This window comes from Nerophis lumbriciformis, linkage group LG19 (assembly GCF_033978685.3).
Source record: "Nerophis lumbriciformis linkage group LG19, RoL_Nlum_v2.1, whole genome shotgun sequence".
NCBI lineage: Eukaryota > Metazoa > Chordata > Actinopteri > Syngnathiformes > Syngnathidae > Nerophis > Nerophis lumbriciformis.
This window is the reverse complement of record NC_084566.2, coordinates 19,237,771-19,309,859: the sequence shown is the minus strand read 5'-3', so window position 1 is coordinate 19,309,859 and position 72,089 is coordinate 19,237,771. Positions and strand designations below refer to the sequence as shown.

The following is a 72,089-nucleotide window of genomic DNA, read 5'->3' as shown; positions in this document are numbered from 1 at the left end:
TGAAGTAAAACATGTTCTTTACTGCTCACTAGTGTTACCATATCTGAGTTATTGTGTAGAAATATGGGGAAACAACTACAAATGTGCGCTTCATTCACTAACTGTGTTACAAAAAAGATTAATTAGAATAATACATAATGTTGGATATGTAGAACATACAAACACTTTATTTATTGAATCAAAAATATTGAAATTCAACAATTTGGTACATTTGCAAACAGCTGAACTTATGTACAAATCAAACCATAACCTGCTACCCAAGAATGTACAACAATTCTTCTCAACAAAATAGGAGAAATTTAACCTTAGAGGAAAATCCAATTTAAAACATTTGTATGCTCGTACAACACTTAAAACCTTTAGCATTTCCGTATGTGGGATTAAATTATGGAACGCATTAATCAAAGAAATCAAACAAAGCACCAATAGGATTCAGTTTTTGAACCCTTTTTTTTTTTAGATAAAGATTATTTATGTATTTAATATGTGTTTACTTACTATTGTATATTACGGTATTCATTTATTCACTGTTATGTTTCAGAGAACAAGGAAATGGGATAAAATTGCTATGGTATGAAAAGGGGTAGGATTAAATAAACTCAGCTTCTTCATCCTCCTTTTCGGACGTGCTGTAATGAAACAACTGGAAATATGTGATGCATTACATTGTATCGTATGCATGTTCCAAATAAACTGAAACTGAACTGAACTGAAGACCATTTGCCGACTTTGGTTCCCCTATAAATGGAGCTAAGTAATTGGTGTAGACTAATTCTACACTGCTACCTGGGCCTGACCAGGTGAGGCATCTATTTGCCTCAAAAGAGGTAAATAAACCTGTTACACTGGGAAACACTAGAATTTATGTAGTAAGTATTACAAGTGGAAAGTCAGTAACACCACACACCTAGCAATAATTAAGAGCGTAGAAGGACAGCTAATTTAGCTTTGAACATCAGAAAATCGAAATAATATGAAATAATATACAATAATCCGAGATAATAATAAAATGGTCCGAGAGCCAGCTCCAGCTCGTGGTGCCCAAGACGAGACTTAAAACCAGGGGAGACAGGGCCTTCTCTGTGGTCGGCCCTAAGCTCTGGAACACTCCGCCCTTCAGTGTTCAAAGTGCTCCCGCAGTGGAGTGTTTTAAGTCTCATCTTAAGACACTTTTATTTTCTGGCTTTTAACACTACGTGAGTTGTGTGGTCCTCTGTGTTTTTAAATGTTTATTTCTATTTATTGTTTTAATTGGTTTTACCCTTTGAAATCGTTTTGAATCATATTTATTTTTATATTGTTTTTATATTTATTTTGTTTTTATTCAGTCATTGGTGGAGCTAAGGATAGTATTAGAATCTTGTTTTTAATATTTTTGTGCAGCACTTTGGAAACATGTTTGTTGTTTAAATGCATACTTGCCAACCCTCCCGGATTTTCCGGGAGTCTCCCGAAATTCAGCGCCTCTCCCGAAAACCTCCCGGGGCAAATTTTCTCCCGAAAATCTCCCGAAATTCAGGCGGACCTGAGTGACGTGTCGACAGCCTGTTTTCACGTCCGCTTTCCCACAATACAAACAGTGTGCCTGCCCAATCACGTTATAACTGTAGAATGATCGAGGGCGAGTTCTTGGTTTCTTGTGTGGGTTTATTGTTAGGCAGTTTAATTAACGTCCTCCCAGCACGGTAACAACACATAACTACAGCAGTCATGTTTTCGTCTACCGTAAAGCAGTTCGTCTGCCGTAAACCGCAATGTTGTGACACTCTTAAACAGGACAATACTGCCATCTACTGTACATGCATATGTGACATTAACATCTACGGCTTTTAGAGAGTGCAGTGCACAACTGTGCACACAACAAGGAGACGAAGCAGAATGCATCATCACAGAGGGTGTTCAACATGGTTAGAAAAATAGTGACAGAGAATAGAACAAGGATGGACAATTCAACCCTTAACTCAACAATGAGTAGATAACTGTTATGTGTGTGTATATGTGTAAATAAATGAACACTGAAATTCAAGTATTTCTTATTTTTATATACCGGTATATATATATAGCTAGAATTCACTGAAAGTCAAGTATTTTATATATATATATATATATATATATATATATATATATATATATATATATGAAATACTTGACTTGGTGAATTCTAGCTGTAAATATACTCCTCCCCTCTTAACCACGCCCCCGCACCACCTCCGACACCCCCTCCCCCGCCTCCCGAAATCGGAGGTCTCAAGGTTGGCAAGTAATTTAAATGTGCTATATAAATACAGTGGATTGTATTGGATTGGATAATATAGTATAATTCAGCAGCAATATAGCCGGAAACAGCAGAAAGAAAACAGCCATGAACAGAAAATCAGCAAACATATGGAGAACTAGAAAATTCCCACGGAAATTTTGATGGGCCTGTTATCTGTGCCCTGGACCTCTGGCCGGGGGTCGTCAGACCCGCCGTACTTATTAGATGGTGCAAAGTGTCTGAATCCGTGAGTTTTAGGTGTCACTGTACAAAATGAGCCACAGAGCTAGGGTAAAACAGTAGCATGTTTACGCAAAAATGATAACACGTAGCATGTGTGCTAACGATAGCATAATAACAGTCAGTATGTTTCATATACCAAGTTATACAACTCAAAGGTATATGGATGCGGAAAAAGAAAAAAAAAGAAAAATTAGAAGAAAAAGTTAGCATGCTTAAGTTAGCTTGCTAGCATGCTGTCGTTTGCATGCTAACAGGTAACAAGTGTCACATACCAAGTTTTATAACCCTGGGTGAACAGTTGCAAAACTAGCTAAAAAAAAGTTAGCATGCTAATGTTAGCATGCTAGCAAGCTAATGTGAGCCTTATAATAGTTAGCTTGTGTCACATATCAAGTTATATGACTCATGAATTGATTAACGTGGACCCCATTTAGTGGTCAATTGTACTAGATTGACCATACGTCCTCTTTTCCCCGGACATGTCCTCTTTTTCGGGGCTGTCCGGGCGGGGTTTCTTAAATGCCTCAAATGTCCGGTATTTTGAGTTAGGGTTGCGTGTATTTTCAATGTACGTCCAGGGTTAAGAAGGGGTTAAAAACAAAACAAATTGTGAAGGTGTCCACAAGCAGCAACAACATTCGTGAGGGAGGGGCAGAGACAGAGAGCGAGACAGTCGAGAGACAGACAGAACACAAGAGAACAGAGGTGTGGACTCGAGTCACATGACTTGGACTCGAGTCAGACTCGAGTCATGAATTTGATGACTTTAGACTCGACTTGACAAAATGTAAAAAGACTTGCAACTCGACTTAGACTTTAACATCAATGACTTGTGACTTCACTTGGACTTGAGCCTTTTGAATTGACATGACTTGACATGACTTGCTACTTTCCCCAAAACCCAAAGATGAAAAAGTTATTCGGGAGCGCTCCGTATTTTTCATTGTGTACTTGTCTATCAGCGTTGCGTGTGTCAGCTGGTGTGGTCTCGGCAGGCCCGGCCCTAACCAATCTGGCGCCCTAGGCAAGATTTTAGGTGGCGCCCCCCCACATCGGCAGTGAAGTGTATATACTCACAAGAAACCGAATAGCTTTGTCTTTGACCTTTTTTTTTTTTACTTACAACTATACCTAATATATAAAGGGGTGGAAAAGTGACTATTACCTGCAGGGCAAACATAGCTAACCAGAAGGCAATAACAATGTAAACAAAAAACAGCTGCTTAAAAGATCTAATACAAATGTCCCTGAAAAATGTAAGGTGGGAGTACTGTAATTACCTAACGTTACATTATTATTTTCCATAACAATTTAGCCCCCTCCACAATATTAACCCGACGTTAAAACAGAACTAGCTATTTATTGATTAGCAATTGCCGAATCATGTGACATTAGCTTAATGCTAAAAAGCCGGGTTACTATCACATTCTGTAACAGACAAATAATTTCATGTTCGGCTCACCTACCTGCTACCTCTGTCTTTTCTCGTTTCTCCTCCTCTTCTTTTCTCTTTTTTCTTCCCTGGGCACCTGACAGTTTTGGCCGTTTTGACATCTTGTGTTGATTTTTTGATGTGGTGACGTCCAAAAAGAGTCATGATACGGGAAGGGAGGGGGCGCACCGTGCGGGGGGAGAGGTGTGGGGGGGCGTAATGTTGTAACAAATAATATTTCTATTAAATAGGCTTTACTTTGCATTTTAATTAACGTGGGATTATTTTTTGTATTAGAAATAATAGTACCAACTTTTTTTCTTTTCTTTTTTTTTCTCCAACATTTGTGGCACTGGCGTGGCGCCCCCTGATGGACGGTGCCCTTAGCATTTGCCTATACAGCCTATGCCACGGGCCGGCCCTGGGTCTCAGTACAACAGCCAATCAAATTAGATCTACTTTGTTTTCATCACACAGCATTCATCCAATCAAATTGCAGGACAACCAACGAAGAAGACATGTCCAAACCACACGCCAGTGAACAAAAAATGATACCTAAAATAATTTCGTTTGGGTATAAAAATTACGAGGTGGTCAACACAAAACGGTTTGCAGTATGCAACACATGCGGTTCGAAAATGACTGATGGAGAGGCAACAACTTCCAACTTCGTCCGGCATTTGAAGTTGCACAAAGAACGGTAAGTTTTGAATGTAAGATAACGTTTATTGGCTAAGTAACGTGACTTTTATTTGCTGTGTAGTTAAATCAGTGAGGCTGTAAACTCACTGCTAACGTTATAACATTATTGCAAACACGGGAATCTGTTGCAGTTCACTACCTTATTCATACTTTTTGTTCAGTGATTTTTTTTTAAGCAGGGTTACGTTAGTCAATATATCACACGTAACGTTAGACGGCGGTCAGCAGCACCGCGTATTTTAGCCACCTAAAAAAAGACAAAAATAGTAAAATAAAGGTCAGTTAAAATGTATACTATATTATGAATAAGTGTACCGTTTTAGCTAGCTTTCTGACATACTGTTGGTTGTTTACCTCAGTGGTCCCCAACCACCGGGCCGCGGCCCGCTACTGGTCCGTGGATCGATTGGTATCGGGCCGCACAAGAAATATATATATTTTTTTTTCTTTTTTTAATTAAATCAACATAAAAAACACAAGATACACTTACAAGTAGTGCACCAACCCAAAAAAACTCTCTCCCCCCTTTTGTTCTGGGCATTGAACATGAAGACTCTTCCTTCACTGTTCCGAGTGGCCATGAGAGTCTTGGCAGTGCCTGCCTCCAGTGCTCCAGTGGAGCGAGTTTTCAGCCATGGTGGCATCATACTACGCCCCCATCGTGCACAAATGACTGACAGACTCTTGGCTAATTTGGTCTTTTGCAAATGCAATGCAGCATAGGGCCCTGACATATAAAAAGTACAACTTTTTTGTTATGTTCACGTATATGTCATGTTTTTTCATTGTTAACACTTTTGTACAAATAAGTACATTTGCACTTTATTTTTCAATGTGTTTGTTCTGTAAAGGAATGAGTTAATGTTTAAAATGACTGGTTAATAGTTCTATTATGAAGTGCAATGTCAGCACAATTTTCTTTCCTGCAATTTAAAATGCACTTGTTTTAATAAATAAATACAGCGTTTGAAAAGCATACACAATCTGTGTTAATATATTAGTCTGTGGTTAAAAGGACTTGAAAGGACTCGAAACTCAAAATGCAGGACTTAGGACTTGACTTGAGACTTTCCAGTCTTGACTTTGGACTTGACTCGGGGCTTGCCTGTCTTGACTCGGGACATGACTCGGACTTGAGGGCAAAGACTTGAGACTTACTTGTGACTTGCAAAACAATGACTTGGTCCCACCTCTGCAAGAGAGAAGCCGAAAGGTAAATGCAACTTCACGGATGATTTGCGGGAAAAGTATCTTGTGTTTTCGTCCTGGCCGTGACACATGAGAAGCAGAATGCACTGTGTGCAAAGCAGGACCATATATATATATATATGTGGCAAATAAAGGGGCCAACGATCTCCAAGCCCATATCGACACTACAAAGCACAAAACAGCTGTGCAGGGCGAGAGCTCGTCTGCTGTTTTTTGTTTAAATTTAATTAACTTGTTTTGAGGCATTATTTATGTTTAGATTATATACAAGAGGTTATTATGAATATTTCTACCTCTGCATTTTTTTTCTCCAAAACTGTGAATGTTACAGAATATAAGTGTGACTTATTTTGTTATACTAGTGTCAACCAGTGTTGGCGTTAACACACTTTTTGTGTCTTTTTAACGCATTGAAATCAGAAAGGACGCAGATTATTATTTTTTATTTTTTTACTATTTGCGGCCGACAGCTAATGTGTTATAGGCCCACGGCACATTCTAAAAATACTATTAAAATAAACAAAAACATAACAAAAGTGAAATAAAAAAGCTTACAGGTGAACTGTAATTTAGAAACAGTTGCAATGTTGACTAATAAAACAAAGCTGTTTTTTTTCTTCTTTCAAACAGTCAATGCTCAAAACATAATATTGAATCAAAATCAATGTTAGTATGAATTATTGACCTATCAAAGGTTCCGATTACTTCACATCAAATATTGAACTTTGAAAAATATTTTTGGTGGAAGATTTTGCATATTTTGTGTGTTTGCCATAAAAAACACAGTATTTGTTTGACAAAAAAGGGAGGAAAACAAACAAACAAAAAAACAAACAAACAAAAAAACAACATAAAAAAACTAACATTTTGAAATGAGGAATAGATCTGAAGTTGATGGAGACTCCAGAGATTTAAGCGTTAAATATAAAATGTTTGTATGCCCTGGCACACCATTGTCATCATTTCATGACCGAAGCAAAACACTTTTTACAATTTTATACTGAAATAAATACACCTCCAACTTATTAAATAAAAACATAGAAAAAACTACCAGCAGTGGTAAAGTTTAGATCCATGAAGTAAAGAAGAAAGTGAATGAATGTTTATAACTGAATACATTTATATATATATACACATTTGTTTTCTTTTGTATTATTTTTTTTCATGAATTAAGTAACGTTTAAAACAACCTTTTTCCAAAACTAGGGATGTCCGATAACGGCTGTTTGCCGATATCCGATATTCCGATATTGTCCAACTCTTTAATTACTGATACCGATATCAACTGATACTGATATCAACCAATATATGCAGTCGTGGAATTAACACATTATTATGCCTAATTTAGACAACCAGGTATGGTGAAGATAAGGTACTTTTTAAAAAAATTAATAAAATAAAATAAATAAATTAAAAACATTTTCTTGAATAAAAAAGAAAGTAAAACAATATAAAAACAGTTACATAGAAACTAGTAATTAATGAAAATGAGTCAAATTAACTGTTAAAGGTTAGTACTATTAGTGGACCAGCAGCACGCACAATCATGTGTGCTTACGGACTGTATCCCTTGCAGACTGTATTGATATATATTGATATATAATGTAGGAACCAGAATATTAATTTTTTTTTTTTTTTTTTTTTTTTTTTTTTTTTTTTATGTCCTGTCCAGCTTCTCAGGCAAATCATATAGTTGATGTAGATGCCCATGTCGGCTGTTCAGATTTACTTTACAAAAGAGAAGTGTAGGATACTTCTCTTGTTGCCTTATTTGTATTTGACTTTATTAAATGTATTTATATTATCATTTAGTGCAGCCGGGCCGGAGCAGGAGGGGATAGAAAGAGAAAAAAAAAGAAGACAGAGGGGGAAATTGTGGGGACAAGAGGGGGATTAGACAGAGAGACAAAAACAACAACAGCAAACAACAACAACAACAACAATAGAGCAACATCAGCAAATATGACATGTACAAATATGATGGTAAAAGTAATAGCAAATAAGCAGTTAGCGAAAAATAAAAAATAATACAGAAATGACAATGAGCATTATTACACTACAAATGGATCAATACAAATACCAATAGAAATAGCGCTATTGATAATGAACAATACCAATAATTTACCTTTATTATCAACAATACAGTTGTTTAAATGCAACAATACATATACGTAATGATAACTTGAGATACGAAAGAATGCAGAAAAATGGAGGGGGAGAAAGAGAAGCAACCTACATTAACCTTGTAGATTGTTATAGTCACAATAGGTTAAGCTTTGTCAGTGTGCCATGTGTTACACCCAGTTTACCCTAGGGCAACAACGTTAATATATGTTTGATGAAACGTGATTATGTGCATGAGTGTAAGTATGCATATGTACTTGTATATGTACAGAATGTGTATATGTGTTTGTACAATGAATGTATATGTACAGAATGTGTATATGTGTTTGTACAGTGAATGTATATGTACAGTATGTGTATGTGTATGTTTGTATATTGAATGTGCGTGTGGATGTACGAACATTAGGTAGGTAAATATGTACTGTATTTGTGTATGTATGTGGGAGCGTAGGTACCTATGTACGTATGTGAGCATACGTGAATTTGCATGTACAATACATTCGACTCCCAGAGTGCGTGGGAGCCAGAGCACGGCCCCATCACCCCCGAGAGCCCAACCCACAAACAGGAGGCGTGGTGCCCAGGGAACCAGGGACCACCGCCCCCACGCAGCCAAGCCGGCCAGCGACAGGAACCCCAGAGCCCGACCCACCGTACCGCCCACAAGGGCCAGCAGCAGGCCGCAGACAGACGCACCCGGCGGAGGACAGGGCACGAGAAAAGCAGGGGACAGCCAGACCCCAAGCCAGCGAGAGACCACACCCCACACGGGCAGAAAGGCGAGACGCCCCGCCCGAAGGACCCAGAGACTCCCCGCAACCGGACGGGAAGACCGCCCCCGCCCCACCGGCAACCGGGCCCCCACGAGCCCACCCCCCACCCCCGGAGAGCGCGGCGAGGCCAGCCCCCGGCCACCCCACCCAAACCGGCCGCCGCAGGACCACCCAGGCACAGGGCCACGGGAACCACCCACCCCACCCGCAGGGACCCCAACGATGGAGATGGAACAACCAGCAACCGCCCCGCCGAGCCCCCCCCCTGAGGGAGGGGAAAAATTAAAAAATAATATTAATAAAATATATTTTAAAAATAAATAAATAAATAAATAAATTAATTAATTAATTAATTTAAAAAAAAAAAGAATTAAAAGAAGATCACAGACATGCTGACAAACAAGGTCACTACCCCAGCAACTGGCCGACTCGCAGCACCTCGGAATACCTTGCAGCACCAAGCTACCACAATAGACGCAGGGACTAGGCCCAACAGGCCCCAACCAAGACGGGCACCCGGAAGGGATGGACAGCGGGACCCAGGAGCTCCAGACACGCAGTTCGGATGCAGTAGCCTGAGGCGTCGACCCCCGTCTGACAGGCAGGCCCAGAGCGTACCCCCAGAAATATACATACATACATACATACACACATACACATACACATACACACATACACGTATACATACCCACACATACACATATATACATATACATACACATATGTACACATACACATATATAAACATACATACATACACACACATATACATAAATATACACAGTTCGTCAGCCCCGACAGCCATCACGCGCGCGCGCTGCCACCAGTCACAACATCAGCCACACCCCTGCACCAGACCCAGCAGCCACGGGCGCCCACACCACAAACAAACGGCAGCAGAAACAGCAGCCGCAATAACCCCAGACAGCCAGCACCAGCCAATCAAATTAAAGCGATCAAAGAAAAACTGCGACCAGCAACCACACGCCACCAGGGCCACGGAGACCAGCCGGCGCCAGCCCGCCGGTCAGCCCGAACGCCAACACGCAAACAAGAGACACCAACAACCCCCCCAACCAAAAGGCCCCCCACCCCAACCCAAACCCGCACAAACACACCACCGCCCAAACAACCGGGACACAGCATCCAGACCAGACACGGGGGCTGCGCCGCCACCACACCAAGTCACCAACAGAGACCCCACAGCGCAAGGTCGGGCCACACGGGCACGGACCCCATCCAACAGGAAGTGAGACCCGCGCGACGCCACACACAAATAAATAATAAGATTTAAAAAAAAATGAAATAAAATAAAAAAAAAAAAATAAAAAAAAAAATAAAATTTAAAAAATAAAATAAAATAAAAATGAGTAATAATAAAAATAAAAATAATAAATACATTAAAAATAAAAAATATATATATAACAATAATAAATGAATAAAAGCCTGGCAGGCCACCAGACCGCAGTCCCCGCCGGCCGACGAGGCAATGAGGGGTGCGCCGAACCCCAAACCCCCCATGCATGTGTACAAGGCCCCCAGAGTGTCTACTGTGTAGTTAAAATTAGGAGGTCAGCCGTTACAGCCGACCTCCAGTCCCTATTGATGTGTGTACTGTAGCGTGAGTGAACCAGAAACCAGAATATTAATAACAGATATAAACAACACTTTTGTGTGAATGAGTGTAAATGGGGGAGGGAGGTTTTTTGGGTTGGTGCACTAATTGTAAGTGTATCTTGTGTTTTTTATGTTGATTTAATAAAAAAAAAACCAACAACAAAAAAAAACCTGATACCAATAATAAAAAAAACGATACCGATAATTTCTGATATTACATTTTAACGCATTTATCGTCCGATAATATCGGCAGGCCGACATCCCTATCCAAAACACAATATAGAACGTGAGATTTAACAGGATAACGCATACATTTGTCATTTGTTTTCAAGACGCTTACAAAAAAGTCCGACCGGTTTCCAAACATTTACTGAGGGACCCCATTTTTATGACTTGATGGGTCCCTGGGACCCTATTTTGAAAATTCCTAGCACCAACACTGCTGTCAACAGAGGAGAAAAAATGCTTAATTTAAATAAATATATTATTTATAAAGTAAGTTCGAGTATCATTGGCAAATTTTCACCTAGTCCCGGCCTTGGCGTGCTGCCCGCCTTGGCACGCATATATGTGTCCTCTTTTTGGGATTTCAGAATATCCATCCATCCATGTTCTACCGCTTATTCCCTTCGGGGTCGCTGGAGCCTATCTCAGCTACAATCGGGCGGAAGGCGCCACCTCATCGCAGGGCCAACACAGATAGACAGACAACATTCACACTCACATTCACACACTAGGGCCAATTTAGTGTTGCCAATCAACCTATCCCCAGGTGCATGTCTTTGGAGGTGGGAGGAAGCCGGAGTACCCGGAGGGAACCCACGCAGTCACGGGGAGAACATGCAAACGCCACACAGAAAGATCCCGAGCCCGGGATTGAACCCAAGACTACTCAGGACCTTCGTATTGTGAGGCAGATGCACTAACCCCTCTACCACCGTGCTGCCCGGATTTCAGAATATGGTCAGCCTAATTGTACGGAATATGTACTGTACTGTGTAAACGGTACTGTTTCATATAATGTATTCTCTTCCTTTGCAATCTACTAATAAAAGTTTCAATCAATCAATGAAAAAGGTGTATGGCTGGGGAATTAGAGACTAAAATAAGTACATTTAGCAAAGAAAGTTAGCACTTTAATGTTAGCATGCTTACATTTGCATGCTAACAGTTAAGCAATTAATCCAAACAGCTGGAGTAATCTTTCCTGTGATAAAATGGCAACCAAGGTAATCAAAAAGGTCAACCAACGAACGAGATTTCTCTACAGAATCTGCTCTCTGGTCAACAAAAGCACCATGAAGATTCTAGCGGGAACTCTCATTCAACCCTTTTTCGATTACGCATGCACCTCCTGGTACCCTAGCACCTCCAAAACCCTCAAATCTAGACTCCGAACAAGCTAGTCAGATTACTTCTAGACCTCCACCCCAGATCACACCTCACTCCTACCACTTCTCCAAAGTGGGCTGGCTCAGGGTGGAGGACAGAGTAAAACAACTTGCACTGAGCCTAGTCTATAAAATCCGCTACACCTCCCTGATACCGAAGTACATGTCAAACTACTTCCTTAACGTAAATGACCACCATAACCACAACACCAGGGGGAGCTCCACTAACCACGTTAAACCCAGATTCCGATCTAACAAAGGTCTTAACTCATTCTCGTTCTATACCACATCAATATGGAATGCACTCCCAACAGGTGTAAAAGAAAGGGCATCTCTATCCTCCTTCAAAACCGCACTAAAAGAACACCTCTAGGCAACTACAACCCTAAACTAACACCCTCCTCCTTCCACATCCCACTTCCCCGGATTGTAAATAATCAAATGTAAATAATCAAATGTAGATACTTATTCTTATGCTTTCTGATCTCTCTCTCTATGTCCACTACTTGCTGTACATATCCTACCAAGTCAGTCCTACACTGTTTTAATGTCCATTTCTCTGATGATGCAATTGTTGATGACTGAAGTGTTGATATCAACCAAACCTAACCCCCCACCGCTCCACATCCCACACCCTGGATTGTAAATAATGTAAATAATTCAATGTATACTCTGATGATTAACTTGTGTGATGACTGTATTATGATGATAGTATATATCTGTATCATGAATCAATTTAAGTGGACCCCGATTTAAACAAGTTGAAAAACTTATTGGGGTGTTACCATTTAGTGGTCAATTGTACGGAATATGTACTTCACTGTGCAATCTACTAATAAAAGTTTCAATTAATCAACCAATCAAAACCGCGAACTCACGTAACCCGGAAATGCCACTTTACGTCAACCCGTTGCGTCACAATCTACGTCATCACGCCCGTCACTAATACAGAACGCTTTCTATTGACGATTAGACGGGTAAGTTTATCTTGTCACACACCCTTCGCTGGCACCTGTCACTCTTTTGTCACAGGGACAAACCAGCCGTCATTTGGCTCTAAGTGCTGATAGGAGTGGCTAATTTAACAGGCGGGCTGCCTTGTACGATAGCGGAGCATGAATAAATCGGCCGTCCCATGCCATGCATAAGAGGCTTGCTGTCATCGCCACAACAGCGTCACCTTAAAAACTCCACCCCCCGCAGCATCCTAAAGACAGGCCCTTTGTAGTTTGCAGCAAAGCTAGGTGGTTAAGAGATGAGGGGGGTAGTCAGAGACCTGGGGAACCATAGCAGCATTTGGGACATTTGGCTGGTCAACAGCATGTGTTTGTTTGCATCACACATCTGGCAACGGCTTTGGGATTTACTCTGTTTCTGGAAGAGCCGCAAAGCATCACCTGCACAAGCCTCTCAGGTACACACTTGGAGGATACTTGGGCATTTAGTGTAGTCAATAGCACACAAAGTTATGCTATTCATGATTCAAGTGTTTTTCATTTATTTATTTATTTTTTACTTAATACCCATCTAATTTTATCTGGCAACCATATTTGGCAATGGAGTTAGGCAGTAGCACAGTTTGTCAGCAATAATGAAACATGTAACATGAAATAGGCTATATTGTAGCACTATTCAATTGTTATTATTTTAAAACAAAGCATGAGGGGTAACATTTTGAGTTAAGTACAGGTGTTTTAATAAGCACCTTAAGGTTACTGATTTCCACAAAATATGGTGGGCTTTTTTTTCTTTTAATTATTATTAATCAGTCCAACAACACAATACACAATAGTACAATTCCAATTCCAAAACCAAACCCGGCCCAGCAACATTCAGAATAGCAATTGACAGAGCAATTGAGAGGACACACAAACAATCCAAAAGTAGTCGAACAAAAACAAATATCAACATTTTTACAGCTAATTTCACACTTTTTCTGTAATTCCACTGCCATACACCTTACAGTCATAAAACTTGGTATGTGACACATGGTATATGTTAGCATGCTAGATAAGTAGCAAAACGTATGATTATTAGTATCGAAATTTCAGTTTTTTCCTCATTACATTACTTCTATTGCTCTTTTTTTTAAATTGATTTTCTTTCGACAATATGGAATGTTTACAATGAAATACAAGACAAACATTTCAAAATAATTCCCACCAATGGTAATATTTGTGGGTGGAACAGGGGTTAGTGCATGTGCCTCACAATACAAAGGTCCTGAGTAGTCCTGAGTTCAATCCCGGGCTGCATGGGTTCCCTCCGGGTACTCCGGCTTCCTCCCACCTCAAAAGACATGCGCCTGGGGATAGGTTGATTGGCAACACTAAATTGGCCCTAGTGTGTGAATGTTGTCTGTCCATCTGTGTTGGCCCTGCGATGAGATGGCGATTTGTCCAGGGTGTACCCCGCCTTCCGCCCGAATGCAGCTGAGTTAGGCTCCAGCACCCCCGCGACCCCAAAAGGGACAAGCGGTAGAAAATGGATGGATGGATGGATTATTAATATTAATAAAAATTCCAACATAGCAGTAATTAGAAATCCCTCATTTACATTATCATCACAGCCAGTTGGTAGTTTTGAACCACTCTGCATGTGAATTACTGCCATCTACAGGGCTGGAGTTCAACTGCAATTTGACGACTTTTCAATTTAGTATTATTGCAGGTTTGTTTTTTTCAAACAATTTTAAACAGATAAACAATTATACAAATAGAATATGCTTGGTTCTTTCCAACTCTTTGTGTCTTACTAGAGTTTAATAAAGTGGCTATTTTTGTAACAAATGTATAATTTATTTATTATTAAATATAATTATTATTATTATAATTTATTTATTTATTTCATGCTCTTTTCATGCATTTGGATGCTACATTTTGATTTAAATGAATCAACTCCAGTGGGTAGTCCTTTACCTATTATGTGGATGTGATTTTCTCTTAGTGTCAAAGTTAGTGTATTATACATAGTAACAGGAAGAATAGAACATAACAGGGCTCGTATACCTGCAGGTGTTTAAGAGTAAGTGTAGTGTTTAAATGATTTTACACTACAGAGCATGCTTTTATTGCCATCTATTGACTCATGTTGCATGATACCTACTATTACATTTTGTATTCCGCATAGAAAGAGGTGCAACATACTTCGAATGTCATGCATTCGCCGAACACGGTTAATTAAATACACACATTCCGAAGTATTCATTAAGGCCGTCATTAGAGTGCGCCCACCTCAGAGATAAGCCGACGTCCTTCTTGCTCTCTCTTGTTTCCATTCCTCTTTTGACATTTAGAAGATCCACACTGACATTTACCACAGCAGATCCACCACTATGTGACTAAGCTCTTCCCATGCAACCTTCTGCATTCTGTCATTGACCTCAAATGTCCCCTTGTAGCATCCTCGCTAGTGTATGGATACCATACCGATATAATAATAGTGCCGCACGGACGTGTCTTTCAAAGAATCGCTTAACATACACAATGAAACAGTTGAGTCAAAGTTGAACAGAGGAGTTTAACCTTTGCAATATATAATAATTGGTGTAAATGCTCTTTGGTCGTCTCATGTTATTGCACAATGCCCTTTCTTTGTATGTCGCCAACCAGTCTTTTGTCATCGTGCTTTGCTGATGCTTTTTATGGCTATCGCATGCAACTGTTTGTTCTTACGTAACTTCTACGGTTTCTCCTTTACATATCCAGTGTTGTTGTACAGTAGTTCTGTTTTGTTATTGCCCCTCGTTCTTTTTCTTGGTCCCCTATCAGGTCAATGACTTTTGGATGTTGCTGTTGCTTTTTATTGTCTTGTTGGCCCCGTGCTATTTGTGAAGTGAAGTGAAGTGAATTACATTTATATAGCGCTTGTAAAGTGTCTTGCCCAAGGACACAACGGCAGTGACTAGGATGGCGGAAGCGGGGATTGAACCTGGGACCCTCAAGTTGCTGGCACGGCCACTCTACCAACCGAGCTATACCGCCCCATTTCCTTTGTGTCTCTTAAGCAAAGTAGAAAGAAGGCCGACACATTTTGTTACTGTCGCCCCTTGTGATGACTATTTGTGATTACTGTCCCCTCTTAAACAATGTACTGGCCAATAGTATTCCAAAATAATTCCATCACAAACTGCAAGAGGAGTCGGGTGACTGTGGAATCGGTTTGATGAGGAAATCAAACAAGGGAAAAACATAATTCAATGAAAAAAATGTTTTTAATAGGTACAAGGAGGAGGAAAATATCTTAAGTGTGTGGTGTATTTATACAAACTAATTTGGATTAAATGATAAGTGGGATTATTATTGTGAATATTCATGGATATTAGAGCGGCACAACACCAACAAATGTTTCTAATTTGGGAAAAATGCACTTAAAAGGAGCCATATGTAATAATCTCGCCAAAAATGGTACTGCAATCATGGTCAAAATTCTGTAGTCCCTTGCCCCTCTCCCTAACTGAGGTTGCCAGATAGGCAACCCAATCCAGCTCGATCGACTGGGCTACTCCAAGGAACTTCAAATGGCAAGCGACGAGTCCTACGCTCTAGGACTGACATGGTTATTGTCAGTACTATCAGAAAACAAAGACTAAAACGAACTACAACCAACGCTAGCAATGGTTATACTGGTGAAAATAAGTAAAGCATGCTTAGCAGCCGAATGTACGCCCAAAACTAAAGAGGAGACATTTTACCAAGGTATGCCTATAGGCTACTGTTTCAAACGTGGGGTTATTATTATGAATATATATGGATATTAGAGCTGCACGATTAATCGACATTGAACCAACATTGAGGTTTTAATTAGTGCGATAACATAACCACAAGAGGCAGGGGTTTTGTTTCTTTTCTCAACATTTGAGTGACAGACATGTACGGCAATCAGAATTGTTGAGCCCCGCGTCTTTTACCTCCTGGCCAATCAAAAGTGTTTACATAGAACAGCAAGTTCGTGTGTGCTGCAGTGGAGGCAGCCAGTACGCTAATAACAAACACCACTTGCACTTTGGAAAAAGTTTTGATGGTGACTAGGCCTAGGCCGATAGTCAATAAGTCAAACGATAAATGGAATGATAAATGAAAAGGAAGTCGAAATATTTTGCCGACATCGATAAATTGCTATGTCCATGTGTGTGTTTCTTTATTTCTTGCCTCAAACAGGAAGAAAGAGGTCTCAGTCTGTGCATCGCTCTCAGCACCTGATTGCGTTAATTTAACTGTAGAATTAAATGAACGCAGTGAGCCCTCTTTACTGTCATCCACAGTCTTTATCTTGCTGGGCAAAGAGCGGCTCTGCTCGTTTACACACACAAGAAGCATGGACAGAGAGCCTCGCTACTCGCGACTCACTAGTAAGAAGTTCGACACAGTCACAAAAATGAGTAGGAACAAATTGTATTATTATTATTATTTTAGCTTCAACCTGGATGGGCAATATGAGACCATCAACACGGACGAAGCCAGAATTCTGTGATCATGTGATGGCAACAAAAAAAGACAACCCAAACAAATTTTTACAAGTTGGGGAAAAATGCTCTTAAAAAGAGCCATTTGTAATGAACTCGCCAGAAATGGTACTGCAATCACAGTCAAAATTCTGTAGTCCCTGACTGAGGTTGCCAGATACGCAGACAAATCCAGCTCGATCAACTGGGCTACTCCAAGGAACTTCAAATGGCAAGCGACGAGTCCTACGCCGTCGGACTGACATGGTTATTGTCAGTACTATCAGAAAACAAAGACTAAAACAAACTACAACCAATGCTAGCAATGGTTATACTGGTGAAAATAAGCGCATGCTTAGCAGCCTAATTTACGTTCAAAACTAAAGAGATATTTAACCAAGGTATGCCTAGGCTACTGTTTCAAATGTTTCAGATTGCCATATAACTTGGTACATGTAGTCCACAATATGCAAACCTACCATGTGATTTGGCTGTCTCACATTGCCATGACAGCCGTGCTAATGTTGGAACCCATTTCCTCAACGTATCAGCTTATTGAGAAAGAAATAGGCACTGACTACCCATATCCATATCAAAATATATTTTTGACAAATAAAACCTTTCAGTTCGATTACACATCGACATACAGGCTAACGGGCATATATTTCCCCCGTTAGCCTGTATGTCGATGTGTCATTGACCGGGCTCGCATGCCAAGCATTCGTTGCAAGAACATACTGGCTTTGTTAGACAAGATCATAGACTGTATTGGACAATAAGGTTTACATACGAAATGTCCATTTATTACAAGTATTACAAAAACGTAAATGCCTTACTTCCCTATCTAGGAGGAAATGAGCAAGTTTGGCGTCAGATGAAAAAATCTTCTCCGCCTTCAATCGTCTCCATCTTTCAAAAGGCATCCCCGATACAAATCCTTGTTTTGTTCCTGGCTTTGTCATGAATAAGTTGAGAATCATAACGATGCCTTTCTTTAGGATAACTAAAGGTTAATTTACCTGCTAATTACAGTACAATGGTAAACAATTCTACAGTAATGAGAAATATGTTTACATCCTTTCAAATGGTTACTTGCATTATTATATATTATGATTACATCACATAAGATCACTAGTTTTTATTGGTTATTTCTTTAGTTTAAGACATGATGTAGACAAAAGTCTGCAATATTTTTGAAAGTAGATAATTGAATATTCTAATGTTTGGCAGGTACCTTGAGACAACAATACATTGATTGGCAGTCTAAGAGTAACTTATCACTTATGTTCGCAGTTATCCATCCATCCATTTGCTACCACTTGTCCCTTTTGGGGTTGCGGGGGGTGCTGGAGCCTATCTCAGTAGTTATATGCGTCAAAATATAAAAATTGCAAATCAAATCGCAATTTTGGAGAGAAATCTCCAAAATGTTCTCAAAATCGTGCAGTCCTAATAAATGTAATTATTTATAATTTGTATTCTGTAATTATATACCAAGTATTTAAAAAAAAAAAAAAAGATCATTATGTATTGTAGATAAATAATCTGATTATTATTATTGTTATATCTGAGTGATGGGGCAGGGCATTATAAGCTTTTGCTTCTTAATGCTCCTATTAATATTACTATTGTTTTTTCAGATGACTATATTGTATTGGAGATACTTTATTTGTTTTTTGTGTTTTAAATAAATTAATGAAATATTGTTTGTTCATAAATATTTCCAAAAGGTTTTGAGGCATGATTGGGAGTAAATCTAACAAATTAAATGTCTATTTAGCTGCTTTCAAATGCAAAAATTTCAAATATGTTTGCAAGCTGTGCCAACACACAAGATGATGACATAAGAACACTAGGGATTTCGGAGACATCAGCACGGGGAGTTAAGTTTCACAGCTGGCGCACATGCATTTTAAGTGCACAAGTTTCCGAGAGAAAGTACAGCCAGTGCTGGCAGGCAGATCGACGTCCGCAAGGCGCACTGGACAGTAGCCATGCAGCTCAGTGTCTCTCTGCCTCTTGGGACATTGTGTACCTTGACAGGGAGGCCACGCTCCATTTTTAATAGCTCACCTTGACCCCTTGCCAAATAGTCTAACACAACTGGAGGTCAAACAGGTCACACTTATGAAAGCAATGGAGCAATGGATGCCCTTGCAAGTTCAATAGGGATGCAAGGATTTTGTAGTAAATATGTAGTTTAGGTAGTCTTTAGGTTGCAGCTCAAAGCACTCTCCACAACACAACTAAACTGCCAGGAAATGTCCTCATTAATAAGGACACACTACAAGATTTATACAAAGGACATTGTTAGAAACATTGTGGCCATTTTGCAGCCACATAAGAAAATACATGCACCATCAGGCAGGCCGTGGATGCACAGACTTGGCAAGGCAGAGGAAGTGAAAGGCAATGCAATTGTCAGTGAACTTTTACTTTGTTTGGCATTCGTTTTACTGCAAAGTGAGAAACACGGACTCTATATTTGGGCTGTCCTTGTCCAAAGTCTCAACACCCTTAGTGCGCTCTGAAAGCGTACCTAATGTCGCAACGCGTACTGGTATATGATTCCATACGTGAAATGGACTGGATTGTTCCATGCACTTGCGACACAAGAAACTTTCATGCCTCTCAATTTGAGATACATGCTGCAAATGACTTATGTCGTCTGTCATCTGTTGGCATCTGAGGACAGGTGTGAGCGTCACTACTGTCCCTTTCCAGGTGATCGATGGCCGCTTTCACTCCCATCTGTTTCCGTCCCTTTTTTTGCCAGTCATCTTACATGAGTGCGGCCGGGAAGTGTAAATCCAATGCAAAATCGGTAATGTCCGAAGGGGGATACGTTTGCTCTTAATTTAATAAGAATAAAGTGTAACTGTATGCTGACTTGAGCTTCTGAACTCAGTCTGCCAAGCCCTGAGCTCAGATTTTGGCTACAACCACTACAGTGTTGCAGGGTTACTCTGGCTCAGTTTGCAGTCTGCGACTCCGGCATTGTCAAGTGTCATCACAGCGCCTCTGGCAAGCCGGACTGCTCCTGAGACCCGTTGGAGTTTCAGATCATTTTAATCATTTCGACTATGGCATCTGCGTGTCCTTCTGTGAGGTTTTCCTGATGAAGTCAATATCTGTTTGTTCCCTATGAAGACAAGTGAAGTTAGGATACACCGCCATACATTGAGTTTGGATTTATGTCCATATTGCAAGTGCACAGTTAAAATGAGCTCTTTCATGGTGGTTATCAGTGGTCGTGTTTTTTTTTAGTGAGCTAGCTTATGATAAATCATTCGTGTCAGCCATCTCTTCTTTCAACAGACAAGCCAAACCTCTTACTGTACCGTGTGCCTCTCAAAGATGGATGGGGGGGCCCCTTTTATTTTCTACCCTGGTACGGTCTTTTGCAACATAGCACTCTTACTATATACTGCTTTTATTTAGTGGTTGTAAACAGTGCTATCCTGGCCTTCCATTGATATTTACTGCATGTGTTTGCCCTTTCATTAGCAAAAGAGCTTTATCACATTCCTGTGCCTATCTAGTAGTGTGTACAGCGACCATTTTGACACAGAGCAGGCGAGTGATGCTGCTGGGCTTAGCACTTGAAGGCTCTCAAATGTCTCATAGCCCAAGCAGTGCCAAGCCCCCTCCCCAAACACTTGACCCTTGCTGACGCAGTCTGTCCATTTGCATTTAGGTCCACTGGCCTGCTGCACTTACAATAGTGTGGAGAGGGACAGGCACTAGGATTACTGAATAAAGTAGGACTGTAGGTATTGTTTTGGTTCTTTAGGAATCTATTGCCGCCCTGATGGTGACTGATGATTTTTAATCCTTGAGTGCTTCCACTGGAGTGTTACTCGACTCTTTGCACAACTGACGGGAGCACTGAAAGGTTGAGCTGGCTCCGATTGTTTTGAAAGTCTTTCCGTCTGTTTCACGGACGTTATTGATCCTGTTCTCGTCTCAAGTCGGTACCTTGACGTGACTTTTCACCCAGAACCATGAGTTACTTGATGAAGACCGCAATGCAAGGCCAGCGAGTTGACAATGCAGGTTTTGACCTCATTCAAAATCGGATCGAGTCATTGAGCGGCAAGATGGACACGCTCATCAACCTTCAAGAAAAGGTCCTCAGTCGTCTGGATGCTGAACCTGTAGGCACTGCAAAGGAGGAGAATCCTAAAGTTAGCAAGGAAGAGATCCTTGTCTCACGTGGAGAAGTGGGACAAGACGTTAAGGAAATATACCAGGAAATGAGCACCATTATGTCAGCGGTCAACCAGCGGTCTGAGATGCAGGCTCTGAAGCTAGAAGGCATGGAGAAACTGGTGCTCAGCATGCAGCAGGTGATCAGCTTCATCGGGGAGACGGTTAAGAGTTCCAGAGTGATGGAGCTCATGTTCAAAGGGCCTGCTACCAGAAAGGGTAACAAAGGAAAGCCAGTTCTGAAGATGAAATCATCAGACACCAAAAAAACTGAGAAGGTGAGAAATACTGAAACTGAGTAAATTTGGTCATTCCAACAATTTACAAGAGTTGTGTGTCATATGTTGGTCCACTGATGACTGTTGACATCTTTGGGATGATTTTAGTGGTATTGTCCTGTCTTGCAAGAGGATGTGAAATAGATAATTACAGCAGAGCTCTTGCATTGCAAATGTGACTTGGTGTGAGTTGAGTTTAATGTGCTGGGGCTAGTATGCATGCTGCACACTTGCTTGGCACAAGCCAGCGGGACTCCAAGAATGGCACGAGTAAAAACCTTGGGGGGGAAGGGGGGGGCAAGGAGGAAATGGAAGCGGCCCTCTCTAGAAATGCTGTTTTTGGATCTGGGGCACAGTATTTGTGGTCTATAAGGACACATTGGGAATCCGGTGTCAAAAGGATTGTAATGAGTCAACATCCTCTTGCCTTCTCTTGTTCGCTGTCCAGACGCTCCGGCATGCTTAAAGATGATTTAGGTCTCTGCAGTTCCTCGACTTCAGTACTTGGAAAAGCTGTTCAATACTAGCACTTATGTTGATAATTACAGACAACATTTGCCCCAAAACTGCAATGAAATTTCAAAATTTGAGAGCTCCACCAATATTGAACAAAAAAAAATTGCATAAGAAATCAATGATTTATGTTCACGGATTTCCAATCTGATTTGTGCATTATTCCCTGTGAAATTAGAGAAAAAGGAGTGACCTATAACAATCAAATGATCTTACAATAATGCTTAAATTTGTTTCTAGTTGCTCCCAATTATCATGAAAAGGTCATTAAGTGTTTTTTTTGGCATCAAGAAAGGCATTCACTGACACCCTATAATACAATATCTTATCAGTGCTCACTCATCATGGCTTATGTAACCAGAGTCAACAAGAAACAAGCAAGTTCTCACCTACTTGAAAGCATTATGTCACATTTCTTAAAAAGGTCAGTCAATGAATAATGATCATAATAAACAACAAGTGAGTGCAATAGGTCCAACATGACAAACCACCAACTCTATGGTCCAGTGGGACTCACGTTTCAGGGAATTTATTTTTCCCTTAAGAGCCTCCATCCCCTACCACTACCACGGGTGTGACATTCCAAAATTGATGTTGAGTAATTTCCATTACTGGTGGCAACACCTGGTCTCCCAATCAAAGATTTGATCTGCAGCAAGCGTCGCTGTTGCCAGGCACACAGAGGACCGGAAATATCCTCTGTGCTGTTTACCTCACAGCAGCAAATGTGAGAAGCCTGCAGGTTCAAGAAGACTTTTTTCCATGTGAACCTGAGCACACAGTGTTTAGTGAGTTTCCTCAGTCGAGACATTTGGACTGGGGCCTACGGTCACTTGTAATATTTTCCGCTGAAGGTCAGACCTTGGCGTTGCATTCCATGGTTGAGTGCAGCAAGTGATAAGCTATAAATTCACTGCCCTGCTGCCTTCTGTCCATCTGCCACAAATAATCAAAGGCATGTCGTGGCACACATCGGAGCGTGCATGAGTGAAGTGCCTGACTGAAACTCGAAAACAATGGAGTTGTTGCTTATTTTTGTGTCATTTTCATGATGAATTGCTTTTCTCTGTCTAATTTCATCTTGTCTATGTGTTGTCATTTTGTGACTCCTGAGTCAAGCATACTATTGTCTGTAATAAATAGTTGTCCAAGTCAAGGCTAAAAACACTGTATAAGGGTGATGGCAAAAATACCGTATTTTCCGGACTATAAGGCGCACTTAAAATCCTTTTTTTTCCTCAAAACTTGACAGCGTGCCTTATAACCCAGTGCACCTAATTTAAGGAATCATTTTGGTTGAGCATACCCACCTCGAAGCTATTTTGTTTGGTACATGGTGTAATGATAAGTGTGACCAGTAGATGGCAGTCAAACATAAGATACTGTAGACTGCATTATGATGGGTTTCAAGTAAACAACACCAACATTTTAAATGTTCCATTGAAAATATAGAATATTACACATGGCGCTCAAAAATCTATCAATGTTTTACTACGACTTTGGAAAGGTATGAAGCCGCACCGCTTGATGGATTGTACTGTGCTTCAACATACAAGTATTATTATGGTGTGTGTAGAAGGTAAGACATTATCTGGTGTTTAGTTTCACAATATTATGCAAAAGCAACTTTTCTTACCTTCTGGTACCTGCTGATGTGTATTTGGGATCTGCGTAAATCCTGAAAAATTGCACACGTCCGCCTTTGTAGACCGTGCCGACACCATAGTCGATAATCTTCTTTTTTTTCTCTATCTTCTTGTTATGAGACATTCATCCTCCGCTGTTGCCATTTCTAATAAAAAGTAGTGTAAAGTTATTACTTATATCTGTCAGTAAACTCGCCATAAAAGCACTAAAACATACCGGTGTAGTGAGTTTACATTATTCACCCAAGGAACTTTAGTTATTAGAGTTTCGGTCGGACGTTTTTTCACGGGACACATTTCCGGTATAGTTGCTTCCGGATGAGGAGATGCTGCTCCGTTATTGATTTAAGTAAAGTCTGAATGTCATTAAAACAGTTCGCTCCATCTTTTGACACTTCTTCCACTCCCGCCCTTGCACGCTACACCGCTACATCAAAGATGACGGGGAGAAGACGCTGCCGAAGGTGAGCCACGTAAATAAGACCGCCCACAAAATGGCGCATCCGGAAGAGACTGTCAGAAAGCGGCTTCAAGATGATCTGTAAAACATAATCTATGCAACATTTTGACCAAAGAACCACCATTACATGTTATGTAGACCACAAGGAAGTGCTTTCCATTTAGAAAAAAAAAGATAATATGACTCCTTTAATGCGCCTTATAATGTCAAAAGTGAGATCTCACCAATGAAATATAAATGTCCTGTTTTAAAAAAATTTTTTTATGTGACTCATCTCATGTTGTCGTAACCCTACTAACCGCTTACATCTTGTCTTTTTACTAGAAAACTACCTCTAACAAAGCCAGTAAAGGAAATCAAGAGATAACTTCTGTTTGTGAGCCTGCTCCTTCACAGCCGTCTCACAGGACAAAGCTCCACGGACCAAAGCATTTCCTGGCTGCTCGCAAATCCACAACCTTTGTAGGTTTACTCGTGCTCATACAGCTTTGCTTCTGTGTTTATACAATACAATTAACACTCCTTATTTTCTCACTGTGCTTTCTGTTATAAAATCAGTTGTATTATGTTAATGCAGTGAAATAAAATGCATTACAGTATATTGCAATTATGGCTGTGATACTATTTTCAATTGTATGTCTCACAGCTGAAAGATCACAAAGGCAAGGACGGCGCAGAGAAGCCCTGTTTGATTCCCAAAGGTCTGAAAGGCCAAATGAAGATGAAACCTCCGGACACATCAGGTACATAAATCAACATAATATTACTTGTACTAGGTATTGGTAAATATTTAGCAAACATATTGTTATATGCAGCACAGTGATGGAAACCAGTCGTCAAATGTTAAGTGAAATTATCATAGCTTTTGTTGTGTTTTTTTTCTTCTATACTGGTTTACTGTCTTCTGTGTTAAAAAAGAAAACATATTTATGATATTTGTGGCCTTTCACATTTGAATCGATACTGTACCAATTCTTGGTACCTGGGAATCGATACTAATACTCAACTGTACCAATTTGTTGTACTTTTGTATGTGTTTACATGATGATTTCCCCTTAATTGATCGTGGCGACCCGCCATGGAAAAATAAAAGCCGCCACACCTTACATTTTTTTATTCCTTTGTTTACATAAAAACTAATTAAAGAATATAATGTATTGTAGCGTCCAGAAGATGTCACACAAAGTCCGACGCTCTTTTTATATTTTATTGCCAATTTTCCTGCTTCACTCCCAGACACACAACACTTCCTCATTTTTCTTAATCCCCTTTCACGCATGGTGTGTTCATAATCATGGGAACTCCGAACATCAATAACACATGAACATCAATAACACATGAACAGTCATAAACAGTATGAATGATGGCCTATTATTTGCACAGTATTGACGAGTGATGCACAGAAAATTCAGCCGCCCAAAATAGACTTTGAAAAACGAAACAGCACAACCAAAACCGTATGTTTTGATTACTTATGCAACACACAAGATTGTCTGGAGCGGAGGCAGCATGTCTGATGTGGACGTACTTTAATATACCGTATACAAGATATACCCACGGACAGCGATTTACAAAATGTGCAATGTGCAAATATTAAGACAGTGGCTCTCTTTTAAGGAGAGAAAGTGCAGTTGGAGCAGCAGAGCAGCTCTCACTGTTCGTCGTGGACATCAAGTGACAGTAATAAAGAGTCTCTAAACACGAGTACAATCTCACCAGAAAAAGATGCGAGATGTGTTACTATTAGTTAATAATAACAAAAAAGTCACTAAAAAGATTGGAGATGTCTCTAGAAACGACAAAATTCTCAACAAAGTACATTGTACAATAAGCAGGAACAATTGAAACATTGAGAAAAATGTTACAATAAATAATATATACTAATACTAAATAAAAACACATTTGTTCTTAAATGTGTGTTTTAGATTTTTTTAACCTTTTAAAAAAATATACATGCATCATTGCAGATTAGGCAATTTTAGGATGATGTCGTGTTGATCACGCCCATAGGCACACCCCCACAGGTGTATCGCAATCTGGGGGAAACCATGCATGTGTTAAATCAGCGGTCCCCAACCACCGGTGCCGGTCCATGACGCATTTGCTACCAGGACGCACAGAAACATTAAGTAACTCATAACCTAACGCATTTTCTCAGACTTAACGTTCACCTTTTGCACTAAACACACGGATAGCTTATTAATAGATGTATATTACAACTCCTGATAGGAAGTCACCATTTGTTATATAGTACATGAGATAATGCGCATTAATGAACATATAAAATGTTAATGTGCCAGATTGTAGCCAAAGGTTAATTTCCATCTGCAGTTCCCAGCTGTGTCATAGTATATAGCAGGGGTTCTTAACCTTTTTGACCTTGGTGCCCAACCTTTGCGCTACGGAAGGGCCTAGGGAACACTCCAATATTAACACTGAATGAGTAACCTTACTCTTGATTTTGATGCTTTCTCCAGAAATTATATCTAACCTCCTTACAGTTTACTACCTCGTCAATTAATATAAAAGCATGTGTCACAAAGATTACTATTAGTTTAACAAATAAACCTTAGGCTCAGGTCAGGCTGATTAGAAGAAGTACTAATCAAATAAACAATAAATGTACATACAATATGTATTATGTTGTGCTAAAATAAATAAAATAAATTAATAATAAATGTTTCTTAACGAAACTGTAAAATAAAATTAAAGTACAAATGAAAATACCGCTTCACCACTTTAGTCATAATGTTTGCGCTTAAGACATTTCTCTATGACATTAGCGCCAGACTTTTTCTGTTGGTTTTATATTGTCATTCCTGCCACAAGTGGTGGAAAAGTGTATTACAACTAAGTACCGCTGCGGCCTATACGAACCACAGCTGAAAAACAGATATATTACAATTTAAAGGGGCGCTCACGGGCCAACACTGGTATGGTTAAGAACCACTGGTATATAGTATATGCCATCAACCGGGGACCGTCTCTTTGCAAAGAAACACGCCCAGGGCTCCCACGACTTAAGCGTTATAGTGAGTTGATTTTTCATGCTTATTTTTTTGCTGTGGAAGCTGTGGAAAGCCGGCCTGTGAAAATAATGCATACATTTAACCGGTCCCTGGTGGAAAAAAGCTTGGGGATCTCATAATATGGTTATTTCTTTCTACATTTTAAACACTCTCTTGTGGTCTACATAACATGTGATAGTGGTAAAAATCTTGCATAGACTATGTTTTACAGACTATCTTTAAAACACTATCTGACGGTCTCTTAAAGATGCACCGTTTTGTGGGCGGTCTTATTTACATGCCTCCACTTCGACTGCGTCTTCTCCTCGTCAGCCATGTTGTAGTTTTTAGCGCTTCCATATCGATATTATATTACTGAGAGATAAATTCGAATTATACACTACTTTGTATTAGAAATGGCAACAGTGGAAGATGCATGTGCGAGCCAGTCTGCTCCCCAACAAGAGGACAGAGAAAAATAAGGAACTTGTTGACTATAACATCAAACTACAATGGCGGACTCATGCAAAGCGCTTTGGATAAAACTTTACCATATTTGGAGACATCCATCCAATTGGAAAAAGTTGGGCAAATTCCAGCACGTTTGGAGGAAGTACTAAGGAAGGCAATATTGTTTTACAAATATATCCACCATGCTTCTATGATTTGATTTAAACATTTTGGGATTTTTGCAGATCCCAAATGCACAAACAGGTACCAATAGATAAGAAAAGTTGGTTTTGTAGGTTCCCTTTATTAAATGTTCATTGTGTATATGATTATTTTAAATCTAACATTCAATACTGAGCTATGCTGTCCAGTTGTCGTCTTGTTTTATTGCTTCTGCACTGTAAAGTACTGTACTGTCATATAGTAGGCTTTGCATGCAGTTGCGATACCAAGACGTTAGATGGCAGTAGAGTATAGGTTACGGTGTGTTGCCTAAGCCAGGAAGTAGTTTTTGCCATTAAGTTGAATGTGCCAGTCTTTTCTTTGGTTAAAATGTTTGCACTGTAAGTATTGTATTTATTGCCTGACTGAAACTCGAAAACAATGGAATTGTCGCTTATTTTTGTGTCAATTTTCATGATGAATTGCTTTTCTCTGTCTAACTTTATCTTGTCTATGTGTTGTCATTTTTTTGTTGTCCAAGTTAAGGCTAAAAACACTGTAAGGGTGATGGCAAAAATACCGTATTTTTCGGACTATAAGGCGCACTTATAATCCTTTTTTTTCCTCAAAACTCGACAGTGCGCCTTATAACCCGGTGCGCCTAATGTAAGGAATAACTTTGGTTGAGCATACCCACCTCGAAGCTATTTTGTTTGGTACATGGTGCAATGATAAGTGTGACCAGTAGATGGCAGTCACACAATGGCAAATCATTGTATTCCGTTTATATTTACATCCAACACAATTTCCCAACTCATATGGAAACGGGGTTTGTATAAAGTAAAGTTCTTCCTTATATCTGTCAGTAAACTCGCCATGAAAGCGCTAAAACATACCGGTTATAGTGAGTTTACATTATTCACCCAAGGAACTTTAGTTATTAGAGTTCCGGTCGGATGTTTTTTCACGGGACACATTTCCGGTGTTGTTTCCGGGTGAAGAGATGCTGCTCAGTTATTGATTTAAGTAAATTCTGAATGTCATTAAAACAGTTAGCTCCATCTTTTGACACTTCTTCCACTCCCGTCCTTGCACGCTATGTTACTTTGAGGAAGTTGCAAACAGAACCTTTAAAGACCAATTCTTAGAAATAGAGCAACTGAAATAATGTCATTTTTTTCTAATTTTTATTTAGAAATATTTTCGTGTAAGTGCATAAATTAAAAATATAACTGAAGGTAGATTAGCAAATTCAAATGTAAGTTATTCTTGAAGCTGGGACGCTCAACTAAATCCTTATCTTTTAAAATGTCTTAGAGGTAGATGTCTCATTAAAGAAGCAGGCTTTGCTTCCGGAAGAGGTGCAGAAGCTTAACAGAGAGAATGCGGAGAAGTCAGCTCACCAGCTCACCAATGTATATTTGGATCTGGAAACTGGCGTCCCTGCTCAAGAGCAACAGGATCATGGCGTAGAGGACCTTGCAGTTGCATCCCAACAGGAGGCGGCTGGTGCAGAAGAGGATGCGGCTAAGATTTCTGACGGAGATGTTGCTGAAGAAGAGCTCACGTTTGATTTTCATGATGTAGAAGAAGAAGAAGTCCAGAAGATAGAAGCGGAGGAGGAGTCCACAACCGAGGATGCCTCCGAGGGTTCAGAGCTTCCTGACAATCAGAAAGAACAAACAAATGCAAGGTATGACTCGTGATAAGGAAACAACATCAAAACTAAACAATATTTAAAAGTTTTTTTCTTCTAGTGGCGACTGCGACGTGGCCTCACCGTCTTCAGAAGATGACGTGGACCAGATAGTAGAGCTCAACATCGCCGAGGAACTGGTAGTGGTAGAGGAAACTCCAAAGCCAGACGAGGAGGAAGAGGATAATAAAGAGGCAAAGGAAGAGGACGAGCAGGAGGAGTCTGAGGACTGGGCCGTCTTCCGGGCGGATGGGGTGGAGTTCCAGTTCGACCTGAAGGAGAGGCTGGAGCGAGAGAAGGAAACCAGAGGCGAGAACGAGGGACAGAAGGAGAAGGAGCACGTACAGCAATACCATATTGGTGAGTTGTGGCTAATATTCATCGTGAATGGTACACTTCTCTCTACCACATGGCAGCTGTGGCTACAAAGGTAGCTTACAACCATCAATGTGTGACTTTGGAGTGAATGAATATTGGCTTTCACTGAGCGCTGAAAATTACAATCCAAAAAATATGTATAACAACACTTCAGGATGGCCCAGTGCACAAATTATTAGTACCTGTGAATGGGTTTGTCTTAGCACATAAGTTGTACTCAATTCGCTAGCTAGCTATATGTTAGCACGCTAGTATCCAGGCCAGGGGTGTCAAACTCATTTTAGATCGGGAGCCACATGCAGAAAAATCTACGGTAAAATCATGGCACGATAACTTAAAAATAAAGACTACTTCAGATTGTTTTCTTTGTTTAAAAATTAATGTGTTTATTTTTTCAGAATCAGAATCAGAAGAGTTTTTATTGCCATTGTTTGAGAACGAGTTCACAAATTAGGAATTTTACTTGGCGCATGTTGCGGTAAATAGTATTCTATCTTTATTTGTCATTTATACTTTCTGAATAAATTATGGGACAGTGTTCATCAGTCAACTCATTGGTGTTAATTTTCAATTTATCAAGATAAAAAAATAACATCAAAATGAAATTACAGGATGATATTCATGTAGTTTGATCATTTTCCTCGACTGGTGCACTGACATGTGGTTTATTTTGTACATACTGTATGTAGCATCATCTACAAAGAAACAAATAATTGCTATTGCGACATCTAGTGGACACATTTAGGACAGCGGTTTCTTTGATTAAAAAATTTTGCCTCATTTTTATACTTAGCAAACTCATCCCGCGGGCCGGATAAAACCTGTTCGCGGGCCTGATCCGGCCCTCAGGCCGTACGTTTGACACCCCTGATCTAGGCTATATTTGCTCATTGTCTACTATGAGGCACCCATATTAACATGGTTAAAGGCTTTATTTGGAATTTCCAATTAAATGGGATACTCCCAAAGTTAAAGTTTTGGAGTTTTAAGAGTCCAAGCCCAACACTCAATGCAACATTGGTCATTTGCTTATGTCAGACCTGGGCTCGGGCTTGTGACCACAAATAAAACAAATGAGAGTTAAGTCCAGCAGCGCTGGTAAACTATCCACTATCCACTATCTATTAGCACACAGTCACACAAGTTGGCACAAGCCTGTCATGAATGCCGGTCTAAATGTGGTAAACGTTTGGTGGACTTTAGGTTTTTTTCTTTGAAAGAAGTTTTAAACTCCTGTTTCACCAGGGAGAAAACAAATCTGGGCCGAATCAATAGTGCCTCTGCTGGTTGCAACAAAGTAGTGCCCTTCATTTTGCCTCAGTTTCTTGAAGACCCAATTAATAATCAAATAATGGAAAACTTGACTGGTGAGAGTGTGGCATTAGGTCCGGTGGTCATAGTTCCTTTATAACACCGTCGTTGCTTGTTTATGGCAGTAATTGGTTCCGGATTAACAAATTTCCGCGAATTATAAAAAGTAACATTGTCATAGCTAGGGCATAAAAATTTTTTATGACCTTCTAAATACGTTTTTTTTTTTACATTATGAGAACACTGTAAGCAAGAAATAACACAATTTAGTCACCTTTACATTATTTTAATCCAATGTAACAGGGGTCTTCAACATTTTCCAGGCCCAGGACCCCTAAACTGGAGGAAATATGAAATGGGACCCCTGTTTATATATCCTGTATAAAATTGTGTTTGAATTAAAACTTGTTGTTGTGCAATACTAAGATATTAAAGTAGTACAGTATAGCGCTGCTACTCACTAGGAAAAAGCTAGAATTGCTATTTGCTATCTATAAACTCGCGCCACTAATCGCTACCTGGAAAAGAGCACTGCTAATCGCTAGTTGGCAACTTGAGTGCTAATCGCGAGCTATCTGAAATGTTCACCAGAATATAATGATATGATTATTTATTTATAGTTTTATTGTAAACCTGCAAGGTAAAGCAAGTAGGGTGGCCATGCCAATGCTGTTCATGAACTACACTACAGTGTGTTGGATCAATGGTAATGTGTATTTTTATTTAACATTTAAATTTGTGGAAAAATTGCAGGACAATATGAAAATAAAAACGCCTAGTCAACCCAAAATTTTACGACCCCCGAAGTACCTCTGCGGAACCCCTAAGGCTCACAAGACCCTTGCTGAAGACCGCTGCAATGTAGTGATGAGGCTGAGCCAATCAGTGGCCACCGTACTGAACACTGCACTCAGAGTGGTTTGGTCTTCTCTAGTAACATAGTATTGGTACTTTTAGTTAATTTATACATGTTTATACTGGAAAATGTTTAATCCAAGCCAAAAATGTTTTAGAATATGCTTAAACAAAATCAGAGACGTCGTGAAGCTGCAATATTTGAAGCGCAATTTGGCGAGCGATGACTGTACGGCAGACCTGGGCAAATTAAGGCCGTTAAGCTTTTCAATCTGGCCCGCCGGACATTCCCAAATCATTTTTTTTAGATCTTTAAGATGGAAACTGTAGCTGCCATTATGATGTGCAATGATGTTTTCAAATGACCGTAAGTCTTTAACTATACAAAGTATTTCAATGGTTGGAATCTGCTTTTGCATGATATACTAGTTACTATGGTAATGTAATTAGTTACTATGGTCATCTAAGTCACAGCAGCTCAGACCAGGCACGCAGTGTGGGTGGGGAGCATTTTCACAGAGTGTTTCCAGAGCGGTCAACCTGAAACGCGGGTGTCAGGGACAGACGCGGAAGGAGATTTTTACAACAAAGTCCTAAAGCTTAGAAATATGTCAGATATATCAGATTGTAGGTGGGTTTTTTTTTTACCCTTTACGTTCATATTTCACTGTTGCATTTTTGTTGCGTTTCGCTTGATTGTAAAACATGTCGATCGAGAGGGGGTGTGACGTTCATATGTTGTCAATATTCAAGGTTTTATCGTTCATAGTTAATTTTGTAAATCCCATTCTTTTTTTTCATGTACATTCTGGGTGTCTCATTCAGTAGAAATATGTTAAATTCCATTCCGTTTTTTAAGGCGGTCTGTCACGTTTTTAGCATTCAATCAGACATTATTGTGAGGTTTTGTATTAGTGTTTCTAAAAATAGATATACCGGCCCCCAGACATATTTTTTTCTCAAAATTTGGCCCCACAGTCAAAATAATTGCCCAGGCCTGCTCTACGTTCCGGGGTCTAAATTGGCCATCATAGTTGACCACTCGGATTATGTCCTCATCCTTCTTGTATCAAGGTGAGAGGGATTATTTATGATCTACAATTAACTTTCACTAACTCTAAGGCAAGAAAGCCGCTCACCAGCCGATGATGTCATCATAGCCACAGAAGCTAGTTAGCTCTCTCTGATCACAGTGCCGCGATAAATAGTTTGTCTGCATTAGCCCTTATAATAATATCACTAATAATTCCATTTTGTTTTCTAAGACGGTCTGGCGTAACGTTTTTAGCATTCAATCAGACGTTATTATGAAGTTTTGTATTAGTGTTCCGAAAAATCAGATATACCGGCCCCCCGAGACATTTTTTTCTCTAAAATTTGGCCCCCCGAGTCAAATTAATTGCCCAGGCCTGCTGTACGGTATCTAAATCACAACAGTATCAAAGCATCTTAGCATGCACTGATAACCTAATCAATTCAGTTTTTCATGTTCTCCTTTACAAAGCTCCGTTGTCGCTGATAGACTCTAACAATCAATTACAATAGAATCTTCCAGCATAATTTCTTAACACGGATTATGTCTTCATCCCACTTTAGATACAGCTCCTCCTCCGGCAGCGCCGTTTAGTCACCGCATCGTGTCGGCCAAGCCCAACCAGATCAGCAACTTCTACACCATCAACTGGCAGGAGGTTCTCGGCGGGTGAGATGTTTTTCAATCTAGTATGATTTTATTAAATCTTTTTCAATTTGGTGAATTATGATGATTCGTTCATAAATCACAACTCTGTCGAGGTTCTAGAAGCCTTGTATAACCTCCCACCCTCAGACCCTACGCTATCATCCGATGCGGTCTGCTTCATAGCTTTAAGCGTCTATTTTTATTGCCGGACTGAACGGTATGTGAAACTGTATCCCCGGTGCCAGCTGGTTGCTAATCACCAAGTGTTAATCCCCATCTTCAAAGCGGAGGCACAAGCGAGCTCCAATGTAATGAAATGCCAGATTAGGTTAATGCGGAAGGAGATCATGTATTTGTATTAACGCATGAGAAACCGATAAACATCACTTGATTAGATCGTATATGTACGGATATTTCATCATCTGATTTTTTTTTTTTACTTTTCCAAAAAGGGGTCGTTTTGGACAAGTGCACAAATGTGTTGAAAACTCATCCGGTCTGACGCTGGCTGCCAAGGTCATCAAGGCCAGGGCCCAGAAAGAAAAGGTATAGGCACCTCGTGCACAACACCACCATGATAGATTAGTCCTGCTTGATACACACAGAGAGCTACACCTCGCGATATAAAAAGCAAAAGGCTCATTTACAGTTTTTAGCACACACTAGTATAACAGGAGACACTTGGCAACAGAAGCCATGAGGGGATCTTTACCGAGCGAGGTGAGAAATATTTGACCCAGAAGAGATGATGCATTGTGTGGCATCATAGCCAAGTAACGCTGACCTTGTCGTGCTTTTTTGTCGTGTTTGTTTTTCAACATCTCTCTGTGTTTTACTAGGAGGTGGTGAAGAACGAGATCCAAGTTATGAACAATCTTGACCACGCCAACCTGATCCAACTGTATGCAGCTTATGAGTCGAGGAACGACATCATCCTTGTGCTTGAATAGTACGATCCATCTTTTACATCTCAACATTACACATCTATTTCTCAGCACACCATGCGGTTTGTAAAATTGATGGATGGATTTCATGAACATTTTTAAAATAGAGCTGTAAAGGGGTTCTGATACATTTAGCAAAATACATTTTGCAACATCTTCACTCTCTAATTAAATTAATCACAATGTATATGGGTACTAAATAATACTTGCCATATTTTCCGGACCATAGGGTGCACCGGATTATAAGGTGCACTGCTGATCAATGGTCTATTTTCGATCCTTTTTCATATATAAAGCGCACCGGATTATAGGGTGCATTAAAGGAGTCATATTATTATTATTTTTTCCTAAATGTAAAACACTTCCTTGTGGTCTACATAACATTGTGATGGTGGTTCTTTGGTGAAAGTGTTGCATAGATTATGTTTTACAAGATCATCTTCAAGCCGCTTTCTGACAGTCGCGATGCGCTTTTTTTTGGAAGGTCTTATTTACGTGGCTCACCTTCGGCAGCGTCTTTTCTCCGTCATCTTTGTTGTAGCATTGCAGCGTGCAAAGACGGGAGTGGAAGAAGTGTCAAAAGATGGCGCTAACTGTTTTAATGACATTCAGACTTTACTTAAATCAATAACGGAGCAGCATCTTCTCATCCGTGGCTCACTAGTGCAATAACAACGCCGGAAATGTGTTCCGTGAAAAACCGTCCGACCGGAACTCTAATACCTAAAGTTCCTTGGGTGAATGTAAACTCACTATGTTTTAGCGCTTTCATGGCGAGTTTACTGACAGATATAAGTAAGAACTTTACACTACTTTATATTAGAAATGGCAACAGCGAAGGATAAATGTCCCATAACAAGAAGATAGAGAAAAAGAAGCTTATCGACTACGGTGTAGCCACGGACTACAAAGGTGGACACGCGCAATTTTTCAGGACTTATACAGATCCCAAATACAGATCAGCACGTACCAGAAGGTAAGAAAAGTTGCTTTTGCATAATGCGAAACAAAATGCCAGATAATGTCTTAACTTATACACACATCATACTAATACTCGTATGTTGAAGCACAGTAGAATTCATCAAGCGGTGCAGCTTCATACCTTACTAAAGTCGTACTAAAACATTTTGATTTTTGAGCGCCGTGTGTAATGTGGCATCTACTCGTCACATTTATCATTTCACCATGTAACAAATAAAATAGCTTTGAGGTCAGTAAGCAAAACCAGGATTATTCCGTAAATAAGGTGCACTGAGTTATAGTCCAAAAGATACGGTATTTTACATGTTACCTTTTTAAAATATACTTTATAAGAAATGAAAACCTACTATAGACAAACCTGACATTTAAAAAATGTCCCCCTTTACGTCCCAATAAAATCACGCTCAGGTATTTATCCAAATATTGAACATTTTACCTGTAAAGGTAAAACAATGTTTGTAATTTATTTAAAGCTTTAAATTGACAGTTCCCACTTATTTATTTTATTGGTTCCGCATGCACATCTTTTTTTTTTGCATTCTGTGCCCTGAGATCCTTTATTCTTTGTCATGCAGTGTTGGTGGAGGCGAGCTTTTTAACAGAATCATTGATGAAAACTACACTTTGATGGAGCTGGACGCTGTGGTTTTCATCAGGCAGATCTGCGAGGGCCTGCAGCACATGCACAAAATGTACATCCTACATTTGGACTTAAAGGTATTTTGAACAATGCACACACACGTTACAGTATTTTATAACCAATGGACATTTATTCTTAAATTGCAGCCGGAAAACATCCTGTGTGTAAGCAGAGTCACAAATAAAATCAAGATCATCGACTTTGGCCTTGCCAGGATGTGAGTGTTTACATCTGCACTGCAATGTTTGTTGACATTTAGATGCCGATTCTAATCGTATATTTATGCTCTCGACTAGATACAAACCAAGGGAGAAGCTGCGAGTAAATTTCGGAACACCGGAATTTCTGGCCCCGGAAGTGATCAACTACGACTTTGTTTCATTTAACACAGACATGTGGAGCCTCGGTGTCATCACCTACATGCTGTAAGTATGCATAATAACACTACAGGCGTCCCTTGCCACATCGCACTTCAAATTTTGCAGCTTCACCACATCGCATTGCAGATATAAAAAAAAGAAAAAAAGAAAAAAAAAAATTATATATATATATATATGTATGTATATATATATACACACACACACACACACATACTATATACATATATATATATATATATATATATATATATATATACACATACATACACACACACACACACACATACATACATACATACATACACATACATACATACATACACACATACATACACACACCTATACATTAGTGTGTGTTTTTATAGAAAATATAAAAATCGTTGGTTCTAAATTACCATAAAATGGCTAAAAGTGTGTGTTTTTATAGAATATCTTATAATTTTTAGTTCTAAATTAGCATAAAATGGCAAAAAAAAACTAAAAATATCAATGCCAAAATAGTATTGGCCATGAGATGATACCAAAACTAATCAGAGCGCACTGTTCAGTATCGTGGCCACTGATTGGCTCAGCCTCAAGCAGCATTTTATAAGAGGTTACCCTCCAACAACATATAAGTTACCTACTATAGACAAACCTTACATTTTAAAAATGTCCTTTATAAAAAAAATATATATTGTGTAGCGGTTACTAAAGGGTATTCATGTGTCGAGGGCTCTTTTAATGGGTTAGAGTTAGAAGGTCGTAAACATTTTTTTTTCACTCTCTCAATGAAAATATTTGATAATTAATTGTTCCTAAAAAAAAATAATTTAAAAATCAATTTTTTACAATTCTTTTTATTCATTAATATTTTTTTTTTATTTTGCAGAAAAATGTAAGAATGAAAGTCTTGCATTTTTCCACCAAATTTTAAAATGTAAAACACATTTTAAAACTAATTTAAAATCAAAATAAATGATAAATGATAAATGGGTTGTACTTGTATAGCGCTTTTCTACCTTCAAGGTACCGGTACTCAAAGCGTTTTGACACTACTTCCACATTTACCCATTCACACACACATTCACACACTGATGGAGGGAGCTGCCATGCAAGGCGCTAACCAGCACCCATCAGGAGCAAGGGTGAAGTGTCTTGCTCAGGACACAACGGACATGACGAGGTTGGTACTAGGTGGGGATTGAACCAGGGACCCTCGGGTTGCGCACGGCCACTCTACCACTGCGCCACGCCAACAAAGACAATCCCTGAATAAGAAAACACTCCCCAAAAAACAACAAAACACTACCGACTCTCTCCGTCCATTTTCTATTTCATTGAGCAGAAGGGCACTCTAAGGGCCAGAAGGTGTCCAATAAATTGCATAGTTAGTGTGACTGGTACATGCATTATTATTTTTGTAAAAGCAAAAACAATAACAAAAGGTAGAATTTTTATTTGAGTGAAGTAGTTGTTTGACATTTAAATGCCAGTTCAAAACAATAATAAAATACGCAAATAATGAGAAATAAACATGCATGCTTGTGTCTGACTGCTAGTCTCAGTGGCCTCTGTCCTTTCCTGGGCGACGACGACAACGAGACGCTCAACAACATCTTGGCCTGCCAGTGGAATTTGGAGGAGCAGGAGTTTGTGGACACATCTGAAGAGGCCAAAGACTTTATCTCCAGACTACTGGTCGTCAATAAAAGGTATCACCTTCTTCTGCCCTCCGCTCAGCTCAGTCTGACATTCTAAGAACACTGTCCTTATCTCTCCAGTTGGAGGATGGGAGCATCTGAGGCTCTTAGACACCCTTGGCTGTCGGACCCGGTCCTTCATCACAAACTTAATACCAAGGTAGTGTGCACAGTGATATGATGGACTCTAAGCGTCACATGGTTTCTGCATTAAGAGAGGGGGAGGGGATATGCAAAATATCCCAGACATTGCCATTATGTATGATAACTCTTTATTTGACAGAAAACCATGTGCCGATCTCGACGTTCATCATGTGTGCCCCCAACAGATAGTTGAGGTAGTGGAGGTATGTGTGCAAATTGTCCACAAGGGGGAGGCATGACTCAAACCTTGCACCTGTAGTTGAAGCCACTTGTTTTTCTGACACTACTTTGTTCCTCATTAGGGCACCAATGTGGCCACTCGGACCAAGCCTCCTGTAGCTGTACACCCGTCCTGTCAAAACCAGTCGGATTCTGGCTGATAATGTCTTTGTATGAGCCAAAATGTACTAAATGATCGTAAAATATCCTTTTAAGTCAGGGGTGTCAAACTCATTTTAGCACACGGGCCGGACTATTAAAATCATGGCATTAAAACTAAACAACTAAAAACAACTTCAGATTGTTTTCTTTGTCTTACTTTGGCCCAAAATAGAACAAACACATTCTGAAAATATTACAATAAAAATATAGAAAAAAATACCAGCAGCGGTAAAGTTTGGATCCATGCAGGAAAGAAGAAAGTGAATGAATGTTTATAACTGAAACATTTACATATGCATAAAAATTTGTTTTCTTTTGAATAATTTTTTTTTAATGAATTAAGTAATGTTTATGACAACCTTTTTCCAAAACACAATATAGAATGTGAGACAACAGGATAATTCATACATTTATCATTTGTTTTCAAAACAAATGATAAATGTGGGACCCCAAAAATGTACTGTGGGACCCCATTTTTATGACTTGATGCCATTTTGAAAATTCCTAGCACCAACTATTAGTGCGTGCAAAACATCAGCAGGCAGCTGTGGCCTGTGGGCCGGTTCTAATACTAATCGAATATCATCCCGGGTGCCATAGATAATTATTTGCGGGCCAGATCCTTGACTTTGACACCCCTGTTTTAAGTCATACCACATGAGGCTGTCACGTGTCATCCTGACCTCTTAAGCCGGTTGCATCAATGCAGTGGTTTTCAAACATTTTTTATTTATTTATTTATTTTTTACAAAAGTACCACCTCAGAAAACACTTGGCTCTCCAGGTACCACCATAGTAGGCCTAAGTATTCATTAAAAAGTATATTTAATATGTTTGGCCACTGTAATATTACACAGTTTGAACAGTAACACTGTTTGAATATAGGCAAATAAAACACTGTCCTTTATTCAAGTACCACTAAGCTAGAGCCAGTACCAGTTTGAGAATCACTGCATTAATGTAATAGTTTCCACTTTGCGTGGCAGCATTGCTTTGAATACAGAATGTGCATCGTTCTTTCTGCTCTTGTTCATTCTCAAACATCCTCACTCTGCTGCCTTACATTAATTATACATATGTGTATATATATATATATATATATATATATATATATATATATAATATATATATTCACATGGCATTTAGTTTTAGTGTTCATTTTTGCCGTCAAATCAGATCAAATGTGTGTATGTAATTTAGTGTCTTCTAGTACGCGCACTTTATGATTGTATTTATTTAAAAGCTACTGTAGGTTCTACTGGCCTTGTGTGGCTGTTTTTTTGCCATTAAGTAATTTTTACAAAAAAAAAAATGTCTTATCAGCTGAATGTTTTCACTTTAAATCCGTGTCTGCACAAACATGAAGTTATTTTTTTTTTACATTTTTAAATCAATGTACTGTATGCATGAGCTGTCAACCTACACTGGTGCCACTTTTGCTGTGTTAGAGATGCTTTTTTTTCGCCCCCCATATGATAGATGTCTATCACCTTCTGTGAAGGTTTACAATATAACTAAAAAGGAACACACTACCTACCTACTGTTGTGTATGACACTCTTGTTAGCACCACACTTTTTCATTTTATGATGGTTGTTCAAATGTTTGTCCAAGTTAAACTTGTTACTTTCACTGATTAAGCATGTATTATTTTTTGTGTACACACCCAATAAATTGTGTCTTAAACTCAGGTGGTTTGTTTCTTGACTGCATGCTCACATGTTCAATATTCTAGTTTCTTCAAAATAGCCACACTTTGCTCTGATTACTGCTTTGCACACTCTTGGCATTCTCTCGATGAGCTTCAAGAGGTATAGCCTGATATGGTTTTCACGTCACAGGTGTCATAGTTTTGATGCCTTCAGTGACAATCTACAATGTAAATAGTCTTGGAAATAAAGAAAACGCATTGAAATGAGAAGGTGTGTCCAAACTTTTGGCCTGTACTGTATATATGAAATTTTATGCATTCCTCTTGGTCCTAATTTGGCAAGTTTGCAGGTAGCGCTATAAAAAAATTTAGGGCCAGGAGGCCACAGAAACCCAAAATAGCCGAAATTGCTCTTTCTCAGCAGGGTCAGATCTCCCTTTTGTTAGGTCCTTTCACAAAATGTGTTTTTTTGTAGTTTTTTTATTTGGCAAGAAACCTTCCAAATCTCATTTGGGGACCATGGAGGGACCCACAATAACACTTTTAAGAGGGGTTCTTAAAAGAGTTTTGTCAGACCTTGCTGCAGAGTGTCTTTCTGAATTAGCTCTTTAGGCCAAACTTGGACCATTTTCTAAGGGTTGGTTTTTTTGACACATAGGTTTATCATTTCCTTTTCTTTTTTTTTTTTTAAACAAACGGCAACCAATTTTTTGATATGTCTTGCCTCATGTTAGATGCCGCCTCATCTTCAATGTCGGCAAAATAGTATTCACTGAAAACTGCAAGGACTACTCATGTCTGTTTCAACACACTCTTGCAGAGAAAGATACTTCATAAAGATGGGTCATAAACGTGAAGTGTTGGTATTCACAGCAGAAGGTCTTCTGGGTCTAGTAAAGTGGGTTTCTCTTATGCTCAGCCAAGGGTAGCAGTTAAAACCAATTCAGACCCAACAGATTTATGCATTGCTGCTCTATTCATTGATGCAATTCATACAAAATGGAGTTAAACTTGAGTCCATCTTATTTTACTATTTAGTGACTAATTGAACAACTGAGTTTAGTGGTTGATTTCTTTTTTTAGAAGGAAAAAAGTGAGAGGAAATGTAACATCTGTGATTAAACTCACACTCGTAAGGACCACTGGCACTCTTGGTTGTGGGATCCTCATGTTTGTCCCAAATAATTCCACAATGGCAGTTTTTCATCGGGTTTAAGGAAGGACAGTAGTGTACACTGTAACATAAAGGGTTAACAAGATTTAATTAATGCATCATTATTATCATAAAAGCATTGTACATTTCCTCTGTTACCAAACAGGAAGTTAGCTGGAACTATGGCTTTGCACAATTGACATGAGCTGTCCGGACCCTGAAAATGGCAGGGGTGTATAGCACCACATCCTGGGCCCTCATACACAAGACTCCCAAAGGGCCACCCATCTCACCCCAAACCCAACTTTGCTGCCCCAAAAACACAATTTGAATGTTTACGCACTAAAAAACTAATTGCATTATCTGGTTGAAACCAGCTCTCAAAAATATATGTACACAACTTAATTATGTTTTTGACTTTTTAAAGATGGGATTAACATATCTCAAACCTAAGTAGATAAACTCCCTTAATCCCTATTTTTTTGTCCAAAAATAATAACTTTTTTTTTCGTCGGCCGCATTGGGTTAAAAAACATTTGGCCGAGCTGTAATTAATATAAATACATATATACATATACACATATACATATAATATATACATATAATCAGTGTTGGGACTAACGCGTTACAAAGTAACGCGTTAGTTTCGGCGGTAACTAGTAATCTAACGCGTTATTTTTTATATTCAGTAACTCAGTTACCGTTACTACATGATGCGTTACTGCGTTATTTTACGTTACTTTTTATGTAGTATAAAGTGTGTTTAATCGGAGCGCTGCTGTGTCATCGTTCTGATTCTTCTTGTGTCACAAGCCGGAGAAGAAAGACATGCGCTCTGTGTGGGTGTGGGTGTGAGTGTGGGGAGGGAGGAGAGGGGGGGCGTGTCTGATCATGGCGTAGCCAGAAGTCGAGTTTGCTAACATGGAGATATTTTCACTACTTTTCTTTTGTCGAGCACAAAAAAAATAACATTTTAGTTAAATGTAAATTGTGCTTTGGATCAAAGATCCCATCTACTGCCCAAAACAGCAATTCAAATCTGCTGAAACAAGCTACATAAGCAACATGCTTCGACAAAGCTAGTAAAGAGAGATAGAGACTCTGATGCCACTTCACCTCCACCACCACCACTTAAGGATTAACTCTGCCTCTGCTCATCATTCACCGCTGAAGATACACACACTCTGTCAATCAATGTTCCCTCTAATTGTTCATGTGTGTGAGCAAACGCAAAAACTCCCTGAGCATTCAGTGGAGCCCATGTGAGCAACATCAGACGTGCACTCTGTGGCTACACTAGCAGCACACCTGTCCCAAACCTGACTAAGTAACAAGTTCAATCTCCATCCATCCATCCATTTTCTACCGCTTGTCCCTTTCGGGGTCGCTGAAGCCTATCTCAGCTGCATTCGGGCGGAAGGCAGGGTACACCCTGGACAAGTCCCCACCCATCGCAGGGCCAACACAGATAGACAGACAACATTCTCTTATGATTATAATCAAATGACAGCAGTCATTTCCATTTCTAATATAAGTGTTTAGGCCCACTTACAATGACAATAACAACAAATATTGTTTTTCATGAACTGTGTACTTGTATTGTTTGTCTGGGTGGAGGTCCTGCTTTGGAAATAGTTTTTACCCCTTTCAGACATTGCATTTAGTTCCCATTAAAACATTCACATGTTGCACAATGAGATGTAAGCAGGGGATCATGTGTACATTCCTGCAACTTCCGGTTTGTAAAAAATATATTTTTATTAGTATTTATTTAATATACTAACAGCATTTAATGATTAATATTTATAAATTAAGATTCCTAATAAATGACACTAGAATAAGCACACATTTGATTGGTAAATCATAGTGTAAAGACCTGGAATGACACTTTATGTGTGGTGTTGGAGTTGTCCGACTTTTTGTGTGGCTGTAAACGCATCACTGGCTAAGTGCCATATGTGCAAGTGTTGGCGCATGTGAGAAAGAGCGAGTGGCTGCTGTTGATATAACAAAGTAGCTTTTGGTCTGGTTTGTACTGCAGAAAATGACCACTTTTGCTAGATATAATTTTTTTTTACTAATGTTTTGGTGATGTGTTTATGGCCGACAATAAAGAGTTTTGCTCAGTAAAGTGATGGATGGAATTCATGTCCTCAAAGCGTCTCGACAGACGTTACAATATTTGAACAATGATGACGAAAACGGTTTTCTCTGTCGTGTCGAAAATTGTTATGCGCTTATTTTTTTATTTGATTTTGTGCATGGCATAGATTTGCCGTGCGCAGAGGACGCTTGAGCAGTGCGCAATTGCACAGGCGCGCTCCTGAGAGGGAACGTTGCTGTCAATTCTCTTATATACTCTTTCATTCTAGACTTCTAGAGTGTTTGATTATCACATCACTCTAAATGTATAGACTATAACGTTCACAAACATAAAGAGGGATGCTAGTGGGCCAGGCCAATCTTTCCTTATCTCTAAACTAAAACTGGGGAAATGTGTAGTGTTCTGGGCTTCAGACACAATTTTGTATCAAAATTACTTGAGGAAGAAAATGCCTGGTTAGGCTTTGTGTATGTAGTGTGTGCCTTTCTTGGTTTACATCTATGCTGTTATTATGCTGTTTGTTACTTATGTACGTTATGTTGCAGCTATTTAAAATAGTTTTGTCAATTTGTTCTGGCCAGAAACAAATTGGCCTTTGTATCATATCTTTGTCTTTGTGTGTTGTATGTCGACCACATTGCTTAGCAGAGTTCAGTGATGCAAATGCATGTCAAGTTGATCAACAGATTGTATTATTCTCCAGTGCAATAACAGTACTGAAATGAAGGCTAAAAGGGCATTAATGGGAGCTTTAAAAAAAAAAAAGAAGAAAAAAAGAAGTAACTAAATAGTTACTTTTCACAGTAACGCATTACTTTTTGGTGTAAGTAACTGAGTTAGTAACTGAGTTACTTTTGAAATGAAGTAACTAGTAACTGTAACTAGTTACTGCTTTTCAGTAACTAACCCAACACTGCATATAATATATAATACAGTGTTGGGTTAGTTACTGAAAACCAGTAACTAGTTACAGTTACTAGTTACTTTATTTCAAAAGTAACTCAGTTACTTACACCAAAAAGTAATGCGTTACTGTGAAAAGTAACTATTTAGTTACTTCTTTTTTTCTTCTTTTTTTTTTAAAGCTCCCATTAATGCCCTTTTTGCCTTCATTTCAGTACTGTTATTGCACTGGAGAATAATACAATCTGTTGATCAACTTGACATACATTTTTATTTTCCTTTTAACATAATTAATGAAAAACAGTGCAACATAAAAAGGCATTCCTCCTTTCTTTAAACTTGGACCAATGACCATGAATAAAAAACAAGTTAAAGTGCAACATAAGAAGGCACATCATCTTCCTTGAAACATAGGTAGTGAAATAAAGCCTGACATCTGGAGTGATGCTGCTGTCTTCCACACTTGGAGCCATGGATTGTAGAATACTTGTTTTCAGTGGCAGGATCATTGACACAGATGGTGAAGTTTCAGTGCTCAGTAGAGATGGAACACTTTTGAGGGGTTTAAGCACCTGGAGGACCTCACCTGCCACTCTCACATCATCATCAGACAGGGTGACATTTGTCTTCAGGGTGTTGTGGGTCAATGCAGAGTATATAGCTGCCTGCTGCTCCAACATATCATAAGTGGAGTTCCACCTCGTTGGGACATCATGTATGAGCAGGCAGCTTGAGCATTTCTTGCTTTGTCTTAAGCACATGAGCAGCTGTTGTGCTTGGGTGGAAGTAAGAAACCTTCCTGATCCTCCCAAAGAGGCGCTCCATCCTATTGACTGAGATTCCCTTCTGTGATGCCAAATTCACTAAATGTGCAAAGCACCTATCTGTGGTCCCAGTCCTGCCTCATTCTCTGTAATTATTAGATTTTTGGCATTATCACGTGTGACTGGGATATCTTTATCTTCCAGTCCTCCACTGCTTGTGTCAGTACCTGCGCAAGGTGACTCTCGTAGAGGGGGCGTGTCTTCTCATCTCCCAGTCTGCTGTGATGAAGTGAGCGCTTATAGTTCCGCTGGACGTCCACCCGTCTGTCATGGCGCAACAGATGATGCTCGGGATAGTTCATCCACAACTTTTTTCTTCTCCTGCTCATAAAGATCTGGCACAATCTTATTGCTGAAGTGGGTGCGCGACGGGATGTCGTAACGTGGTTCAAGCACGTTCAGCATGTGTTTAAAATCCTCGTTTTGCACAACCGAGTCTGCACTTATAAACACACCGATTCAATGGCGGGGGCGTTCAAGCTCCTCCGTTACTCCGCTCGCCATGACCACGATGTGTGTGGACTGAACGTGCCAACAACATTTTTCCCCCACACCCACACACACATAGACCGCGCCTCTTTTCTTCTCTCCGGCTTGTGACAGAGGAAGATTCAGAAGAACGACACCGCAGCGCTTCTGTTTCTAGCCGATACTACATCAAAAGTAACGTAAAATAACGCAGTAACGCATCATGTAGTAACGGTAACTAAATTACTGAATTAAAAAAAATAACGCGTTAGATTACTAGTTACCGCCAAAACTAACGGCGTTACAGTAACGCGTTACTTTGTAACGCGTTAGTCCCAACACTGTATATATATATATATATATATATATATGTATACACACACACACACACATACATATATATACATACATACATACATACAAGCGCGATGATGTCACTTTATTGATGGGAAAATACATTTTTAGACAATATGATTTGCCTGAGCGGCTAGGAGACACAGAGAGTAACAAGCGGTAGAAAATGGATGAGAAAGGACAAAATATATATATATATATATATATATATATATATATATATATATACACACACACATATACATATATAGTCCTTTCTCATCCATTTTCTACCGCTTGTTACTCTGTGTCTCCTAGCCGCTATATATATATATATATATATATATATATATATAATTTTTTTTTTTTACCTTGAGACTTCCCGCAGGCCGGATTTTGGACGCTGGCGGGCCGTAGTTTGGGGACCCCTGATATAAACTAATTTTTCACATAAATATGATTATAAGTATAACGTTTATAAAGTTTTCCTTAGCTTTAGAGTGTAAAGTAGAGATTACCTGATAAAGGATCATCATCAGTGGGTATTTCAAATCATACATCGTGGTTGTTGATGAGATGATTATTAGTGCGTCGCCTGGGAGTTATTAAGTATTCCTTGTCTTTGAAAACCATTGACACCTCTGCTTTGGCTCCATTGTAAGAGTACTTTTATTGAAAAAATACATCCGTCATCTTGTCTTTCATAATGATTGTGAACGATAGACAACATTTAGAAAAAAAAGTGCAGTTCTACTTTAAGTCTCCCCAGTCGTTAAAAACTTGTGACGCCTCCTTTTCTAACTTTGAGGGTCTTCGAACGTTCTGGTATACAGTTATAGGCAATGAGATGCAAAAGTGAAACTTGCACATAACTTTCTCCTATGCTGCCACAAATATATTGTGCTGTGTGTGAATGCTCAAAGGTAAGCTTTAATGACGTTTTGACGTCTGTGTTGAGTAAAGTGTTTGCCACTATTCAAGTGGAACAAACCATCCATCCAGCCATCCTTTTCCTATTTTTGAAATGGGTATAAGTAGTTTTTGATTCAAGCTATTTTATTATTGAACTTTCACGGATATATTAACTTTATGTTGTATTTATGACATTTTTTATAACTTATAGGCTCCAGCACCCCCCGCGACCCCAAAAAGGGACAAGCGGTAGAAAATGGATGGATGGATATATTTAAATGGCAGAAAACAAATCTTCAAACTTTGCAAAAGACCAGGGACCCCGGAACCACATCCCCACTAACCCCCTACTTCGATGCCTTTGACCATAACAAACATCGACTGTCTTAAATAAGGCCATTATTTTTTTATTTAAAAAAAATAAAATAAAAATAAGGCCATTATGTTAAACTGAGAACATGCAGTATCGATAACCACAGGTATATGACCAAGGATTTATTGACCCTCCCTGATTTACTTCTTCATTGTTGGAAAAATAAAAATACTAACAAATACTATAGTTTTAGAATTCATCTTCTACCGGCTTTGCTGAACTGTGACTGCAACCAAAGTCATTTTTCTTCCTGTGAGAAGACAAAAGTAAACATGTGTAAATTGACGCAACGAGGGAACGGAGCTACAAGCTGGAGCTATTAATGCTGCACAAATAATGTTTTGAATTTCCTAAAAATAATGAGTTAGATCTTTCAAACGGTTACATTTTTTTTTTTTAATAAATGTTTTTATTAAATTTGACAGGTATTACAATATACAATAGAACAGTAGTCACATTTTCCCCTTTTTTTCCCACCCACTTCCAAGAACAACAACCCGACACATACCCCATACACACATAACCCCCACCCCCCCAGGTCCTACATACAGTAAGTTAAAGGTACAGTCACAAATGGAAAATAATTAGTACATCACTTTCTTCTCAACATAGGCAGATAGTAAATATACACCCAGAATAAATATAAATTAAAAAAAACAAAACAAAAAAAATAACTACCAAAAAGGAAGCTGGTTTATGAAAGGTGAACTTTTCATGTGTCCTGTAGCGTCTTTAATTTAGCTATGTAGTCAACCACACAGCCCCAAACAGAATAAAACTTCCCAGGTGCCCCCCTAAGATTGAACTTTATTTTCTCCAGATCTAAATACATCATAAGGTCTTTAAGCCATAAGGAGGCTTTGGGGCAGACTGGTGACTTCCACTCCAGCAAAATTCTCCTACGTGCTAATAAGGATGCAAAGGCGATACTATCCTTACATTTTCTCCTTATTTGGGGATCTGATACCGTCCCAAAAATAGCCATTTCTGCACATGGTGTCAGATTTAAATCCAATGCCTTAGCAAGGTGTTTGAAAATAGTTGTCCAATAATCCAGCAAATGGGGACCAGACCAAAACATGTGCGTCATATTTGCAGGTGACATGTAACATCTGTTACAAGTATCCGAGATATTGGGGTATATTTTGGAGAGTTTGGAATTAGTAAAATAAATACGATGGACAACCTTAAATTGTATTAAATTAAGCCTTGAACAGGATGTACTGTTATTAATTTGGGTTAAGGCAGAATCCCAATCTCCATCATCTATAGATCTGCCAAGCTCTTCTTCCCAACGCCCTCTGATTTTATCAAGAGACGTTTTACCAAACTGGGATATTAAGATGTAGATTTTGGAGATTAGGCCTTTCTGATTTGTGGGAATATCTAAAATTGAGTCAATTAGCGAATTAGGTGGAGTATTAGGGAAAGAGAAACTATTTAATTTAACAAAATTACGAACCTGAAAGTATCGAAATAGGTGAGATTTTGGTAGGTCAAATTTTTCACACAGTTCACTGAAACTAGCGAAGGCATCAAGGGAACGGAGCTACAAGCTGGAGCTATTAATGCTGCACAAATAATGTTTTGAATTTCCTAAAAATAATGAGTTAGATCTTTCAAACGGTTACATTTGACTGCATTGTAAGATAAGAGAAATGTTTTCGAAAAAGTTTTGCATTTTGTTACTTTACTGTACCAAAAATGAACCAAACCTATAATTTAAAAGCGATGTACCGTATTTTCTGGACTATAAGCCGCACCTAAAATCCTTTTTTTTTTCAAAACTCGACAGTGCGCCTTATAACCTGGTGTACCTAATGTAAGGAATAAGTTTGGTTGAGCTCACCCACCCCAAAGCTATTTTATTTGGTACATGGTGTAATGATAAGTGTGACCAGTAGATGGCAGTCAAACATAAGAAATACGTGTGGACTGCAATATGACTCAAGTAAACAACACCAACATTTTATATGTTCCATTGAAAATATAGAACATTACACACGGCGCTCAAAAATCTATCAAAATGTTTTAGTACGACTTTGGTAAGCTATGAAGCCGCACCACTTGAAGGATCAATATACAAGTATTATTATGGTGTGTGTATAAGGTAAGACATATCTGGCGTTTTGTTTCGCAATATTATGTAAAAGCAACTTTTCTTACCTTCTGGTACCTGCTGATCTGTATTTGGGATCTGCATAATGCCTGAAAAATTGTCCGCCTTAGTTGATAAGTTTCTTCTTTTTCTCTATCTTCTTGTTATGGGACATGCATCCTCCGCTGTTGCCATTTCTAATACAAAGTAGTGTTAAGTTCTTACTTATATCTGTCAGTAAACTCGCTATGAAAGCGCTAAAACATACCGGTGTAGTGAGTTTACATTATTCACCCAAGGAACTTCAGTTATTACAGAGTTCCGGTCGGACGGTTTTTCACGGGACACATTTCCGGTGTTGTTGTTTCCAGTTGAGGAGATGCTGCTCCGTTATTGATTTAAGTAAAGTCTGAATGTCATTAAAACAGTTCGCTCCATCTTTTGACACTTCTTCCACTCCCGTCCTTGCACGCTACACCGCTACAACAAAGATGACGGGGAGAAGACGCTGCCGAAGGTGAGCCACGTAAATAAGACCGCCCACAAAACGGCGCATCCGGAAGAGACTGTCAGAAAGTGGCTTGAAGATGATCTGTAAAACATAATCTATGCAACATTTTGACCAAAGAACCACCATTACATGTTATGTAGACCACAAGATAGTGTTTTCAATTTAGAAATAAAAAAAAAAAGACTTGTTTAATGCGCCTTATAATCCGGTGCGCCTAATATATGAACATCCATCCATCCATTTTCTACCGCTTATCCCTTTTGGGGTCGTGGGGGGTGCTGGAGCCTATCTCAGCTGCATTCGGGCGGAAGGCTGGGTACACCCTGGACAAGTCGCCACCTCATCGCAGGGCCAACACAGATAGACATGAACAAAGATAAAAAAAATAGACCATTTATCGGCAGTGCGCCTTATAATCCGGTGTGCCCTATGGTCCGGAAAATATGGTATGCACCCAAACCGTCATTATAATGTACCGTTACACCCTTGTACAATTTAATATTTGTTGTTGCCTTAAAAATGTATAATTATTTTCAATATATGAGAAGTGTGAGCCCTAATTGTGTTCTATTAATTTGATACTGATGATTGACTGTGCGTTGATGGAAAGACAGCTGAGCACATAAAGGAAAAATTCAGCAGAGCAGCCATATGGTCTTGTTTGTCTTTATCTACTCTCCGTCCTCTGATGTGATGGCACACACACATTTAAAATGTTTATAAAAAAGCACCCTTTGAGGCATTCAGCAAATGTAAACATGTAAGATCTTTGTATGTGTTTCCTTTAAATCTAATCAAGTTGTTTCCATGTAAACATGCTGGAAACATGTCAGCCCATTTCTTTCATGTTTACAAAGAATGGAAATAACTGTATATTATAATTATTATACATAGGCATTTTTGATTTTACTTGAGTAATAACATGGAGATTTTGTCATGTGCTGAGTAGCTGGTGGCAATATTTAGATCATTTTATCATTCTGCTGCTTCATGGCGCATAAACAGATGCCTTATACAGGAAGCCTGCAATCAGCCCCAGTAGAAGATGGCAAATTTAACAATATAGTAATTGTAGTGCAGTGTTGTAAATAGTTTAATAAAAATGCTTTCTGTTTCTACAATAACTGACTTAAGGGGAATTGCACTTTTTTTTTGATTTTGCCAATAATTCACAATCAATACGTTTTTCTTTCTTTAATACATTTTAACTCGTAAATAAATCTAAATAAAAGTAATGTTAGAATGGAGTCAATGGGAGGTCCTCTACTGCCTCTAATGCCCTCAACATAACCTTTCAAAACCGCCAACAATAAGACATTTACATTTCTTGACCTGAATATGGACCAAGTATAAGTGATTTTGTTAATATAAGTGCTAACGTTAAGGACCTATTTTCAGCAGCACATTGTCACAGAGAGCTAACTTCCTTATGTTGCTATATTGACGTCATTAGCTTCCTTCAGAATCAGAATAGTTTTTATTGCCATTGTTTGAGAACGGTTTCACAAAGTAGGATTTTTTTCTTGGTGCAATCCATCCATTCATCCATCCATTTTGTACCGCTTATTCCCTTTGGGGTCGCGGAGGCGCTGGAGCCTATCTCAGCTACAATCGGGCGGAAGGCGGGGTACACCCTGGACAAGTCGCCACCTCATCGCAGGGCCAACACAGATATCGTGCAACATAAAACACATATAACACAGAATAATTCCTTAATTCCGGAGCTTGTAAAAAAGTTTATTCTACATTATAAACTGGACTCCAGAAAGAGGTTCCGCAGCCTCCGAAGCAGAACCTCCAGACTCTGTAACAGCTTCTTCCCTCAGGCCGTAAGACTCTTGAACGCATCATAATTAAATTATCCCCTCATCTCCCCCCAAAATGGATTAACTCGCTGGAATAAAAAAGACAATATAACATACATCCATAAACGTGGACGCATGTGAAAAAGTGCAATATATTTATCTGTACAGTAATCTATTTATTTATATACAAGGTGTGTGTGTGTGTGTGGGGGGGGGATTTGGTGGTAGCGGGGGTGTATTTTGTAGCGTCCCGGAAGAGTTAGTGCTGCAAAGGATTCTGGGTATTTGTTCTGTTGTGTTTATGTTGTGTTACGGTGCGGATGTTCTCCCGAAATGTGTTTGTCATTCTTGTTTTTGTGTGGATTCACAGTGTGGCGTATATTTCTAACAGTGTCAATGTTTTTTATACTGGTACCCTCAGTGTAACCTGTATCGCTGTTGATGAAGTATGCGTTGCATTCACTCGTGTGTGCGTACAGAAGCCGCACATATCTTGTGACTGGGTCTGAACGATGGTTGAATGGATGAAAAGCGGACGTGACGGTAGCTCGTAGAGTACGTTAAAGGCAGTGCATTTAAGGCACGCCCCCAAGACTGTGGTCTGGGTGGACGAGATATAATGACTGATGAACACCTTCGTTCGATAATGAAGGTTGGCTCAGCTCAAAGCCTGAGCCCCGACATTAATGAACTAGCATCCCAGAAAAGATGACAGGTATCTGGCTTAGGCACATCAGATTAGATCAGTGTGTTGCAAACTGAGCAGTTTAAAGTCCTAAATGGTTGGTTTATTCATTGTTATTTTTTTTTCAAATTTATTAGCCTGTGGAAAAAGTTAATGTTGATATTTACCTCAGAAGGCTGCAAATAGAAACGAGGCATTCCATTTTTATTTAAATAAATAAATAATTATTATTATTATTTGAAACTCGATTTTGCATGTCACTATAAAGTTATATAAGCCTTTTTTGTTCAATATTCAATGCAAAACTTGTTTGGGTCCCTATTAAAAGGTTAATTTGTTCAACCTTGGCCTGCGGCTTTGTTCAGTTTTAAATTTTGGCCCACTCTGTATTTGAGTTTGACACCCCTGGTGTATAGCGTAAACTCTGGACTATAAACCACTACTTGTTTTTCCCTACCCTTTGAACCCTGATATAAGACAATGCAGCTAATTTATGGATATTTCTTCGCTAAAACGCTAAAAAATATTTTTTTTAAAACGAAACAAAAAAACCTTGATGGAAGTGTTTGTATGTTTTTTTTAAGCGCTTTATAGGCAGAACAGAGTGTCTCCCATAGGCTCCATTTTAAGCGGACTTTTGCTCGCATTATTTAAGAGTTAGAAAAAAAGACCGAAACACACGTGTGCTTGTCTTAAATAGGTAATGTGAATTATAGGCAAAATTCCCTCCAAAAGTGCAGTTCCCCTTTAAGAAACATACATATGTGCAAAACATGGACAATTTTGGTTGATTCTTCCTACTTTGTGCAAGAAGTCCGGGCATGTGCACTAAGCAATTGGACCATTTTCCATGCACGATAGCAGATGTTAGGACACCTTGCTGCACATAATAGAGATGCTCTGAGCAAACAAACAGCAATAAACAATGCAACTTTTGGCAGGAAAGCTGATATGTCATGTTAATTATGGTGGAGCACACAGACGGATGCTGAAATTCATCGGGTATAGAGTAGCTGGGTGTTCTCACATATGGTTGTCATAACGAGGTTTATGTGAGGGGCAGCGGCCCCACTGGAGCGATTTACCTTGGCGCGTAGAAGACAAGGGGATGAAACCCAAAGCTTTCCAGCAGGTGTGAAGGCGTGCACGATGAATTACTTCTTCCACTGAGCAAGCACACCAACTCAAATAAAAAAGGGGGCTGAGTCTGACAGTAATGTTCATAAATAAAATTACATTTGCGTTGCATACCTTTTTTCTTTATTTCTATTGATCAGTGGAATTAAATGTGTGATAGGCAGAAGAATACACTGCTAAATGCATTATTTTTTAGAATGGCTTTGGTGTGCAGTGTTCGACAACGCCTACTGGATGGAAGGAGTGCAAACATGTATCATTTAGAAGATTCGTCACCTTGCTGTGAGTGTGACATGTTCTCTAACAGAGACCAATATGTTTCCTGGAAAGTATCTGCTTGTGGATGAACTATTTTTCTTATTTGCCATGAAGCATTCTTATTGTCATCATGCTTTCTGCAGTGGGAATCAACTTGCTCCATCTAAAGTCCTTCAGCCACCCAAACAAATACTAAATGGGGGGGGGAATAAATAAAATACTTCGAAAAGGATTCCAAATGCCTTTTAGTAATATATACAAGGAAGAAAACTTTAGGGAGCTAGTGTCATGTACAAAACCAGTGAAGTTAGCACGTTGTGTAAATCGTAAATAAAAACGGAATACAATGATTTGCAAATCTTTTTCAACTTATATTCAATTGAATAGACTGCAAAGACAAGATACTTAACGTTCAAACTCGAAAACTTTATTTTTTGCAAATATTAGCTCATTTGGAATTTGATGCCTGCAACATGTTTAAAAAAAGCTGGCACAAGTGGCAAAAAAGACTCAGAAAGTTGAGGAATGCTCATCAAACACTTATTTGGAACATCCCACAGGTGAAAAAAGTTAAAAGTTAAAGTACCAATGATTGTCACACACACACTAGGTGTGGTGAAATTATTCTCTGCATTTGACCCATCACCCTTGATCACCCCCTGGGAGGTGAGGGGAGCAGTGAGCAGCAGCAGTGGCCGCGCCCGGGAATCATTTTTGGTGATTTAACCCCCAATTCCAACCCTTGATGCTGAGTGCCAAGCAGGGAGGCAATGGGTCCCATTTTTATAGTCTTTAGTATGACTCAGCTGGGATTTGAACTCACAACCTACCGATCTCAGGGCGGACACTCTAATCACTAGGCCACTGAGTAGGTGAACAGGCTAATTGGGAACAGGTGGGTGCCATGATTGGGTATAAAAGCAGCTTCCATGAAATGCTCAGTCATCCAAAAACAAGGATGGGGCGAGGTTTACCACTTTGTGAACAAATGCGTGAGCAATTTGTCGAACAGTTTAAGAACAACATTTCTCAACCAGCTATTGCAAGGAATTTAGGGATTTCATCATCTATAGTCCGTAATATCATCAAAAGGTTCAGAGAATCTGGAGAAATCACTGCACGTAAGCGGCAAGTCCTGTGACCTTCGATCTCTCAGGCGGTACTGCATCAAAAAGCGACATCAGTGTGTAAAGGATATCTCCACATGGGCTCAGGAACACTTCGGAAAACCACTGTCAGTAACCATAGTTGGTCGCTACATCTGTAAGTGCAAGTTTAAACTCTACTATGCAAAGCGAATGTCATTTATCAACAACACCCAGAAACGCCGCCGGCTTCGCTGGGCCCAAGCTCATCTAAGATAGACTGATGCAAAGTGGAAAAGTGTTCTGTGGTCTGACGAGTCCACATTTCAAATGGTTTTTGGAAACTGTGGACGTTGTGTCCTCCAGACCAAAGAGGAAAAGAACCATCTGGATTGTTCTGGCGCAAAGTTCAAAAGCCAGCATCTGTGATGGTATGGGGGTGTATTAGTGCCCAAGGCATGGGTAACTTATACATCTGTGAAGGCACCATTAATGCTGAAAAGGTACATACAGGTTTTGGAGCAACATATGTGCCATCCAAGCAACTTCTTTTTCAGGGACGCCCCTGCTTATTTCAGCAAGACAATGCAAAGCCACATTCTGCACATGTTACAACAGCGTCAGGCAGGCCAGCTAGACTGTCTCCCGTTGAAAATGTGTGGCGCATTTTGAAGCGTAAAATACAACAATGGAGACCCCGGACTGTTGAACAACTTAAGCTGTACATCAAGCAAGAATGGGAAAGAATTCCACTTGAAAAGCTTAAAAAAATGTGTCTCCTCAGTTCCCAAATGTTTACAGAGTGTTGTTAAAAGGAAAGGCCATGTAACACAGTGGTAAAAATGCCCCTGTGCCAACTTTGCTGTCATTAAATTCTAAGTTGATTATTTGTAAAAAAAAAAACGTGTTTCTCGGTTCAAACATTAAATATCTTGTCTTTGCAGTCTATTCAATTGAATATAAATTGAAAGGATTCGCAAATCATTGTACGGTAATCTGTTTTTATTTACGATTCACACAACATACCAACTTCACTGGTTTTGGGTTTTTTAAGTGTACAGTATTCTTGCTAATAATTGTGTCATTATGCAGCATTCGGCTGTCTCAACTAGTTTCTAAATATACAGACAGCCCCTTAAAGTGGCATCTTTCTCGCCTTATCGTGTATGCATTTACAATACTTTTAATAATGTAGTAATGTCCTCACTGCTCTTTCCTAGCCTTGTTAGACTCCCCGCCATGGTTTTCATCAGCATCCTGTCAGCTGTCACCTGCTCATTTTTGAGATAAAGTTAGCATACGCTACCTGTCAAGAGCCAGCTGGGGACAGAGTGACAGTTCCTGCTCATGAAACAGGTGTTCACTTTAAAATAAGCTGCTCTACTGCTATCTAATATGTGCAATATGATATGTAAATGTTTTTCATCAGCATAATTGATGTTCTTTGTGTTTACCTGTGATTCTATTTGTGACAGCCATGCAGGGATAATACTGTTAATGTGGTTTATGGTTAATGGCGTGATATCCTACACCTTTTCCATTTCATAGTAATGACTAATACATTTTTGTATTTCCTGTTCTCAATTTGTACACAATGTAAAGTCATTAATAATTAAGTTCTCTATAAATAGTTAAATAAGTTGTAACTCAGAATTGAATAAGATTATCTAATTTTTCTAATTTTTTTAACATGTTTATCAAGATTCTTCTTTGGTAAAATGTTTGCGCCCATTTGCCACATAATTGTAGATATTCGGTTGTAGGCAGAGAAAAGCTGCATGTTTTCCCCTAACCAGAATTTCACTTAGTCATTCACATTATATATTTTTACGGAAATGACAAAGGGTCTTAAAAGTTTTGGAAATTTGACATTCTTGCGTAATTTCCACATTTTATTTTGTTACATTTTATAGAATATTTATTAAAAAAAATAAAAAAAATAATTAACAACAATTATAAGCTGTATGCCTCTTAAGACCTCACTGTTGGCTTTGTAAGGTCATCCATCCATCCATTTTCTACCGCTTATTCCCTTTGGGGTCGCTGGAGCCTATCTCAGCTACAATCGGGCGGAAGGCGGGGTACACCCTGGACAAGTCGCCACCTCATCGCAGGGCCAACACAGATAGACAGACAACATTCACCCTCACATTCACACACTAGGGCCAATTTAGTGTTGCCAATCAACCTATCCCCAGGTCATGTAACTTATAAACTAACAACTAAAAAATTTGCTGCTAATCCACCGGTTTGTTCTTTTTTCCAAATACGAATTGATATGAGAACTGACCAGTGTTAATTTTGTTGACTAATAATTTTCGTCCTAGTTATCGTCAACAACCTATTTCAACGTGAATAAATTAAGATACTGAATCAAAAACAAATGCACGTTGACTAAGACAATAACAACAATGAACTGACATTTTACTCAGCAAATAAAAACGAGACAAAAATGTCGACAGTAACAAAATCAAATCATATTAAAATTACTTTTGTAGATAGAAGTTTGGAATATATCCAATCACACAAAGGCCAGGATTTAGTCAACTGCGTTTATTTGAGAGATGAGGAAGTTGGATTTCTCACAACCAAAACAAAAATGTATGCATTTAACATGTTCTACATCAGGGGTCGGGAACGTTTTTGGCTGAGAGAGCCATGAAAGTCAAATATTTTAAAATATATTTCCGTGAGAGCCATATAATATTTTTTAACACTGAATACAGCTAAATGCGTGCATTTTTAAGTAAGACCAACATTTATTTTTTAGAGTATAATAAGTCTCTTATTCTTTTTAATAGCATTGTTATTCTGAAGCTAACCAATAATAAATAAAATACTTCTTACCATTAATGCGACTTCTTGAACAGGTGCGGTAGAAAAACGGATGGATGGATTAAAATGCATGAGAATGTTTTATATTTTGTACGTTATTTTTAACACTGTGATTACCAGCGGAATTATTCATTACTTATCGTGTTAAGCAATGTCAGCTAAGATTTATCTGAGAGCCAGATGCAGTCATCAAAAGAGCCACATCTGGCTCGAGAGCCATAGGTTCCCTCCCCCTGTTCTACATCATAGTAAGTGTACACTTGTGGGAGAAAGTGAAGAGGACAAGTTTCATTTTTGACGCTATGAAGCCATCAGCAGCATTGCGACATCTACACAATTGTAATTTAAAGCTAATTCTAACCTATTGCTTCTTTACAAAAAAATAAGGAATTGTTTATTTAGTGGTAAATCTAAAAAGGCATGACGACTTTTAATGTGGTCCAAAAGGCTTACGTCAAATGCGAAGCAACAAGAGGAAGTGGATGCAGTTTCATATTTATTTGAAGTGGACATTTATTAACACATGGAAGGTTCCAGCGCCCCAACAACCCTGAGAGGGGTTGTTGGGGCACTTTATTTTTGAGATCACAAAACTCCCTTTTGCAGCTGTTATTCTGAGTTTGCAGGCTTTCTACATGTACTTACAGGCATGCCATAACTGCTTTCTGATCTGATCTTAGACTTGACACATCTGATCTTAGACCTACCACATCTGCTTGCATGGTTGATTGCAGGTTGTCTATAATTTGTCCACTTTTGAATTTGGGTGATCTATTTTTTGTAAGACTAATGTGATGTCCTGCTTCCCTTCAAATCCTGTTTGCAGAAACACATTTGGAGGAGACCAAAGGTTCCGGGCTTTGAGACAGGTTACGTAGCCTGGGTTTCGGCATCGTTGCTATAGCAGCCCACTGATGGCGGTTGCATCTTTAGTGACTTGTGGCACTTTTAACTTGTATATTTCAACAATGTTGTACCTTGCGCGGCTCAGACCTCAATTCCAGGTGTCAGCCCGTCAAACAAGATCACTCTGTTTGGTAAAAAAACACTTTAAAACTGTTAAAGATTGATCTCCGTATGGCTTGGGGTTGCCAAGCAACCGCTTTGAATCGCAGTGGGGCCGCTCACTGAGAGGCTACAGCCACTTCTAATTCACCTTACCTAATTAACCTACTCAGTGGCCTAGTAGTTAGAGTGTCCGCCCTGAGATCGGTAGGTTGTGAGTTCAAACCCCGGCCGAGTCATACCAAAGACTCTAAAAATGAGACCCATTGCCTCCCTGCTTGACACTCAGCATCAAAGGTTGGAATTGGGGGTTAAATAACTAAAAATGATTCCTGGGCACGGCTACCGCTGCTGCCCACTGCTCCCCTCACCTCCCAGGGGGTGAACAAGGGGATGGGTCAAATGCAGGGGACACATTTCACCACACCTAGTGTGTGTGTGACAATCATTGGTACTTTAACCTTTTTTCAGCAAATCTGTGCCTCTGCAACTGAAAAGAGGCAGAGCTTTTTCTTTGAGTCTTCTCCCACTAACAGGAAGTGACCTCAAGGCTCAGGGTGGAGGACAGAGTAAAACAACTTGCACTGAGCCTAGTCTATAAAATCCGCTACACCTCACTGATACCGAAGTACATATCAAACTACTTCCTTAAATGACCGCCATAACCACAACACCAGGGGGAGTTCCACAAACCACGTTAAACCCAGATTTGGATCTAATAAAGGTCTTAACTCATTCTCCTTCTATGCCACAACAATATGGAATGTACTCCCAACAGGTGTAAAAGAAAGGGCATCTCTATCCTCCTTCAAAACAGAACTAAAACAACACCTCCAGGCAACTACAACCCTTGACTAACACCCTCCCCCTTCCACATCCCACCTCCCCGGATTGTAAATAACCAAATGTAAATAATCAAATGTATTTCTAATGTATATACTTGTTCTTATGCTATCTGAACTCACTGTGTTCTCTGCTCGCTGTACATTTCCTACCAAGTCAGACCTACACTGTTTCAATGCCCATTTCTCTGATGATGCAATTGTTGATGACTGAAGTGTTGATATCAACCAAACCCTCCTCACCCCACACCCTGGATTGTAAATAATGTAAATAATTCAATGTATATACTCTGATGATTAACTTGTGTGAAGACTGTATTATGATGATAGTATATATTTGTACCATGAATTGATTACGTGGACCCCGACTTAAACAAGTTGAAAAACTTATTGGGGTGTTACCATTTAGTGGTCAATTGTACGGAATATGTACTTCACTGTGCAATCTACTAATAAATCAATCAATCAGTCACTTCTTGCCAAGTGACGTTGGACGTTGAGAGGAAGTGATTGCCATGTTGAAGCAAACGAGTCACAATGGAGCACACTACTTGGGTTCAACCAGCTGAGGTGCTGTTTATCAGTATCTCGTTAACTGTCTACAGGAGAAAAACATGCGAAGCCCAGGTCCCGGCACTTTTTGCGGTTGTTTAGGGCCACAATCATTTCAGAAAGGCAGGTCGATTTGTTACGCATTGATAACATTTTTATCAACTAGTGACATTTGGAGCCTAAGAGCAGGGTTGTCGAACTCATTTTCATCATGGGCCACGTCATGCAGTAACTATGACGTGGCCCATGATGAAAATGAGTTTGACAACCCTGCTCTTAGGCTCCAAATGTCACTAGTTATTTATTTATTTATTATATATATATATATATATATATATATATATATATATATATATATTAGAGATGTCCGATAATGGCTTTTTTGCCGATATCCGATACTCCGATATTGTCCAACTCTTAATTACCGATTCCGATATCCACCGATACCGATATATACAGTCGTGGAATTAACACATTATTATGCCTAATTTTGTTGTGATGCCACGCTGGATGCATTAAACAATGTAACAAGGTTTTCCAAAATAAATCAACTCAAGTTATGGAAAAAAATGCCAACATGGCACTGCCATATTTATTATTGAAGTCACAAAGTGCATTATTTTTTTTAACATGCCTCAAAACAGCAGCTTGGAATTTGGGACATGCTCTCCCTGAAAGAGCATGAGGAGGTTGATGTGGGCGGGGTTGGGGTCTTCGGGGGTATATATTGTAGCGTCCTGGAAGAGTTAGTGCTGCAAGGGGTTCTGGGTATTTGTTCTGTTGTGTTACGGTGCGGATGTTCTCCCGAAATGTGTTTGTCATTCTTGTTTGGTGTGTGTTCACAGTGTGGCGCATATTTGTAACAGTGTTAAAAATTGTGTTGTTTATACGGCCACCCTCAGTGTGACCTGTATGGCTGTTGACCAAGTATGCTTGCATTCATTTGTGTGTGTGAAAAGCCGTAGATACTGGCCCGGCACGCAACGCCTTTAAGGTTTATTGGCGCTCTGTACTCCTCCCTACGTCCGTGTACAGAGCGGCATTTTATTAAGTCATAAATTTTACTTTTTGAAACCGATACCAATAATTTTGAAACCGATACCGATCATTTCCGATATTACATTTTAAAGCATTTATCGGCAATCCGATATTATCGGACATCTCTAATAGATATAGATATAGATATATTTGCCTCATGATTTTATACAATTGTCTCTTCATTTGATTATTATCACGGTTTACCAACAAACTGAAAACAAGTCAAGGTTACAAACAGATTAAAATTCACCTATCATAAAACATAGCACACAAAGGGTTTCAATGACCAAAAAAAAAAAAAAATTGCTTGTTGCATCAAATAATAAAATACAATTCAGTTAAGAACCGCAGCTATATGCAGTACAATGTTTTCTGTAAAAACTGAAATATATTTAGCAAGAACCCTTGTAGTATTAAAAACCGAAACAAAATATTGATTAGGGCTGCAAAAATCCTAGAGCTGGTGTTCTGGCGAGACATGCTTCCCAATGGAATTCATGCATTTGTGTATGCTTAGTCAGGCTCAGGTGGCCTGCCGATATTATCGGCCGATAAATGCTTTTAAATGTAATATCGGAAATTATCGGTATCGGTTTCAACCTCCCAATTTCCACCTGGACAACATTATTGGGGGCGTGCCTTAAAGGCACTGCCTTAAGCGTCCTCTACAACCTGTCGTTACGTCTGCTTTTCCTCCATACAAACAGCGTGTCACATAATATATGTGGCTTTTACACACACACATAAGTGAATGCAATGCATACTTGATCAACAGCCCACTGAACCCACCCCTAACAAGAATGACAAACACATTTCGGGAGAACATCCGCACCGTAACACAACATAAACACAACAGAACAAATACCTAGAACCCCTTGCAGCACCAACTCTTCCGGGATGCTACAATATACACCCCCCGTTACCACCAACTCCACCTCCCAAATTCAGAGGTCTCAAGGTTGGCAAGTATGCTCTAGTATACTCTGGACTGAAGCTGCGTGCCTTCATTGTTTTTGTAGCTGTTGTTTTGAGGCATGTTTAAAGACAATAAAAAATAATACACTTTGTGAAAGTCAAAGTATAGTATTTCCCATAGTTGTAGTGGGTATTAGGATTATCTCAGGGAGAGCATGTCCCAAATTCCAAGCTGCTGTTTTGAGGCATGTCAAAAATAATAATGCACTTTGTGACTTCAATAATAAATATGGCAGTGCCATGTTGGCACTTTTTTCCATACCTGGAGTTGAAGTTGTTCTCTTATTTTGGAAAACCTTTTGATTGATTGATTGAAACGTGTATTAGTAGATTGCACAGTACAGTACATAATCCGTACATTTGACCACTAAATGGTAACATCCGAATACGTTTTTCCAACTTGTTTAAGTCCACGTTAAGCAATTCATGGTAAAGTTACATTGTTTAATGCATCCAGCGGGGCATCACAAAAAAATTAGGCATACTAATGTGTTAATTCCACGACTGCATAGATCTGTATCGGTTGATTTCGGAATCGGTAATTAAGATTTGGGCAATATCAAAAATCGGCAAATAAGCCATTATCGGACATCTCTAGTTTGTAGTATAAAGTAGGAACCCAGGGTGTGAGGCAGTGGTGTAAAAAAAGAAAAAGCCTTTATGAAGTCCAACCTGAGACAAAGTACAATCCAAAAATATAGTCCGAACAACTAAAAGGCCTAGCACAAGAACAGAAAAACAGGTACAGTCCAAATAACAACACAAGGCATAGCACAATGCCAGTAAAAATAGAGAAAGTCCAACAAACAAAATGCCTGGCCCAAAGCCAGTAAAATAGGGAATGTCTAAATGAGGGTGGCAGTAGGGACGACCAAAGGAGACACAGAGGATGTCAGAGGAGTCACAAAAACAAAAACCTACTTGCCAAAAACCAAGGGTAGGAGAAAGACAATGTTTTCTGCAAGCAGCAGGTAATCCAGTAGCGAAGGAAGGTGACGTCGACGCACTAACCATGTGCTGAAGACACTTCCACATCCTCCTGCAACTGCCCACTTAAAAAGCCCTCAGCGGTAAACTGTTGCAGGTGTGTCTCCTGGCCCCACCCCTCGTTAGCACTCAGGTAATCTGGGCAGATGGAAAAACAAGGTGACTGCAGAGACTGAGCAATAGAAACTACATCAAAAACATGAATATTAAATGAGCAGTCACTGCTCGCTGAGGACAGTGACTGCTGCTTGCTTTCACCTCAGAGCCTCCAAGACACAAACAAGTCTCCAATCCCACCAGGAAAAGTCATTAGATTTGTCGCAAGTAGCTGTTTACAAAAGAAGTCGCCAAGAGCGTTGACAACACTGTCGGTGCCGTCCTCGAGCACGTGTTTCGCAATAAGGTGGTATTTTATACTAAATGTGCACCGATGATAAAACTGCAATACCGACAAGTTACCTTAGTTTTATCCAAAGTTCTGTTTTAAAGTAAAATTGGCTGTCTCGCACCGTGATCACAGACTGTGTGACAAATGCGCATGTCTTCCGGGTTATGCCTAACCCGAAAGTGATTATTATTATCATTCATAATAGATAACGCGATAATTAATTTTTATTGATAACATGCTTTAATACGTTATGGTTGACAGCCCTAATATACACACTATGTATATAAATATATATACACATATATAGATATATACATATATGCACATATATATACATATGTACATAAATATATGTACACATATACATACAAAATATATACATATACAAATATATACACATACATATATACACATATATACATATACACATATATACATACATATACATACATATATATACACACATATATACATATACACATACAGTATATATATATACATATATACAAAAATATATACATATACACATATATATATACACATATACTGTATATATACATATATATATACATATATACACTTATACACATATATACATACATATATATACATACATATATATATATATACCTACATATATATATACACATACATATATATATATACACATACATACATACATTATATATATATATATATATATATATATACATATATGTATTGTGTCACGATTGTACTCGTGTGTAAAAGTCAATGCATAATTATATTTCCGCATTACTTGGATTAATACGCAAGCACAGATGCAGGGGGTCGTAAATTCCAATGGGTGGCATGTCTCGCCAGAACACACACTGGCGTCAGCTTCGGGAAGTTGAGTTACATCCATGCAGACCTCTTGCCATGGCCATTGAAACACGAGTTCAGAACAATTAGAGAGATTCTTCTATTCCATTACGAACAATATAAAATGAGCCAAAATATAGCACTTTTTGTCTTCTTCTACCATAATTTTTATTCTAAAAACAACCCCACCTAACACCTTCCTTAACCCGCCAGCCAATAGAAATGTGAATCCCTCTAAAATATATTTAGACACATACTTCCTGTCAGTGTAAAGTATAACCAACCTTGACACAAAGGGGTCTTAAGTAAACAGTGAAGGTGTCACAAGCTACATTTGTTCTCATAATGATCTTAAATATAAGCTCTCCCCTTTGACTCTTAGTCTAAATTACTTTTTTCTTGGCTTTCTTTCTTGTATTTATCCAGTCTTATTACCTTTTTTTTCCCTGCTGAACACATTATTTTCACCCCCTCTTCCTCTGCTGCCATAAATAACTTACAGAAGACAAATATTATGGAAAGGTAGGGAAAGTGCCGTGATGAAGGAAAGGTGAGGTTGAGCCTGATTACCGTAGGGACATAAAGAAAAATACAATAAAAAAAACATTAAAAACGGCTCACAACTCATCTCCTCATTTCCCTCCTTCTCTACTTGTGGGATTCCAAGAGCAGCAGCAAGGGTACACTCCCAAATAACTGCCCATTGGCCTGAAGGCAATTGGGAAGTGTGTTTAACAAGTGAAGCAGAGAGAGAGAGAGAGAGAGAGAGAGAAAGTCACCAGTGGTGTGGCGCTCTTTGATTCATTGACCCACAGTCGTCAACAGGTGCCAAAGGAGGATTCCTACGACTAAGGGTAAGATATCAGTTATTGTGAGTTGTATTTACTACTATTACTGAGCATATGAGTTTAAAGAAGTATATATATATATATATATATATATATATATATGTGTTGTTTTTTTATGATTTTATTTAGTAATTTATTTAAATTTCAAATGCATACCAAATTGCATATTTGATCAACATTACTTGAAATGCAATGAACTATTTGCACAAACATCACAATATATGATGATATAATACAAGATGTGTAGTAAAATTGCGTGCAATTCTTTATGATGCTCAGTATTGATTAAGACTCTCAGAAAGTATTATTTTGAAAATATATTGTTTTATACATGTGTACATTTTTGCGATTGCAATTGACAGTGGTTGTAGAACTACAAAGCATCCTCCAATATTTTACTCGTCTCATGATGCTAAGAAGTGGTACATGCAAATTTTACCCCACTGTAAAATATACCATGTTATTAAATTCTGTATATTCTGCTGAAAGTTAATGTCAGCACAATGGACAACATAAAGACAAATACCCTAAAATTGTACTATTTGGACTTGAAAAATCTGATTTTTTTGGGGGGGGACAAAAAACATCTTAAAAGTCAAACCATGCTCATTTGTGACGTTTGCAAATCTTGTAATACTCCATCTAAAAGTTTGTTTTGCTTTTTCCCTTGTCATGTTTTTTGTGCTGCCACCACAGAAGGTTATAAGTAGGGATGAGAATTTTAAATATCTTTCCGGTTCTGATTCCACTTTCGATTCTGTTTAACTATTCGGTTCTTTTATTGATTCTTATTTGGAAAAAAAGAGAGAACAGGTGCATTAATATCAATTTTGTGTAGTTTAGAAGTAACGTGACCTTACAATGCCAACAGTAAGTTCTTAAAGGGGAACTGCACTTCTTTTGGAATTTTGCCTATCGTCCACAATCATGACGACGGATGTATTTTTTTTTTAATGCATTCTAACTCGTAAATAAAAGTCAGCTTACAGCTGAGTCGAAGGGAGGTCCTTTATTCCGCTCATAAAATCCAATTAAAAACAAACTATCAAAAAAGCGCCAACAATACTCCATATACATTTCATGACTTGAATATTAACCAAGTATTAGTCATATTGTTATTGTAAGCACTAATGCAGACAAACTATTGATAGCGGCGCCGTGATCACTAGTGTGTGTGAAGATGTTTACATCAGGGGTCCCCAAAAAAAATTTGGCGGCTAGGATAAAAAAAAAAAAATAATAAAAAAAAAAATAAATAAATAAATAAATAAATAAAAAATAAAAATATATATATATATATATATAATTTTTTTTTTTTTTTACTTGGGACTTTTGGCGGGCCGGATTTTGGACGCTAACGGGCCGTAGTTTGGGGACCCCTGGTTTACATCATCGAGTTGTAGGGTGCGTCCTCGTTTCCTTTGCTCGTGAAAGTTTATCATAGATCATAAATAATGTCTCTCACCTGGATAGTAGAAGATTGAGGATTTAATCTGTCAAAGTTGGTACACTTTGACAGCTAATTTAGAACTGGAAATGGCTAGAACGAACACGAAAAGACGCTTGCGTCCACGCCCCTTTTCCTTGCGAGAATTATGAGTACATTTTCATCAAAAACAAGACTATAACAATGTTCTATTAGTCCGTATCCTAATGACAGCAGACATTGTACAGTAAGTGATGTTTTATTAGGTTCATTGACGCTCATGAAGTCTGCAGTGAGCAGAAATCAGTGATGCAGTGGGAAAAGAAGCGAACGTTGGGATGCATTTTTTAAATTAATGCGCCACGTATGCTTCTAATGATACCGGTAAATATTAAATGTTATTGTTAATGTGCCCGTTACCACATTACATATATACTTACAGCATGTACATAAAACCTCAATGGAGGTGTTTGAATGTTTTTTAAGGGCATTTATAGGCAGAATATAACGACTCTCATAGGCTCCATTGTAAGCAGACTTTTGAACGCATTTGTTTAATAGACAGAATTCATAACGAAAAAATACATTTGTCGTCATGTCTTTCATAATGATTGTTGTTTAGATCTACAAGGTGAAACTAATACATGACATACGCTCAAAATTGTTAATATAATAATAAACAAAGGCTTGACATATCTCACTTTGCATGTAATACAAATAATCTTGGTTGCTTTGTTGGGTCTGCTCCTGTCTCTGGCCATGCTCACCCCCACCGCAGCAGACGATGGCGTGGAGCACCGCAGAGGCCACTACAGTGTGTGTGGGTGTTGAAATTATGTTTTTTTTTGGTTGCTTGTCTATGCATGGTGCAATCGTGTGTGCGCAATGTATATTATTGGTTGATCATTTTTAGTTTTTTTTGTTGTTTTACTTTTGTGGCTAAGTGTAGAAGTGGCACTGCTGGAGTGGCAGCTGGTTGCATCAGCTCTGCTCTTTTAATGTCGTTAATGATCTTTGATGTTTCCCTCTTACACACATGTTTATGTGTGCTATGGCTATGAGTTGTCTTTTTCCCTGGCCTCAGTCTGGACCCTCTCTCAGGGCCCTGGTTTAGACTGAATATTTTATTATTTTTACTCCCCCCCCCCACCGTTGACCTGTTTCTCACCTTTTTTGTAAGGGGCAACGGAAGTTGGCAGACCAGACCCGTCAGCAATCCTGTTCTGTCTCCTTGTAATGTTTGTCTGATCTTGAATGGGATTGTGCTGAAAATCTTAATTTCCCCTCGGAGATTAATAAAGTACTTCTAATTCGGTTTCTGATCTGATGAGTTAATATCACATAATAGTTTCACATTTGATGTTGAATTGCTGACATGAATGGACTTTTACAGCATATTCACATTTTTTGAGTTTCACCTATATAATGGGACTGAATGTGAAAACCCTGAGGAAAATATGCAACTTTTCTCTGATTACAGTTGAACATTCACATACCGAAAATCAGGAGCATCTACTCCGGCAAATGTGTGCAAGCTTTTAACCACAAACTTAGTCACTGCTCGGTAACATTAGTAAATCCTGGCCTGAGTCACTGTGCGGTGAAATGCGAGACGCGAACTGGCGTGACAACTGCCAGCCTCGTAGCCACTCAGAGTCGGTCTCTCGTCATGCTCATCTAAATGAGAAGACGTTCGTTTAAGTTAAACAAGTAAAAGCAGCTTTGACAACTCGGCAAATGGCCCTAACATTATGGGCGGTGTGAGTTAATAATACCTGTTTTATTTACGCCAGATGACTGGGATAAGATTGGCGCGGTTCAAAAACGCGGCATTCTCTTGTAGTTATTGCATTATATGCGTTCAAATGTTTCAGCATATTGCTCGTATGTCCTTCTCTTGATGAAATAGCACATTTGCAATTATTACAAGTAGTGCTGTTGCAATCTTTTCTCGTAAAATGTAGCCAAATTTTGGAACGTTTCCGGCACCTGTCTGACTTCAATATGCACAATGCGTAATGACGTCATTCCCGCCCGGAGGAATCGTTAAGGGAATGGTTTGAAAATATGGCAAGCGATTCCAAGGAATGGATACACTGGGAGCCAGTTCTGAACAGGAACTGGTTTTCGATTCCCATATCTACAGTTGTTACAAGTAGAGATGTCCGATAGTGGCTTTTTTGCCGATATCCGATATTTCGATATTGTCCAACTCTTCATTACCGATTCCGATATCGATATATACAGTCGTGGAATTAACACATTATTATGCCTAATTTTGTTGTGATGCCGCGCTGGATGCATTAAACAATGTAACAAGGTTTTCCAAAACAAATCAACTCAAGTTATGGAAAAAAATGCCAACATGGCACTGCCATATTTATTATTGAAGTCACAAAGTGCATTATTTTTTTTTAAACATGCCTCAAAACAGCAGCTTGGTATTTGACACATGCTCTCCCTGAGAGAGCATGAGGAGGTTGAGGTGGGTGGGGTTGGGGGGGGTGGGGTTTTTGGAAGGGGGTAGCGGGGGGTGTATATTGTAGCATCCTGGAAGAGTTAGTGCTGCAAGGGGTTCTGGGTATTTGTTCTGTTGTGTTTATGTTGTGTTACGGTGCGAATGTTCTCCCGAAATGTGTTTGTCATTCTTGTTTGGTGTGGATTCACAGTGTGGCGCATATTTGTAACAGTGTTAACGTTGTTTATACGGCCACCCTCAGTGTGACCTGTATGGCTGTTGATCAAGTATGCATTGCATTCACTTGTGTGTGTGAAAAGCCGTAGATATTATGTGACTGGGCCGGCATACAAAGGAAGTGCCTTTAAGGTTTATTGGCGCTCTGTACTTCTCCCTATGTCCGTGTACACAGCGGCGTTTTAAAAAGTCATACATTTTACTTTTTGAAACCCATCCATCCATTTTCTACCGCTGATTCCCTTTGGGGTCGCGGGGGGCGCTGGAGCCTATCTCAGCTACAATCGGGCGGAAGGCGGGGTACACCCTGGACAAGTCGCCACCTCATCGCAGGGCCAACACAGATAGACAGACAACATTCACACTCACATTCACACACTAGGGCCAATTTAGTGTTGCCAATCAACCTATCCCCAGGTGCATGTCTTTGGAGGTGGGAGGAAGCCGGAGTACCTGGAGGGAACCCACGCAGTCACGGGGAGAACATGCAAACTCCACACAGAAAGATCCCGAGCCCGGGATTGAACCCAAGACTACTCAGGACCTTCGTATTGTGAGGCAGACGCACAAACCCCTCTGCCAACGTGCTGCCCCTTTTTGAAACCGATACCGATCATTTTGAAACCGATACTGATAATTTCCGATATTACATTTTAAAGCATTTATCGGCCGATAATATCGGCAGTCCGATATTATAGGACATCCCTAGTGACAAGTGATAAAAAATGCGGAAATGTATCATAATAAACATAAAACTAGACAAGTGACTCAAAAAAAGCTCAGTACAATATAAGCAATACAATCCATCAATTGCGAGGGCGGATGCTTTTATAAAGTGTATGTAGTTGACATTTTGAAATATTACTCATAAATCAAAGACAGTTCTTAAAAAAGTTACCATACAGCTATGATGGACTTTAATTTTTATGTGAAATGAGACTGTTATTTATGATGTGAATATCCAGTTAATAGCCTCATTGTGTCGGAGAAAATCTTTTTAGGCCTGTCAAGACTCATTTCCCTTAAGGTGCTAACACCAAAAATGGTAAATATTTCTAGCAACAAAGAGCAGGTTTGATTCACCCGGGACTGCTGAGCCAGTAGATTTACATTTAATGCTACTGTGCATGGCTCAGGGGACCTACAGAAGCCCTGGAAATGACTTCCAGATGTGGGCCTTCAGCCATGCTCAACACTGGTGAGAAGGGGAGACAGAGAGACCCACATCCCTGAGTAGGCGGCTTATAAAAGAGATTTTCAGGCCGCATAATGCGGTGGCTTTCATGGAAGCCTGGCATCTGCAGCTCAGGAGCTTTATTTCCCCTTGCTCTTAGGTTTTCACCTGGCCGCCCTGTTGCCCTTGGATGATAAACGTTTTTAAATCGCCTGCTCTGTCTGACGGGCTTGCGGCTGGAGATTCGGGGCCCTGTCATTGGTTTCCACAGTGTGCAGCACCCCTGCTGACATCGAGCTATGAAAGAGGAAGGAAAGGGAAACACCAACATTTCAACATTCGCAGATGCGCATTAAGTGATGTCCTTGCAGTTCACCTTTGACAAACCACCCTCGTTGAGGTTTGCAGAAAGCTGGCGAAACAGTCAGTCTTTTGTTCCGACGTCTGACGGATCGCCCTGCACGTATTTGTTATTTGTAAGAAACGTCTGCTTTTGTTTGCTTGCCTTTCACTGTTTGTGCGTTCACAGCTTCCAAAGTTGTGAGAGCATACGCACACAAACACACCGGCGTCTGTCACCACTCGTCACGTCTGTAGATCCAGACACTGTGGCCACACACACAATGCAGTAAACATTGTCTTTTTGGGGGCCAGCACACAGCACATGCTGACAACATACATTTCACAGGCCACTTGAGATAGTGCCGCTTTCACACGGAGAAGGAGTTATTGTCAGGAAGGAATTTATAACTACGTTTGAGAACACTTGAGCCAGGCTGAAAGGGCTTTACCGTCCCTCTCCAGTCACTGCCTCTCTCTGCAGGCATATACCACGGATCCACCAACTTTTGTGATACGAGTGTTGTGAGTTACAAGTTCTGGCATCGCTCTTAAGTTGAGGTACCACTGTAGTATGGAGGTCGCGTCCGCATGGCTCCGCCAGCAAGAGTCTTCAATAAAAGATAGAGATATTAAATGTGCATTTATCCATTTAATTGGTGATTTATTTGTATTTCGTGTTGTTTTCTGTATGTTAAACTAAAATTATTATTTCGTAAACATGGTTTGTGTCAGTGATGGGCAAGCTACTTGGAAATTGTACGAAGCTAAGTTACAAGTTACTCTCGATTAAATGTAGCTAAGCTGCAGGGGAAGCTATCCCCTGTGAATTGTAGCAAGCTACACTACAAGCT

At 39.2% G+C, this 72,089-nt stretch overlaps 2 protein-coding genes across 6 annotated transcripts in view; both read left to right on the top strand.

Moving 5' to 3' along the window:
• Nucleotides 1-13,058: 13,058 nt before the first annotated feature.
• Nucleotides 13,059-40,672, top strand: mylk4a (myosin light chain kinase family, member 4a). Of its 5 annotated transcripts, none has more exons than XM_061979394.2 (15): nt 13,059-13,162; nt 24,622-24,759; nt 24,944-25,040; nt 29,235-29,610; nt 29,675-29,973; nt 33,754-33,859; nt 34,291-34,384; nt 34,678-34,787; nt 36,339-36,480; nt 36,550-36,620; nt 36,700-36,828; nt 38,325-38,477; nt 38,547-38,625; nt 38,749-38,812; nt 38,912-40,672. In XM_061979394.2, exons 1-14 carry the CDS (start codon nt 13,070-13,072, stop codon nt 38,800-38,802), a joined length of 1,941 nt encoding a protein of 646 aa, XP_061835378.1. In that variant the 5' UTR covers nt 13,059-13,069; the 3' UTR covers nt 38,803-38,812; nt 38,912-40,672. The 5 variants fall into 5 exon arrangements, with proteins under 5 accessions (XP_061835378.1, XP_061835377.1, XP_061835375.1 ...); XM_061979393.2 differs by lacking the exon at nt 13,059-13,162 and adding an exon at nt 21,196-21,678 and having other exon boundaries at nt 29,505-29,610; XM_061979391.2 differs by lacking the exon at nt 13,059-13,162 and adding an exon at nt 21,196-21,678.
• Nucleotides 40,673-65,529: 24,857 nt separating this feature from the next.
• tnn (tenascin N) overlaps nt 65,530-72,089 on the top strand; it is a 51,398-nt gene continuing 44,838 nt past the window's right edge. Inside the window, exon 1 of the mRNA XM_061979389.2 lies at nt 65,530-65,607. The gene's annotated coding sequence lies outside the window, so the exon portion shown is untranslated. The remainder of the gene's footprint in view (nt 65,608-72,089) is intronic.

Bases quoted from the DNA above. Each gene is read 5' to 3' on its own strand.
- mylk4a (XM_061979391.2), top strand. From the start codon at position 21,196: ATGAGTTACTTGATGAAGACCGCAATGCAAGGCCAGCGAGTTGACAAT. The intron at 24,760-24,943 runs GTAGGTTTACTC...TATGTCTCACAG, and splicing joins CTCGCAAATCCACAACCTTT to CTGAAAGATCACAAAGGCAA. The intron at 38,626-38,748 runs GTAGTGTGCACA...TTTATTTGACAG, and splicing joins ATCACAAACTTAATACCAAG to AAAACCATGTGCCGATCTCG.